Raw genomic sequence first — 72,089 nt, 5'->3', positions numbered from 1 at the left:
ACAACAAAAAAATATGTTGCAGATGAAGGAGCAAGATAAAAACCTACAAGACCAAATAAATGAAGATGAAATAGGCAGTCTACCTGAAAAAGAATTCAGAGTAATGATAGTAAAGATGATCAAAAATCTCGGAAACAGAATGGAGAAAATACAAGAAACATTTAACAAGGATCTAGAAGAACTAAAGAGCAAACAAACAATGATGAACAACACAATTACTGAAATTAAAAATACTCTAGAAGGACCAATAACAGAATAACTGAGGCAGAAGAATGGATAAGTGAGCTGGAAGATAAAATGGTGGAAAGAACTGCCAAGGAGCAGAATAAAGAAAAAAGAATGAAAAGAATTGAGGACAATCTCAGAGACCTCTGGGATAACATTAAACATTAAACAAACATTTGAATAATAGGGGCCCCAGAAGAAGAAGAGAAAAAGAAAGGGTCTCAGAAAATATTTGAAGAGATAAGAGTTGAAAACTTCCCTAACATGGGAAAGGAAATAATCAGTCAAGTCCAGGAAGCACAGAGAGTCCCATACAGGATAAACCTAAAGAGAAACACACCAAGACACATATTAATCAAACTATCAAAAATTAAATACAAAGAAAAAATATTAAAAGCAGCAAGGGAAAAGCAACAAATAATACACAGGGGAATCCCATAAGGTTAACAGCTGATTTTTCAACAGAAACTCTGCAAGCCAGAAAGGAGTGGCATACATATTGAAAGTGATGAAAGGAAAAAACCTACAGCCAAGATTACTCTACCCAACAAGGTTCTCATTCAGACTTGATGGGAAAATTAAAACCTTTACAGATAAGCAAAAGTTAAGAGAATTCGGCACCACCAAACCAGCTTTACAACAAATGCTAAAGGAACTTCTCTAGGCAGGAAACACAAGAGAAGGAAAAGACCTACAAAAACAAACCCAAAACAATGAAGAAAATGGTAATAGGAACATACATATCAATAATTACCTTAAATGTAAATGGATTAAATGTTCCAACCAAAAGACATAGACAGACAGTATGGATACAAAAGCAAGACCCATACAAATGCTGTCTACAAGAGATCCACTTCAGACCTAGGGACACATACAGACAGAAAGTGAGGGGATGGAAAAAGATATTCCATGCAAATGGAAATCAAAAGAAAGCTGTCTCATATCAGACAAAATAAACTTTAAAGTAAAGACTGTTATAAGAGACAAAGAAGGACACTACATAATGATCAACGGATCAATCCAAGGAGAAGATATAACAATTGTAAATATTTATGCACCCAACATAGGAGCACCTCAATACATAAGGCAAATGCTAACAGCCAAAAAAGGGGAAATTGATAGTAACACAGTAATAGTAGGGGACATTAACACCCCACTTTCACCAATGGACAGATCATCCAAAATGAAAGTAAATAAGGAAACACAAGCTTTAAATGACACATTAAACAAGATGGACTTAATTGATATCTATAGGACATTCCATCTAAAAACAACAGAATACACTTTCTTCTCAAGTGTTCATGGAACATTCTTCAGGACAGACCATATCTTGGGTCACAAATCAAGCCTTGGTAAATTTAAGAAAATTGAAATCATATCAAGTATCTTCTCTGACCACAATGCTATGAGACTAGATATCAATTACAGGAAAAAAAAAAACTGTAAAAAATACAAACACATGGAGGCTAAACAATACACTACTAAATAACCAAGAGATCACTGAAGAAATCAAAGAGGAAATCAAAAAATACAAAGAAAAAATGACAATGAAAACAAGACAACCCAAAACATATGGAATGCAGCACAAGCTGTTCTAAGCAGGAAGTTTATAGCAATACAATCTTACCCTAAGAAACAAGAAAAATCTCAGATAAACAACCTAACCTTACACCTAAAGCAATTAGAGAAAGAAGAACAAAAAATAAACCCCAAGGTTAGCAGAAGGAAAGAAATCATAAAGATCAGATCAGAAATAAAAGAAAAAGAAATAAAACAAACAATAGCAAAGATCAATAAAACTAAAAGCTGGTTCTTTGAGAAGATAAACAAAATTGATAAACCATTAGCCAGACTCATCAAGAAAAAAACAGAGAAGATTCAAATCAACAGAATTAGAACTGAAAAAGGAGAAGTAGCAACTGACACTGCAGAAATACAAAGGATCATGAGAGATTACTACAAGCAACTATATGCCAATATTATGGGCAACCTGGAAGAAATGGACAAATTCTTAGAAAAGCACAACCTTCTGAGACTGAACCAGAAGAAATAGAAAATATAAACAGGCCAATCATAAGCACTGAAATTGAAACTGTGATTAAAATCCTTCCAACAAACAAAAGCCCAGGACCAGATGGCTCCACAGGTGAATTCTATCAAACATTTAGAGAAGAGCTAACACCTATCCTTCTCAAACTCTTACAAAATATAGCAGAGGGAGGAACACTCCCAAACTCATTCTACGAGGCCACCATCACCCTGATATCAAAACCAAACAAGGATGTCACAAAGAAAGAAAACTATAGGCCAATATCTCTGATGAATATAGATGCAAAAATCCTCAACAAAATACTAGCAAACAGAATCCAAGAACACATTAAGAGGATCATACAGGGCTTACCTGGTGGCACAGCGGTTGAGAGTCTGCCTGCCGATGCAGGGGACATGGGTTAGTGCCCCGGTCCGGGAAGATCCCACATGCCGCGGAGCGGCTGGGCCCATGAACCTGCGCGTACAGAGCCTGTGCTCCGCAGCGGGAGAGGCCACAACAGTGAGAGACCCGCATACTGGAAAAAAAAAAAAAAAGGATCATACAACATGATCAAATGGGGTTTATCCCAGGAATGCAAGGATTCTTCAATATATGCAAATCAATCAATGCGATACACCATATTAACAAATTAAAGGATAAAAACCACATGAAAATCTCAATAGATGCAGAAAAAGCTTTTGACAAAATTCAACACCCATTTATGATAAAAACTCTCCAGAGAGTAGGCATAGAGGGAACCTACCTCAACATAATAAAGGCCGTATATGACAAACCTACAGCCAACATCGTCCTCAATGGTGAAAAACTGAAAATATTTCCAGTAAGATCAGGAACAAGACAAGGTTTCCCACTCTCACCACTCTTATTCAACATAGTTTTGGAAGTTTTAGCCACAGCAATCAGAGAAGAAAAAGAAATAAAAGGAATCCAAATCAGAAAAGAAGAAGTAAAACCGTCACTGTTTGCAGATGACATGATACTCTACATAGAGAATCCTAAAGATGCTACCAGAAAACTACTAGAGCTAATCAATGAATTTGGTAGAGTAGCAGGATACAAAATTAATGCACAGAAATCTCTTGCATCCTATACACTAATGATGAAAAATCTGAAGGAGAAATTAAGGAAACACTCCCATTTACCATTGCAACAAAAAGAGTAAAATATCTAGGAATAAACTACCTAAGGAGACAAAAGACCTGTATGCAGAAAGCTTAAGACACTGATGAAAGAAATTAAAGATGATACAAACAGATGGAGAGACATACCCTGTTCTTGGATTGGAAGAATCAACATTGTGAAAATGACTATACTACCCAAAGCAATCTACAGATTCAATGCAATCCTTATCAAACTACCAATGGCATTTTTCACAGAACTAGAACAAAAAAATTGCACAATTTGTATGGAAACACAAAAGACCCAGAATAGCCAAAGCAACCTTGAGAAAGAAAAACAGAACTGGAGGGATCAGGCTCCCAGGCTTCAGATTATACTACAAAGCTACAGTAATCAAGACAGTATGGTACTGGCACAAAAACAGAAATATAGATCAATGGAACAGGATAGAAAGCCCAGAGATAAACTCACGCACCTATGGTCACCTTATTTTTGATAAAGGAGGCAAGAATATACAATGGAGAAAAGACAGCATCTTCAATAAGTGGTGCTGGAAAAACTGGACAGCTACATGTAAAAGAATGATATTAGAACACTCGCTAACACCATACACAAAAATAAAGTCAAAATGGGGCTTCCCTGGTGGCACAGTGGTTGAGAATCTGCCTGCCAATGCAGGGGACACGGGTTCGAGCTCTGGTCTGGGAGGATCCCACATGCCGTGGAGCAACTAGGCCTGTGTGCCATGGCTGCTGAGCCTGCGTGTCTGGAGCCTGTGCTCTGCAGCAAGAGAAGTCTGCGGCAATGAGGGGCCCATGCACCATGATGAAAGGTGGCCCCCGCTCGCCGCAGCTAAAGACAGCCTTCACACAGAAATGAAGACCCAACACAGCCAAAAATAAATAAATAAATAAATAATTGCGAAATGGATTAAAGACCTCAATGTAAGGCCAGACACTATCAAACTCTTAGAGGAAAACATAGGCAGAACACTCTATGACATAAATCACAGCAAGATCCTTTTTGACCCACCTCCTAGAGAAATGGAAATAAAAACAAAAATAAACAAAGGGGACCTAATGAAACTTAAAAGCTTTTGCACAGCAAAAGAAACCATAAACAAGACGAAAAGACAACCCTCAGAATGGGAGAAAATATTTGCAAATGAAGCAACAGACAAAGGATTAATCTCCAAAATTGACAAGCATGCAGCTCAATATCAAAAAAACAAACAACCCAATCTACAAATGGGCAGAAGACTTAAATAGACATTTCTCCAAAGAAGATATACAGATTGCCAACAAACACATGAAAGAATGCTCAACATCACTAATCATTAGAGAAATGCAAGTCAAAACTACAATGAGATATCATCTCACACCAGTCAGAATGGCCATCATCAAAAAATCTACAATTAATGCTGGAGAGGGTGTGGAGAAAAGGGAACCCTCTTTCACTGTTGGTGGGAATGCAAATTGATACAGCCAGTATGGAGGTTCCTTAAAAATAGAACTACCATGCAACCCAGCAATCCCACTACTGGGCATATACCCTGAGAAAACCATAATTCAAAAAGAGTCATGACCACAATGTTCATTGGAGCACTATTTACAATAGCCAGGACATGGAAGCAACCTAAGTGTCCATCGACAGATGAATGGATGAAGGAGATGTGGCACATATATACAATGGAGTATTACTCAGCCATAAAAAGAAAGGAAATTGAGTTATTTGTAGTGAGGTGGATGGACCTAGAGTCTGTCATACAGAGTGAAGTAACTCAGAAAGAGAAAAACAAATACCGTATGCTAACACATATATATGGAACCAAAAAAAAAATGGTTATGATGAACCTAAAGGCAGGACAGGAATAAAGACACAGATGTAGAGAATGGACTTGAGGACACAGGGAGGGGGAAGGGTAAGCTGTGACAAAGTGAGAGAGTGGCATGGACACATATACACTACCAAATGTAAAATAGATAGCTAGTGGGAAGCAGCCGCATAGCACAGGGAGATAAGCTCGGTGCTCTGTGACCACCTAGCAGGGTGGAATAGGGAGGGTGGGAGGGAGACGCAGGAGGGAGGGGATATGGGGATATACGTATGCATATAGCTGATGTTATATAGCAGAAACTAACACAACACTGTAGAGAAATTATACTCCAATAAAGATGTTAAAAAAAAGTAGATTATATATATGTTTTTTAAAAACAAAGAAAAAAACAAAAGAAGAAGTGAACCCAATAGGTCTACTATTTCAACTCAATGCTGCGTTTTTCTTTTCTCCTTTTCCTTGGTAGGGAATTTCCTCTTTCAGTACCTGAAGCTTTGACTTCACCTTCTGTAACGGGTGTTGTTTGTCGTATGGAACGTTCCTAGTCTTTGTGAGACGAAGTCAGAATCCCTTGAAATGAAGAATTAGAATTCCACTGAATTGGTTCCAGATGATTTGGTGTCTTTTTTTCTGATCCTCCACTTACATGATATTCATTTGAAATTCAAGTCGCCTAATACTAGGGCTCAGGAAATAAAGGAATAGGAGCCTTTCTTCTGGAGTTCCCATAACAATACTTTTAACCAAGTTCCCTGGTCTTATGCTCCCTTGAGCTCACTCTTCTCTCTCTCTCTTTCATCTTCTCCAACTTTTTAATTCTCTTTATAGGTTTTTCTACAGTATTTTATCTTTACCTTTTTTTGAAGTATGTTTCATCACCTCCATTCTTCACTGTTAAATCTTTCTCAAAAGCATAAGTTCACACACACACACGCACACACACATACACACACATATGCACACGTGCACACACACACAAGTTCCCCACACCAGCTCTGTGTTTAGGTTCTGTTTTACCGGGCTGTCTCTGTGTTTGACTTAGGTTTTCATTATTCCACGGTATTACCACATGCCAGAAGAGACAACTATTTTCCTGTCCACTCCCCATTTTGATCCACTTCACACTAAAATGGAGCAAAAGAAAGGGTCGCCGGCAGACAATATGAGTACTTTAAGATGCTGGCCTTATAGAAATACATTTCATGTTTTCCAAAGACCAGGCCGGTGCATCCGAGCTACAACCAGTCATTTGGCGCCATCTGCTGGACACAACGAGTCACAGGCTGGGAATATCAGATCTGACTTAATTCAGTATCAGGTGCCCACCGCGCACCTGGAACTGTCCTGAGCAAATTATTTCCTGCTGGAACGAAGCTTTATATCCCTTTAGAACAAATCTCTCCAACTCCTAGTAAATATCTCAGAAGCTAAGGTGTCTTTCCTACTACTTCCTTCCCATTTCCTTTGCAGTTTCATAAAGTGCTTTTGTTTTATTTTGCTGTGTGTCATGAGAATTAAGGGGCTCATTGACAGCCAGCAACAAACAACTAGAGAGAAGAAACCACGTTTTGACGGTCGTTGCATCTCTAGCATCCAGCACAGAGACTAGGGCTCCGGAATTTGTTTTGATTTGGGGTTTGTAGCTTTTTTTTTTGGCGGGGGGGGGGGGGGCTGTTGTAGCTTTTTGAATGACATAATAAGCAATTAATATCTGAGGTGGGGGGATATGACACACAAATGTTTTTATTTTAAGGAGAGAGACTTTTCTAGACTTCCCAGCCTAGGTGAGTTATGATCTTAAAGCTCCTAACTAGGAACCCTCTCCCCTCCTTTGACGTATTGCCTCTGTTAAGAATAAGGGGGGAGACACTAAAAAGAAAAGCTAATGGAAATGGAGCAGGACCCTGTGAGGACCTCCCCATGTCCCTCTTGTTTGTAGAAGAGCTTTAGCCTCCTAGGCCTTCCCCAAGTTCCAAAGAGTAAACTTAATCAGAGAAGTGAGAAAATGCAGAAACAAAGGAAAACAGTCAAGCAAGACAAAATAATGAGAGTTTAGCCATAAAACAAAGTCAAGGACTTTTAGTTCCTCCTCAAGGGCTATAGATAATATCCTGAGCCACATCCTTGAGCTGGTTTGCAGATACTGAAACCCTCACCAGGTGGAGGAAGTTAACTGCATGCCGACCACAAGCCCATAGACCCCAGACCAGTTGTAGCCAGAAGGTTGATGATGTTGGCTCCCAAAACACCCACTGTTACCTCACCACCAACCAATCACACAAGCTGATCAGGTACCTTACATCCTCACCTCTAATGCTGCCTTTTAAAGCCCTTCCCTGAAAGCCATCGGAGAGTTTGGGTCTATTGAGCCTGAGCCGTCTGTTCTCCTTGCTTGGCCCCATGTTGGGCACCTTGGAATAAACACCACACTTTTCTTCACCACAACCTGCTGTCAGTAGATGGGCTTTGCTGCCTATTGGGCAAGTGGACCCAAGTTTGGTATGGTAACAAAATCAATACAAATTCCTGCAGGGGGCAGGAAGGAATATATAGGTTGCCTTATAGGGTCTTCATAAAACCTAGCCTAGAATTGGAGAAATATTAGACTATTTCAATATTCTTCTTAAAATTGATAATTAAAATATCTGCCCAGTGTGATGGTTAATTTATGTGTCAACTTGGCTAGATTATGATCCCAGCTGTTTGGTCAAACACCAGTTTAGATGTTTCCGTGAAGGTATATTTTAGATGTGATTAATATTTAAATCAGTAACTGTGAATAAAGCTGATTACCCTCCATAACATCGACGGGCCTCATCCAATCAGTTGAAGGCCTTAAGAGCAAAGACTGAGGTCCCCCAAATGGAAGGAATTCTTTTCAAGATGGAAGCATAGAAACCCTACCTGAGTTTCCAGACTATTGTCCTGTGGAATTCAGACTCAAGACTGCAACATCAACTTTTCCCTGAATTTCCAGGCTATGGGCCCATCCTGCAGATTTCAGTACTCTCAGATAGGTAGATAGATAGATAGAGAGGTAGATAGATAGATAGATAGATAGATAGATGATAGATAGATAGGTAGATAGATAGATAGGTAGATAGATAGATGATAGATAGGTAGATAGATAGATAGGTAGATAGATAGATAGATAGATAGATGATAGATAGATAGCTAGATAGATAATCTCTTATTGTTTTTATTTCCCCTAGGGAGAACCCTGACTAATACAGAACTGCACTTTAATGTATGTATGTTCTACACAACAGGATCTCAAACTTGATATGCACCAGGATACACACCATTAGAATCATTGTCTCTGGGAGGTGCCAGCCAGGGCATCTATATATATAATAAGTTGTACAGTTGGTACATTAGGACAGTTTAGAACTAGATTTGATAAAGAGCCATGATGCACATTAAGACTTACTACGTATAGCTCAGAAAGGGAAAAGGGAACCCATATTTATTAACCACCTGCTATGTGCCAGGTACCGGGCTAGGCTCTTCCAAGTATATTATCTCATATCTCACCCAATCCTCTCAGTGCTGGTCACCTCAGCAAGGTTAGTAACCTCCTCAGGACCTACCCATTCATTTGTTCATCAGATGTTTGCTGAGCAGCTCCAGTGGGTCAGGCACTTTGCATGGCCCTGGGGATACAAAGGTGAATGAGAGACATGGTCCCCTCACTGGGAGAAAATTCTAGGAAGAAAAACCAATAATAGTCAAGTGAACTAGAAATGAATAATTTTGCAAGGCATGTGAAAAGTGCCTTGAAGGAAGTGGGTAGGATGGAGTGACAGAGAATAGCTATGGAATGGACCCACTGTCAGTTAAGTTAGACAGTGAAGGTGAAATGAAGAAAGCCAATGAAAAACAAGGATGTGTGATGGGGGTGGGGGAAGGAATCTCAGGCATCACTGGACGGGGACACATCAGGACTGCTTTGTGCACTTCCATTGAAGCTGCCTGTACAGCATCCTGGAGAAGACATCCCAAGGAGGTAGATGGAAATACCAGTATGAAACTCAAAGAAAGTGTCTGACGTGGAGACATAAAGTTGGGAGTCATTAGTGGGTAGGGGGGATTTATAGATGGGATAGATGGGAATGAGATGTACGGTGTGGGGAATGTAGTCAATAATTATGTAATATCTTTTTACGGTGGCAGATCGTAACTAGACTTAGCATGCTGACCATTTTCAGGTGTATAGGAAGATCCAATCACTATGTTGTATGACCGGAACTAAAAACCAAACAACAACAAAAACTACCAATACAATTTCTACTAGCACCTGGAGCAGATGCTGTGCAGGTTTCCATAGAAGTAGCCCCTAGGAAACAATTTTGTTTCTCGAGACCAAAAATGTCTTATTACTCAGAGAGCTAGGTCTTTCTTTTGACTTTACTTTTTTTTAGTTCTGTTTTGAACGTATGTACGTGTGCATGAGACAGAGAGGTGAATGGATGGATGATGGATGGATGGATGGATGGATGGATATAAAGTGTATATATGGATGGATTTTGCCCTTATGTGATCATTACAATGAAAGTAACTGAGGGCTTCCCCGGTGGTGCAGTGGTTGAGGATCTGCCTGCCAGTGAAGGCGACACGGGTTCGGGCCCTGGTCTGGGAAGATCCCACTTGCCGCGGAGCAACTAGGCCCGTGAGCCACAACCACTGAGCCTGCGCGTGTGGAGCCTGTGTCCCGCAACAAGAGAGGCCGCCATAGAGAGAGGCCCGCGCACCAAAATGAAGAGTGGCCCCTGCTCGCCGCAACTGGAGAAAGCCCTCACACAGCAACGAAGACCCAACACAGCAAAAATAAATTAATTAATTTAAAAAAAACGAAAGTAACTGAGCAGATTTTATCAGAAGAATAAAATGAGCTCCTAGAAAAAAATAAATAAAGACATGGGAGTGACGGAATCACCTCGAGAGACTCGTAGACAGAAGGTAGAGCCCGGGACCAAGAGGTAAGGACTCCAGCCATTGGAGGCCAACAGGGGGCGCACCTGCAAGGGAAGGTGAGTGGGTGGGTGACGGGAGGGGCTGGTGGAGGGGCAGGAGCCCAGCCAGCACGTGGGGGGGCTAGAGTTCAAATCTGCTGTCTGCATCCGTCGCCCTTGCTCTGCTCACTGCGTTCGCCTGGTGCATTTGGAGAGCTAACAGCCTCACGCTGGATTCGTATCACACTCTAGCAATCCCGTTGGAATGTATTAGCTCACCGATCCTTATGGTTGTAGAAAGAGAACAAGGCAGGTGCTACCTGTCTGGCAGATGACGATGCTGACGCTCAGAGAAGTGGAGAAACTGTTGGATGGTGGATCACGAGTCCAGGCTGCTGCCTGGGTATCTTTCCTGCTTAGTCCTAACCCTCAAAGCTGCCTAACCCTTAAAGACCATTTTTATGGCTTCTTTATCATCATCAAATCTTGTCTTTAGTAAAAAGCACCTGTTGCATGGGATAGTGTGCAAAAAGAATGATTCAATTGGTGCAAATTCCTGATGAAGAGCTTCGGTGACAAATGGAGGGAGAGGCAGAGTACGGGTGTCAGAGATCTGGTCTGAGAGGAACTGGGAAAGAAATTAGTTACAGGTTTTTCCCCAAACAAACTCATGCTTTAAAAATTTTTTTTTTTGACCTAAAATCTGCCAGTCAGAGCTCCCTAAACTTTTTCTCAATCTTGGCTTCCAATGCACCATTCTAGCGACTTTAGAGGACGAAGGGGGCAGCTGCCGAAAAACCTGTGGAAGAGTTTTCAGCCTCAGGAATGGAGGAAAACCAACGGCAGGGACCAAACTGAAACTTAGTCAAAAGGACACTGCAAGCAAAACCATCTTGTAGTTTTAGAGGGCTGTACCCTCCAAAAACAAGGATAGATGACAGTCATGGTGGGGAATGGGTGGGAGGGGGCGGACAAAGTCTATTTTTTAAATTTTATTGAAGTATAATTGATTTACAATGTTGTGTTAATTTCTGCTGTATAGCAAAGTGACTCAGTTATACATATATATATATTCTTTTTCATATTCTTTTCCATTATGGTTTAGCACAGGATACTGACTATAGTTCTCTGTGCTATACAGTAGGGCCTTGTTGTTTATCCATTCTCTATGTAATAGTTTGCATCTGCTAATCCCAAGCTCCCAATCCATCCTTCCACCACACCCCCTCCCCCTTGGCAACCACAAGTCTGTTCTCTATGCCTGTGAGTCTGTTTCTGTTTCGTAGGTAAGTTCATTTGTGTCATATTTTAGATTCCACATATAAGTCATATCATATGGTATTTGTTGGAGAAAGTCTACTTTAGACTGTATGGAAGATGCTACCCCGAGGCAGCTATGTGTGGGAGACAGAGAGAGGGAGAGACTCCCAAGGCACCCCAGCTGTTTGAGTCTTCCCAGACCTGGGGGTGCAGAAGTCTTTGAGAGGAACCCAGCTTCAGTTACCATCTGACCACACCTGCCGAAAACTCAGGCAAGAACTGACTAGCAGAGCCCAAATAAACCTAGATTCGTGAGCAGATATGAATTGTTATTGTTTTAAGCCACAACTGGGGACGGGGGCTGCTACACAGCAATAAATAAATAGACAGCTGTTAAACCACCACCCTGTCCCCAACACACACACACTCACAACTCTGGTAATCACACTTTGGTAACTGAGAAGCATTTGTTGATTAATTTCAATGACACAAACCACTGTTCCAGGTTCTGCAGATATAAAGCTGGGGACAAAAACAAAAACATGCTTTTTCCCTCAAGAAGCTTGCAGACTCGTAAGAAAAGAAAAAGATCAAAAACAAGCAAACAAAGCAAAAACCCATAAATACTAGATTATAAGTGCAGTGATAAAAGCCCACTGAGGTTATTAGTATAGACACACAGAGATGGGGCAGCTAACTCAATCTAAAGAATGGTTGGAGGCGATAAGAAGAAAAGGATGGGCGCCAGGAGAAGAGGCAGAGGCACAGAGATGGGCAGACAGCATGAGAAAGGCACTGAGGGACGACGCGCACACGGTGGGGACAGAGACAACCCCGTAGGATGGCTGGAAATGACACTGGAGAGGTGGACAGGGTTGTGTCACCAAGAGCTTAGTAAGCTGCTAAGAGGCGTGGACTGGATCACCCAGGAAGCCATCGATGTCATCTGGGCAGAGAAGTGACGTGATCGGACCTGAGTTTGGAACAGACCTCTTTATTTTTATTTTTTTTAACTTTATTGAAGTATAGGGGGTTTTTTTACAATGTTGTGTCAATTTCTGCTGTACAGCAAAGCGATTCAGTTACACGTATATATATTCTTCTTCATATTCTTTTCCGTGATGGTTTAGCACAGGATACTGACTATAGTTCCCTGTGCCGTACAGCAGGACCTTGTTGTTTAGCCATCCCATATATACTAGTTTGCATCTGCTCATTCCAAACTCCACCTCCTTCCCTCCCCCACCCGCCTCCCCCTTGGCAACCACAAGTTAGAACAGACCTCTTTAGTGGCTGGCTACAGAATGGCTTAAGGGAAGGGAAGGTGGAGCGAGAGGGATGGGCTGAGAAAGCATCTGTGAGGCGGGACCAGTGTGTGCCGGAGCTGCCTGGTACCATCTTGTAAAAGCCAATTACGTTTTTAGGAATTGGGGCGAGACCGTTAAACCTTTAATAGCCTGAAATCAACCATGGTAGGAGAATTTACGCCACCGAAGTCAACAAGTGCTGCAAATCAAGGCTTTCCAGCCAGGGCCAGTTGTTAACCGCTTACCAGCACACCACTGATGGAAGCAGAGATGCTGGAAGCAGGAAAGTTTAAGTAGAAGAGGCAGGTCTCGATGATTACCTCGATATGGAGGGAAGAGTCAGAGTGCCTCCAAACATCTAACATTTGCAACTGGGTGAATGTGGATGATATGAGTTGACATGCAGGACAAAGAGGAAAAATCCGCTTGTCCAAGACAGTGAATTCAGGGGTTATAACGTGGTGATTTTGAGATGCTTTAAAGGACTGCCAGCGAGCAGCTGATGACGCAGGCCTGAAGCTTGGGAAGGGTGTGAGCAGGACGCTGAGAGCAAGTAAGATGGTCCAGGGTCAGGAAGGAGAGCATGAGAGCGTGCTGAGGAGAAATGTCGGGAACACAAAGATTTCAGCTGAGACGGAGGCCAGAAGGAGCGCTCAGAGCAGCCCGAAAAGCACATAAAGCCAAGCGCGTGATCACAGGTGTCAGACACAGCCGAGGGGGTCCATACAATAACTCCAAGTATTTATAAGTGATATACCCCACTCCACCGTCTTGGGGTACAAAAATGGCATTTCTTTAGTGTTCAAACCACAGTGACAGTGAGTACCCAGCTCTCTAATTGCTGGCAGCCTATCCTAACGTGCTTAGGGCTCCTGTGTCATGTGAGTCTGAGGGCCCCAGTGTGAATACACTGTGCAGATGTCTGTCCCAGGAAATGTCATTCTACAGAGAAGGGGCAGGAAGGTGGTGAGTCCTCCATGTGTATCCGCTAAAAGCCCCCAGTTCTGTGCCGGGAGACACTCGAAAGCAAGCATTGCTGAGGCTGCAGCCCCACCATATGGGATGCGGGAGGCAAGGATGCCTGTGTCCTTGGTGATTCCATAAGCCATGATGCTACACGCCAAAGCAGGCCATAGCTCCAAGGTACCACTCTGCACCCGCACACACACACACACAGACATGCACACAGGCACAGACAAAAAGACACACACAGACACACACACACAGACAGGCACACACACACAGACACACACAGACGTGAACACAGGCACAGACACACAGACACACACAGACGTGCACACAGGCACAGACACACACAGACATGCACAGACACACACACAGACAGACACACACAGACATGCACACACACAAACACACACAGATATGCATACACACAGACACACAGGCACTCACAAATATATACAGACACACACAGAGACATGCACACACATATAGACACATACATACACACACAGACATATACATACAGATACACACAAACACACATACAGACACACAGACATGCACACAGGCAGACACACACACACAAAACACACACACACACACACACACACACACACACGGCCCATTCCTCAAGGACCCCCACAGTGCTGAGTCGTCTGGAACGGGAGTAGTCACAGCATCAGTTACCTGCTCTGCGTGGAAAGCTCTCCTGCCCGGGGATCCCCTGGATCCCTTCCCAGCAGCTGACCTTGGTCCAGGTCTACCTGCTTCATTAGTGGCGCTAATACATTGCAAGGGGACTCATCTTCCCCTTTATGGGTGTTTCCTCCAGGGAGGGGAGGCAGGGGCTCACTGGGGCTACCCTCCTACCTCTCTCTGCCCCTTCACTTACATTTGGGGGGACTTATGTGACTGGTACATTTGGGAAGGATCAACTGGGCACATGTATTCCCCCCTCACTTTCCTATTGGGAGTCACCTGTCCCAAAGAGCATGAGGCCCTCTTGGCCGGGGCCCTGCCTGGGTGGATAGTCGGTAAAATACTGGAGCTGGACTTTAGCTCCCCAGTGGGTAAGCCACGCCCTCCAGGCAAGCCTTCATCAATCTTAAAGGAAAATGGTCATCTTCCATCTGCCTTTCTCTTTTGTCTTCTTTTCTCAATTTGTTCAGAAGCCATGCAGAAAAGGAAGAGGGCTATTTTCTGAGCCCCCTCTAAGACCCTGACAGAACGACAAAGAGAAAGTTTGAAGTGTCAGTTTCCTCCACCGCCACAGAGCTCTCTGACCGCCAGGCAAAGTGCCATGACCATGTCACAACCGTAAGACATGGATCAAAGCAGAGGCCTGCCTCGAGCCAGCGTCCCAGCCCTCGCCAAGGAAAAACCCATGAAGGTGTGCTTGTGCGCACCCACCCCAAAAACACTACAGTGAGGGGCCCCGAAGTGGCTCTTCCCAGAACAAAGAAGGTCTGCTCCAAGATGACTTGGGGCCCCCATGCTGCAAAAAGAAATGGCTAGCAACTTTGACTTGTCAGCATCTTGTGCTAAAAACAATTCTACACCATGTGACACATCCACTGAATCTAGCAACGGGAGGTCTTTAGTGATCTTGGACAGAGCAAAGCGTTCTCAGCCAAAAGCATTCAGGAAGCGCCGAACGTGTGAATCACGCAGATTCTAAAGGCCTCAGAAAGCAGAGATTCTCCTAAATTTTGCTGCATGGAGACGTTTTGACCCACAACCCCCATTTTCAGTCTAAAAATCTATGGAGAGCCCATAAAATATTGGAAATTCAAGGAGTCAAATATCACCTAAGACATTTGGGGGCAAAGGAAATGAACTAGAACAGATGATTGTAAAGAGAAAAGAAGAACCAAGAAAAGGTTTATGTATCTAGTGATGGAGTTATTTTTAGAATGGTAGGGACTTCCTTATGTTTCTAGGTCAAAGGAAGGTGGCCCAAGAAAGGGAAAGTGACCAACAGGAGAAGCAGAGAGTAATTTTTGGAGCAAATCCCTCAAGGAGTTTATAATCAAGTAGCTTTTACTTGGTAAATACATCCTATATCAATGATAAATGAAAGAAAGTGAAACCCAAAACTTGTAAGGTTTTTTTTTCTTTTTCTTTTTTGTTTTGAAGTATAGTTGAGGTACATTATATGTTCTAGGTATACAACAGTGATTCACAGTTTTTAAAGGTTACACTCCATTTATAGTTATTATAAATGTTGGCCATACTCCCCGTGTTGTACAATATATACTTGTAGTTTATTTATTTTATACATAGTAGTTTGTACCACTTAATCCCCACCCCTATCTTGCCCCTCCCCCATTTCCCTCTCCCACTAGTAACCACTAGTTCGTTCTCTATGTCTGTGAATCTGTTTCTTTTTTGTTATATTCACTAGTCTGTTGTATTTTTTAGATTCCACATATAAGTGATATCATACACTATCTATCTTTCTCTGTCTGACTTTAAGCAAAACTTGTAAGTTTTAAATACAGCATAGATGGGTAATCATGCTTTTAAGATATTGCCAAAGAAGTTGGCATAACAATTCCAAGTCACCCTTATTGTCAATATTAAAACTTACAAAAAAAGAGGTTAGGACTCCGCGCTTCCACAGCAGGTGGCCTGGGTTTGATCCTTGGTTGGAGAACTAAGACTCTACAAGCCGCACAGCACGGCCCCAAAAAAACCCCAAAACAAAAGCAAACAAACAAAACTTACAGCATTTGTTCTTAATATTGGGGGAATTACGGATAAAACTCTGACTCTCTACAAAAGGCTCTACAACGAGCACATGGAGGTTCACCACTAGCTCTCAGGTTTCTCTCTAGAGCTGTGGTCCAAGATACCAGAAGCTGCAGCTTCCACCCAGAGGTCAGTAAAATGCAGAAAACCACTGCCGATGGTCACAGATGCCCACAGTCCTGGGCTGAGAATGGTCCAAGGAACGCGAGAGGGGCTGCAAATCCATCTGCTGAAGCCCTTGCTGCAGCCATGGCACAGATGCCCCTTCTCAGCCCTGTCCTGGAGCCTCAGAAATCTAGTCCCCAGGCTGCTTGCCTCTGTGACATCAGGGAGTAGGGGCTGTGCTGACAGTCTCTGGCACTGCCTCTTTGGTCCTCTGCCTTCTCCATGCCCACCCCTGCTCCTCTATCCATCAGGAATCAACAACAGGGCACCCAGTAACAGAAGACCAGATGGAAAGCCTGAGAACCAGCACAAGACGAGTCAAGACCCTGGAAGTGGGGTGGGTGAGAGAAAGGCACAGAAGGGTTATGTGCAGTGGGAGGGGAAAACAGGAGGTCCAAAGGGGAGAACCTTTCCTCCTTCTTATAAGATAGTGGCCATGTTGGAGACAGAAGTATGGTTTGGTGCCAGTGGAGAATCTGGAGAGGGGAACTAGTCCTGTAGAGCAGAGGATCTGTGGCTGCAAGTCCCTTATGAATGAACTCTGTAATGGGCTGGGATGTCCAGCTGGGACCTGAAGATAAGACTTATATGTTCTTCCAGACTTTCTAGGTGTGCTCACATTAAGACCATTTGGGCAAGGTCTGTACTGCTCCCTCCCTTTCGTGATAGCATTGTAGGCTGAGGAGCTGTGTAAAATGATAAGATTCAGGACTCTGCTGTTCGATAAAGGGCCTTTGTGTGAACTAGAATAAGGAGTTGTGTCCCTGGAAAGATCCAGCCCCACACCAAAGCACGTGGCTTAATGAGTGTACTGCCAGCTGCACTTCAGCCCGTATTCATCCCCATTGTGCAGTGAGTAGCCTGCACAACCGTACATAGCAGCCTCTATCAAATCCTGGCAAGATGAAACCATAGTAAATTCGTGTTAGCAAATATATATACAGGAAGTCTGGGCAGTCTTATTCACCATTTAGTCATCTTAATTGGCTTTTCTTATTGGTTCTTAGTTATCATAAAAAGACTCAACGGTTTAGAAATAGTGCTGCGGAGAATAGAAAGGATTTACATGCATCTCCAAAGACAGAAAGATTCCAATTCCATAGGAGAGAGACAAATCTCAGAATAAATGGAGGAGAGATATGAATTGACTAAACCAGTGTTTACAAACAAGAAAGAGACAACATAAGATGACATCCCCTAAAAGCCAGCAATGTCCGTATCAACTATAATTAGCACAAGCCTCCAGGTAGAATGGATAACATTGAGAAATAGATTGTTGATCTTGAAAGATCTCAAAAAGGAATCAGGGATGAAAACTAAGCTGCAGCTCTCCCAGAGATGACATATTACCAATAATCGGGGACTTCTCCGGTGGTCCAGTGGGTAAGACTCTGCACTCCCAATGCAGGGGTCCGGGTTCGATCCCTGGTCAGGGAACTAGATCCCACGTGCATGCCGCAACTAAGAGTCCGCATGCTGCAACTAAAGATCCCGCATGCCGCAACAAAGATCCCGTGTGCTGCAACTAAGACCCGGCACAGCCAAAATAAATAAATAAATAAATATTTTTTAAAATAATAATGATAATAATCGAAGCCACCGAGTGAATATAATGATTCAGACAGGCTGCCTCTCACCTGCTTGCCCTCATCTCCAAAAAATTAGGCAAAAGAAGGAAATGAGGCATTAAACAGCATCAGGGAGACAAGATGGGAAGGAGGGAAGAAATGTTTTAGCAACTGTAAAAATTGTAGAATTAGGTTTAGAACAAATTTGCCCCTCAAATTCTCCAGGGTCTGGTTCAGGTCCAAGAAATACATAGCTGACCATATAAAACTCTGTCTTGCAGCTTACATACAATGGCCAACTCTTTGGAAAGTCATTTTTCACATAATAAGTATATTATTTAACACTTGGTTATGGACATATTTAGTCACATAAAGAACACAAGTAAACAACTTTGTGTTATTGTTTTGTTCTTTTGAAGCCGATGGGAACTGATTGACTGAAGTCTTCAAATGTCAAATCTACTTTTCTGCTCCTGCCTTTATGATGGCTCTGTGGCCTTTGAAAATTTCAATGGCTCCTTCTTCTCTACACTTTTCCTCCCCCGACTTCTGGGACATGGCACAGTTTCCCTTTTTCCCCTCTGTCCGCTCCCTTTGCCCTCCTCTTCAACTTTCTATTTCCTTGGAGCACCTCTTAAATGGAGGAACTTTCTAGAATTCAACCTTTGCAGATGAGATCTGAGGATGACTCCTAAGGCCATATTTCCAAGCCTAATCTCTCTCCTGAGGTTCAGACCCATTTTCCCAAATGGGTCTGAACACACCTATCCCACATGTACTTCATTCAGCTGTCCAACAGGTACTTCAAATTCCTCAGACAGGACGAATGATCTTCCCACCAGCGCCGCTGCCCATCCTGTGTCTCTCATCTCAGCTAATGGTCCTACCATCTGTCCAGTCACCCAGGCAGAAATTCTTAATACTCTTCAATAACTTCTTTTTCTCACCTGTCATATCTAGTCATCCTGAAATTCTGTCCACTCCACCTGTATAAAAGCTCCCAAATGTATCTCCTTTTTTTCTGACAGAGTCCAATATATGGCTTCTTTTGAAGCTGAGATGGAGGTTCCCTATATGTCTGATTTCAAGATTACTGGGAAGGGCCCAACCCTAAAAAAAAATTCCTCCCTGAAATGGTGGATCCTTGAAATTCCTCTAACAGACAAGGTTTTTATTACAGAATTAGAAATCATCTTAAATGCAAAAGGCTCTGGAAAGGTGACATCGTATATAGAAAACACACGAAAGTGTCACTGCTGTATCATATAGCCTTCCAGTGGAAAAGTTGATGGACTAGCCTTCCGAGGGATAAGAGCAGGGAAGAAAATGTGCAGGGGGCAGAGAGTAGTCACTGGGGTGACATTTCATGAACATACAGACAAAGAAACTGTGCTTGAGCCAACCAAGCCAGAATCAACTAAAATATCCTTTTGCACTGAAAGGTAAATTTTAAAACTCACAAGCATGGGAGCCAAGGTAGATAGGAAATTGTTTTATCAAAAGATTCACAGACACTCTTCTCCTGTTTCTACAATAAACAGAATGGGGCAGTTTCCCATTATTGGGTCTTGTTACAATAAGACCCAATGAATGTGAAAGTTCTAAATTTATGTGAGATCTCTGAAATTACTGCAGTGGGAAATACTGCAGAAGCACTTCTAAGTTCACAAATAGATCTTCCTCTTGGAGTTTTCACAGCCAGCTCTTCGAAACTTGGCCACCTTTGCCATAATATTCCATGAATATCCAGTCGTCAAGAAATGTATTTTGGCTGCGACTTTTTCCAGCTCCCTGGGGTCGGATCAAATTAATTTAGGTGAGAATTTCTTTATGTGAATTCCACACTGGAATAATTCCTATATATTCCATTCATAACTCATTTTCCTTCCTTAGTTCCCAGTGGAACCAGAAAGAGAAATTAATGAGGTCAGGAATAACAATGGGGTAACAGGCTGTAAATTGTTTTTTCTAGGTTTCTTTTTCATTTTTTTTCTTTAAACAATTGCCAAGACTGGAATCAAAGATAAATAGAAGGCACAACAGTTTTGCTCTGGTTTTGTGTCATTCAGATTAAAAAATTTTTTTTTCTTTTTTACAAATACAAATTAAACTTGAACAAACTCTACTTCAAAAAGAATCTAACAGGGCTTCCCTGGTGGCGCAGTGGTTGAGAGTCTGCCTGCTGATGCAGGGGATACGGGTTCGTGCCCCAGTCCAGGAGGATCCCACATGCCACGGAGCGGCTGGGCCCGTGAGCCGTGGCCGCTGAGCCTGCGCGTCCGGAGCCTGTGCTCCGCAACGGGAGAGGCCACGGCAGTGAGAGGCCTGCGTACCGCAAAAAAAAAAAAAAAAAGAATCTAACAGTTCAAGAAAAGCTTATCAGTTGCATTCTAGACATTTAAAACCTATCTCACAATTTAAATTTCAGTGGTAAGAACAGTAGGTTTTGGAACTGTTTTGTGATCACGTACCCAAAGAAAAGCTCTGCTAACACCCCTTTTATTCAGTTTTTAAACATACCATAGAGAATCTAAACTGTCAATTTTTCCAACAGCAAATTTTCCACACCAGAAGGTAGTCATGACTCTCAAAAGAGACAATTTGGGTTTTTCCTGCCTTCAAAATATTTATCAAATCCTGTTAATTCTCACAGGCTTTTGAAACATGTAGAAAATAAGTAAGAAATATTCCGGGCTTCCCTGGTGGCACAGCGGTTAAGAATCCACCTGCCAATGCAGGGGACACGGTTTTGAGCCCTGGTCCGGGAAGATCCCACATGCTGCAGAGCAGCTAGGCCTGGGGGCTACAACTACTGAGCCTGTGCTCTAGGGCCCGCAAGCCACAGCTACTGAGCCCATGCACCACAACTAGTGAAGCCTGCACGCCTAGAGCCCATGCTCCACAACAAGAGAATCCACCACAATGAGAAGCCCGTCAACACAACTAGAGAAAGCCCACACGCAGCAATGAAGACCCAACACAGCCAAATTAAAATTAAAAAAAAAAAAAATTCCAATGAATGAAACATACCAAATGTCAGTAATAAGCAAGACACAGTCCTTTGGGGAAACTGTTAAAAAAAAAAAAAAAATCCAGTCTGTATATGCAAATAAAGCAAGGAAATGCAGTCTTTTTTTTTTCCCTTCTTCTTTAAAAATCCATTTTTCCTAAAATATCATTCCACAAAATTGGAAGTGAAGGACTAAAATGGGGGGGAGGAAGGAGCACACACCACTAACACAAAAAGTAAAATTGTACAAACTTAAGCAGTTTATGATAGACTAGGATCAGATTCCAAGATACCAAAAGTTGGCTGAAGAAATTCACCATTCTGTGGGAGCTAGGGTTTGTACTGCTGCCTGAAGATTGGTGTAGAGCAATTCACTGCCTCGGAGCACTGCCCCTTCCCACTCCAAATCCTGGTTTTTGCACCATGCCTCCGCGGGCGGGCGCCTCTCATCCCACCACCCAACCCGCCTTGAGGGCCTCCAGGTCCCTGCAGGTGGTTATCTCGGGGGTCCCCTTCCCGGGCGGCTCGAGTCTTCTTTTCTTCCACATTCAGGCAGACCTCACCTCTGAACATGATGGGCCTGTTGCGAAGCACCTTCTGAACAGGCTCAGAATCATCAAACACAGCGAACCCAAAATTGGGTAATTTCCCACCACTGTTAATATGCAGCTCCACCACATTCCCATAATTTTGAAAAAAATCTTTAAGCTCTACTCCACCTCATGAGGCAGGTCGCCAGTAAAGAGCTGGTGGCCATCAGGGTGTCTCACGATTCTTCGGGGTTCAACATCACCTGCTCACCAGCCTCACGGACTGCTCTAGGTTCCCTCTGGGGAGGAACATTTATTCGCTGTTCTCGCACCCTTTGATCCCTCTGAGGCCTCTGCAGTGGCATCTGAGATTCAGGCTTAGACTCTGGACGAGACTGTGAAGCTGGTAGTTTAACAACATGAGGTGGTATCCCAGTAACTGGAACAGCTCCACTGGGAGGAAGGTTCTTGCTGGTCACAGATGCCCAAGAAAAGGTTCTCAAGTCCTCCTGCACTGTCTGGGCTATGTCTGCAGGCGCTGGAGAACTCTTCTGAGCATCCTTAGGAGTAGTTTCTTCCAATACACTCAGACATTTCCTCTTGGACCACAGACGCAGGTTCTTGCTCCGGTTCTGGTTCAGGATCAGGCTCTGGTTCAGCAACAGGCTCTTCTAAATGGCCTTCTAAGTCATTGCTGACAGTGTGATCATAGAAAGTTCCAGAATCATCAGGTACCACCTCAGGGGTCCTCTGTCTTTCTTCAGGTTCCTCTGCTTCTTCTTCAGATTCTTCCTGAGGCTCAGTGACTAAGCCACCAAAGACCTCATCTTGGTATCTGAAGATATCATTGTGAACATAAAACTTTTTTGCAGCAGAGCCCTCAGGAGCAAGGACAAAGGTCTCATGAATGTCCTCAAAGCCTGGTTGTTATTAGAGAGCAAGCCCATCACCTGGACCACCACATCGTCATTCAGAGTGGCATGAGTGTTGACATGATGGATCTTAGTGCGGCAATTTGTGAAGTTTTGTGACATCAATTTCCTATGGATTTCTTTCTGTCCATAGACCGCATCTGCTGGCTTTCCATTTGAATCCAATCCCCCATGGACATAAGAAGAGTTCTTTCCGTAAAATTTGTGTAGCATGTCTGCGGCCTGGTTCATCAGTGTGTAATACTGTCTCACAAATTCCCACCTGACCAGCAGGGGACTAGGCTTCTCCATAACCATAGCTTTGGTCAATTCAACCTGCATGGCTGAGCGGGAGAGGAACGAGCTCTGCTCCACACACGGCAAAAAGCAAAAAACCCCTCACTCAACTGCATCAGCACCAGTTGCAAAATTTAAAGCTATATCAGCTGGAGAATTGAACCATGGACCTTAGAAAAGAAAGAGGTATGCTCCTGGCATCCAGTTGTGAAGATCGGAGGGGACCAGCCCCAGAGAAACCTGTATTACTGCTCACCAGGGCATTATGCCTATAAATCTAATAACTGTCTATTGGTCTGTGACAAGGGAAATGGGAACTCTGTCCACAAAATCAGAAAAGGGGTAACGTAGTCTGGTGAGGGGAACACTGAGGTTTTGTGGGACAAAAGGTCATGGGCAATCCAGCTAAGGTTTTGTATCCAGGTTTATAGTAGTCTATTTGAAAGCCATATATGAATACATTTCCTCATGAAAACAGGGGACTTGTAACTTTTCAAATTGCAAAATCACTTCTGATAATTTAACTAGCCACGCCTTAAGTCAGGGTCTATAGAAGTACAATGGTTAATTTTATGTGTCAACTTGAATGGGCCATGGGGGACCCAGACATTTGGAAAAACATTATTCTGGGTATTTCCATAAAGGAGTTTTTGGATCAGTTTAAAATTTAATTTGATAAGGTTGAATAAAGCAGATTGTTCTCCGTAATGTGGGTGGGCCTCATCCAATCAGTTGAAGGCCTGAATAGAACTGGAGGCTGACTCTCCCCCAAATAAGAGGAAATTCTTCCTGTTTGGCTGCCTTGAGCTGGGACATCAGATTTTTCCTGCCTTCAGGTTCAAACTGAAACATTGACTTCATGGGTCTCAAGCCTGCCAGCTTTTGGCCTGGGACCACAGCTTTAGCTCTCCATCACACCCGATCCTGCCTCTCAAGCTGGCCAATGGCAGCCTCCATGATCATATGAGCCAATTTTTCATAATAAATCAATCTTTCTCTCTCTTCCTCTCTCTCTCTCTCGATATATATATATGTATTTCAAACTGTAAAATCAAAATAAAATTATATATAATACATAATTATATCATATAAATATAATCTATAATATAAATATATTATATAATATAATTATATATTAATATAGCATAATATATAATATCGATATATAAAGCATATAACGTATAATATAATTATATAATATAAATATAATATGATATATAACATATATAATAATATACAAAAATATATAAGATATATAGTCTGACACCCAGGCCTGTGCCCCCCCATTCCCCCATGCACTTCTGAGAAGTGAGACATCTCATTTTGGAAGAATAAGGGAGATGAGAAAAGGAGAAATCATGTCCTTCAACACTGACAGATGAATTATTTAATCAGAAGCAAGAAACTGTGCAGAAAGTGAGACACGGAGGCAATTTCTCACTCCTCAGGCACACAAAGAAGAGGATGGCAATGCTTTTCAGACCATGACGAAGAATTGTGGTGTCTCATTGTGATTATTTTCCCAAATCAATGGGCGCTGGCTAATTAATACTTCAACAGAAAATTTTGCTCCAGGAACTGTTAACACTTTTAAAGTAAAACAAAGAAACAAGAATTTTTTTAACATCTTTATTGGAGTATAATTGCTTTACAATGGTGTGTTAGTTTTTGCTGTATAACAAAGTGAATCAGCTATACATATACATATATCCCCATATCACCTCCCTCTTGTGTCTCCCTCCCACCCTCCCTATCCCACCCCTCTAGGTGGTCACAGAGCACCGAGCTGATCTCCCTGTGCTATGTGGCTGCTTGCCACTAGCTATCTACTTTACATTTGCTAGTATATATAAGTCCATGCCACTCTCTCACTTCGTCCCAGCTCACCTTTCCCCGTCCCCGTGTCCTCAAGTCCATTCTCTATGTCTGTGTCTTTATTCCTGTCCTGCCCCTAGGTTCTTCAAAAGCATTTTTTTTTTTAGATTCCATATATATGTGTTAGCATATATTTGTTTTTCTCTTTCTGACTTGCTTCACTCTGTATGACAGAGTCTAGGTCCATCCACCTCACTACAAATAACTCAATTTCGTTTCTTTTTATGGCTGAGTAATAGTCCATTGTATATATGTGCCACAACAAGAAACAAGAATTCAGTGTTCCTCCATGCTCTACTTTGACTTGATGGAAAAGGTGGCAGGGAGTATGACAGCGTCAGTGTTTACACAATGGGAAGAAGCAGGAAGTAGCAGTATTATTGTGGTCTTCTTATTCAATGTTCACAGAGGACTGAAGATCACCTAAAAGATAAACACCCAGCTTCTCCCCAATGAGTTTACTGTTTCAAGGTCTAGAACTGGGGGGCAAAGGAGAGGAAGGAAGTAGAGACCACATACACACGCACACACGAACACACACACACTTGCTCCGGCTTTTCTCAAAGCGGAGGCATTGTTCCTGGGACTCCAGATACTTGTCTGAGGCTGCTGCTAAATGGGCAACAGATTAACCCCTAATCCCAGAGCCTGGCTCTGACGGAAGCCTCACTCCTCATCCAGGGAGTTGCTGCAACGCCAGGTATCAGTAAGAGGGAAGCGACCTATTAGAGGCATTTACACGCACTCGCCTGAGTCCCTGTTTCCAGTTCTTTGGGGTGTATACCTAGGAGTAGAATTGCTGGGTTATATGGTAATTCTGTTGAACTTTTTCTGAGGAAGCCATCCTCAGAATATTTGGAGCCAATTGTGAACTGAACCTAACTAAAACTCAAACGAAGCCCAGACCCAGCTCAGTTACAGAGTAGATGACTGACACAGCCACTTCACCGCTGGCCCAACAGAAGAAGGGGCATACGCTTTACCGGATAGCCTGATGATTTACTTCTGGTATTATTTTTGGTGGTTTTTTGTGTTGTTGTTGTTGTTATTTTGGTTTTTTGGGGGGGTGGGTGGGCCACGCCACGCAGCCTGTGGGATCTTAGTTCCCTGACCAGGGATCGAACCCATGCCCTCAGCAGTGAAAGCGTGGATTCCTAACCACTGGACCGCCAGGGAATTCCCTCGGTGTTGTTTTTGCAGCTGTACTGAGATACGATTTACATACCTTAAAATTCACCCATTGTAAGTGTACAATTCAATAATCTTTATGCTGATAGAGTTGTGCGATCCTCATTACAAACCAGTTTTAGAATATTTTCCTCAATCCCCCAAAATTCCCGCGAGCTCGTTTGCAGTCCAAGCCACTCCCAGCCCCAGGCAACCACAAGTCTGCTTTCCGTCTATGCTTTCCTTTTCTAGGCATTTCATATATATGGAGTCATAGTATAGGTAGATCATAGTTTAGGTAGTCTTTGGATCTGGTGTCCCAAGTGTGTATATTTTTCTACCAGTAGCTCAGATATGCATAAATATGTTACATATCTTTACTTTCTGTGCACGCAGCCCTTGCCCTGTAGGAGTGTAGGGAAATCCATGAGCATCACTGAGGCCTTGAGTGGAGGCTCTCCTTCCCTGGGGTCATGGAAAAATCCAGGAGGGCTTTTGGCATCCACTGGAGTTAGGGCCACTTATTCCTCAGCCCGTTAAGTTGATTCCATTGATGCTGGTATCCTCACCATCTACCATAAAGCTTCTTCTAAGGAGAGGGCAGGTTGCTCTGTTATTTCCAGTGACAAGCCAGCCTTCCAGAATCTGCAGAAGCTGTGAGAACAAGTCCCCAAGGTCCAATAGACGTCTCATATAGCTGTGTCACTCCAAGAGCTGGCCATGTATCCTGGTGCTGCAGGGGCTGAGGCTTGAGTCCTTGATGCTCAGGAGACCACCAACCTCCACCCCTTTCCCACTGCCCCAAATGCTGTGAAAGCCCCCCACCCCACCTGGGTTCTCAGCTCTCTCTCTCCAGGACACCTGGGGTAGATGATGATTGGGCTTTCCCAAGAGATAAGAAGAAAGGTTGGTCTTCCAAGAATTTTGCAAATACCCTTGTGATAGGAAACATAAAGGGATTAGCTGTATTCTCCAAACAAAGCGGGTGGGTAGGGAGGGGCACAGAATGCATGACACAAATGAGTATCTCACTAAATAGCCTACCACACTGCTTTGCATTAACCTACCGCAAAACCACATCAGTGAACAGTGGAAAGCATGTCATAATTTCAGTTTCCTTAGCTGCACTTAGATTCGATCTACTCATGGAAGTGTGAGAGAGGAAGGAGGCACCCCGCTGGACTATTTAGGCTAAGAAACAGAGTTGGCTCTTTTTATTATTATTATTATTTTATTTATTTTGGGCTGCGTTGGGTCTTCGTTGCGGTACGCAGGCTTCTCCCCGTGGTGGCTTCTCTTGTTGCGGAGCACAGGCTGGCCTGTGGGCTTCAGTAGTTGTGGCTCGCGGGCTCTAGAGCACTGGCTTGTGGGATCTTCCTGGACCAGGGCTTGAACCTGTGTCCCCTGCATTGGCAGGAGGACTCTTAACCACTGTGCCACCAGGGAAGTCCCCAGAGCTGGTTCTAACACTAGCAGTAAGAAGAGCAACTTACCATTGTGCATCAGGCATTGTTCTGAGTGTTTTACATGTATTATCCCTTCATCATCACAGTGACCTTAGGCAGTAAGCTCTGCATTTCCAAATCCTTTATTTAAAGCCTTTGGCGTGAACTCTATTTCAGAACTCAGAATTTTCTGGATTTCAGGAAGGTAATAAGGTGCATGTAATTTACATAATATAACTCCCCAAGAGGGTCTGAAACAGATCTCATACAATCTAATGAAGGTGGCTTCAGTGAAATAATCATATTAAGTGATGTAAATAAAGAATGTAAATAACTTTGCATCAGTCTGGGTCTGGTTCTGCCACCAAAATGAACTGAGAAAGGCTTTGGATTCTCAGACCTTTGGAATTTTGGACCTGTATTAGAGGCCCCATTTTACAGATAAAGAGAGTGAGGCACATCAAGATTAGGTAACTTGTCCAAGGTCACACAGCTAAGAAGTGGTGGGAGTGCTCAACGTTTCAGGAGCAAGTGGGTCTGGAGAAAACGACCCTGACCACTTTCTCTACCAGAAGCTCACCCATCCTCAACCTTCTCACTCCACAGCTGGTGGCAGCCTTGTGTATGACGCCTCCCCCCACCCCTAACTATCCCACCCCATCCCATCCCATCCCTGCTCCGAGCTTCTCTAATACTCATTTAAGCTCTCCTTTAACATGGTTTAAAATACCGGAAGTGAGCCCGTAGAGTTGACTCGCCCCAGGCACCCCTAACAAGCCCAGGAGGGACCCTCCAGAATTGGGTCTGGGGCAGGTACTGAGTTGCTAGCCCTCTTTGCCTTGAGCAGGGGGTTAGTCTCTGGGTGGTGTTAAGAGTCGGGCAGGAAGAGCTGGCCTGGAGCAGGCGGTCTAAATAGAGGAGTTGAATCCTTCAGGATACCAGGAGAGGGCGCGTCCCCGCTTTCCTATTTCGATTAGGGTTTTTTTTTTTTTTCGTTTCCGTCTAACCAGCAAGCAGTTTGGGTGAGCTACAACGTGCTTGGTATCCCGCTGATTTGAGCAGCGTCAGCCTCTTCATTCGTAAATCAAGTTTCTTCCCACGTGCGACGCGTCCTTCTTAGTCTTCAGCACAAACCTGCTCCCAGGCTCTCTCCCTCACCTCCTGGAACGCCGCCCAAATTTGTTTTATCTCACACGAGTGGCCTGTTACCCGGAGAACTGGCCGCACCGGCTTCGCCGAGACCTGGACCTCGCGATCAGACGCCTTGTGTGTCCTGTGTCTGCGTCCTTGCTTATCCCTCTTCGCGGTGCTTAGGATGCAAACTAGGGCGGCTCTCCCTCCTTCCTCGTCTTGTTTCCTCACTTTTCACGCTGTCTAGTCTGGAGGAAACCACCCTTCTCCGGTCCAGTAGATCAATACTTCTGTCTTCCAGGTACAGTCCAGGTCGATCTAGTAATCCCACTTGCCTGGAGCACCTGAAACCTCCGAGTGTCAACGGCTGGCCTGTTCCCCGGGAGCAAGAGCCCCAGAAGCATCCGGCAGGCTTTGTGTTTTTAATTAAAGGTCTATTTCAAGGGCAAAATCGGGTGGAAAGCCGTGAGTGCTCAATTAACTCTATCTAAATGTAAGGCCTTTAACAGAGGTTGAGGTCTCGTCCCAAGGATGCCTGGGACCGTCGCCCTCTTTCGGTGGGGCGCAGCGGCCCCCGTGGCTCTGGACTTCTACAGGCACCCCCTGCGGCGAAGACCGACACCTCACACTCCATTTAATTAACAGTGTTTTCTAACGCCGTCCGTCAGGGCAGTCACACTGGCTTAATGCGCAACCCGCATTAACCCGCGTCCGGGCCTGGACCCTAGGAGAACTGCGGGGCTAGCAGGGAGGCTGTGGGCTGGCCCACGAGACAGGCAGGGCGGAGAGTTGGGGCGGGGCCTGCGGGGGGAGCGGCCTGCCGAGGGGCGGGCGTTGGGCTGGGGACTGCGGCGGGCGGGGCCCGGGAAATTCCCGGGCGGAGGTGAGGAGGCTGGCGCGACTGTCAGCTGAGCAGCGCTGGGTGGGGTCGCGAGGCCGAGCGTCCGCCAGAGGCTCCCCAGCCCCCGCCGGCGCCGCCGCCCCCGGCCGGTCCCCTGGTCGGCGTCTGCATCCGGGTCCAGAGCCCTCTCCCAGCGGTAACGATGCCGAGGAGGCAGTGACCCCGAGGGAGGCCAGAACCCGGGCGGCGGGTGAGCCGGGGCAGGGGGCGGGCAGGGGCTCCCTCTCTGCCCTGGAAGCGGTTCCCGTAGCCGCCTTCCCTGCGACCCGGAGCCAGTAGGGACGTGGGTGGAGAGGGTGGGGCGTCCCCTCGGGTGGGACGGCTGAGCTCGCTGGGAGGGTTTCCGGGCCCTGGCGATCCTGACCTGGTGCGGAAGGGCAGCGGGGGCGTCCAGCCCAAAGCGCCCCTTCCCCCTTTTTTACCCTCCAGGCTGGCCGCAGGTGCCTTCCCCTGTAGGTCATGAAGGTGGTCTGAGGCTGACATCCTTCCGCAGGTTGGGAATGATTGTACAGCCAGTTCCTCATTATAAGGGAAGGGGTTAAGGACACACCTTTGGAAGACGTGCAAACTACTCTAGCTTTACGAGATGGCCCAGGACACTGAAGAACCGGTGACCGCTCTCTAAGGTGGCGGTATTACTGAACAGCTGAAAAGAATCTTCATAAACCGTTGTGTCTAGGAGGGCATGTATGTATGTATGTGTTTGTGTGTGTTTATAGATACATAGAGAATATGAATATGTGATGAGGCCGAGAACCCCAAAGGGATTGTTTCTATCGTGTAAGCTGCAAGCAGTGAGCATCGCTAAGAGAAAATGTAACCCAGGTTCCGTCTAGCCTCCTTCCTCCACCAGGAAGACTGCTGTATGGAAATTATATGCCACAGCACTGCTTAAGGATGAAACGGAAAACCGAAACTTAAAACATCAAAAGCCTGGGATCTGGTTAAGCAAACGCACTGTTAACAGAAGAACCCCTCACCCTTGCTCTTTGCCGGAAGGAGAGAAGAGCTAGGGGGACCTGGCCACCCCGCCCAGGATATGCCCAGTTTGGAGTGGGCTGGGGAGGTTCAGTAGCAGAGGCCAGTCCAGGGACTGCCCCGTAATGCCCTGGGCAAGACTAGTCGAAATGTAGCCTGTAGAGAGGACAGTAATTAGTCTTCCGGGTGATTGGCCAGTTCTTCTACTGGGCCAATTTTAGTTTTTCTTTTCTCTGAATTTTATAAAGACTTGGACTGTGTGATATGTTCTTTGGAATCTATGGAATAGTAAATCCAAAGGAAAAGGAAAAAATTAAACTCTGTGTTTTGAAAATAAAATCTGTTTCACTGAGAAAGAAAAAAATTATACTGAAAGTTCTTGTTTTCACTTTGACCTATTATGTGGGTTGAGTAATAGAATATGTGTTATGAAATGACATTCAGATACCTTTGTAGTGATATTTTAAAAGTGGTACTAATTTTCAAAATAAGTTGAGTTCAAGAATCTGGAAATGAGTGCCACTGAACTGTAGAAAAACTCATAATACTAGTATGTCAGGTTTGTGTTTTACAAGTGTATGACTTTACCTCTTACACTATAGCTTCATTTCATTTCAGCAGACATTTCCTGAGAGCCTGCTCTCAGTGTGCCAGTCTGCAGAAAGAATAAAATAGAGACCTTGACTTAGGTTTGATGGGAACATTGACTGGCATGGTGTGATCACAGTACTTTACATAAAAGGACCAAGGGGGTGGAACACACAAAGCACTGTTGGGTGCTCAGAGGAAAGAACAGGTCATTTTACACAGGACATCTGTTCGAGCTGGCATTGAACTGTCCAGTGGGAGTTTGCCAGGGTAAAAGCAGATCCGGGCATCTCGGGGAAGGGTAGAAAAGCAAAAGGTGGCCAAGAACTGTGAGCTCTTTAATGTACCTCCGGCATGAGTGGCATTGGTGACAGGAGATGATACTGCTGGGTAAGTGGGGGCCGGTCCCTGAAAGGCCATGTTTGTCTTGCTCGGGAGCTGGAGCTCTGTCTGTGTGGGAGGGGTTTAAGCAGGGGGATGCCCTAGTATTAGGAAAGAAACCATGGAGGTAGTGGGGCTGCAATGGAAGGAGATGAGTCTAGCCATGGAGGAAGCTATGCAAATTCATTCAGCAAGTATTTGTTGAACCCCCATATATGTCGGGTAATGTTCTAGGTGCTAGGGACACGGCAGTGGACAAAACAGACAAAAGTCTCATACTCTGTGGGCCAGACAAGACAAGAAGAGCCTGACCTAAGCTGATGGGGATTGAGAGGAGGTGGGAGTGACAGGACTCGGTGACCCATTAGACTTGGGGGAAGAGCAAATAGGAAGAATCAAGCATAACTCTCAGGTTCCTGCCTTGGGTGATGAGGCTGTCTATTTCCATTTTCTGTATGTTTGCACTTACGAAAGTCAGAGTACCACTTCTGGCATAAAAGTCTTCTTTTACCCCCTTAATAGGATACGTACTTTGAGTTCTTTTTCCAGGATGGTGATGAGTTTAGTTGATGCAATCTTGGAATGTTACTCAATCCCCTTGAAAACCCAAACCAGGATTTGCCAATAGCCAGCAATTGTCTCTGATCAGGAAATAGGTTTTCACTGTTTAAAACTAATTTATCCATGTGGAGATTGAACCTGTGAATACTTAATCCGCAGGTTCAGAGAATCAGCCACACCAGAGTAAGGACCTGGGTTTATTCTGTATTATTCTTGATGGTCCAACGACCAATGGAGAGAAGTCAGTATAAGGCAGATTTCTGTTGGATACAAAACAGCTTTCTGGCAGTCAGAGCCATCCTGGAATAGAATGGGCAGTTGCCTGCTAAGGTCATGTGCTCATTTTTTCTGTCATTGAAGTCATTCGAGCCTGGTCTATATGACCATCTGCCATGGAAACCGGACAGGACATTCCTGCATTGAATAAGTTCGGCTGGGTCATTTTTAAGGCCAACTCAGAAACAAGATTTAAGCTCCTGCCTACAAAGTCAAGTCACTGCTGTAATTACTTGACCTCTGGAATTAAGAACAATAATTATAATCAGGAATTTGAATAGCAGATCCAGGAATAAAATCTAGGAGATTTTGCTTTTGATCTTCCACCTTCCAGGTGATTCCTATTTTTCCTCATTGGTGAAATCTTGACAAATCCTGTGCTAAATTAATTCACCCTTCTGTAGTTAAAAATAAAACACCTTTGTTTGGAAATGATGCATTTCTGATCATTGGTTGGATTTTTATGAGAAATTCTGTTATTAGACAGAATCTTGGAGTAAATGGCTTAGTTCCTTAGTTCATAACCTTTGAGGATGTGTGCAAGGATTTATAATACATCTCTGCATTTTCTCAATTGAAAATATTTCAAGGTGATGCTAAACATTTAGAGAATTCAGCTTTCTCTAACTGGCATTCTACCAGTAGACATCTCATATACACACTGTACTGTGATAGGTTGTAAGGACGCCCCCCAAATATTCTAAAATCATAAAGTGCATTTTGAGTCACCAAAAATAAATTGCTTTTAGTAAAATTTTGTTTATAAGTATTTATGTGCTTATGTTTGGCATTTATGTTAACTTCTTACATACTATGACATTTGAATTACCAAATAGTTTTCCTAACAATGCTGCGTAGCAAAGAGCTCACTATAATCAGGACGGGCGTATGTATGAGTGACAGAGGGCAGCATGGCCGTGAGGGTGCTGGGGTGTACGTGCTGGACAGTGCGGGTTGGACTGGGATCTTGCTAGAAGCTTAATACTTTTCATAGGGCTTTTGAGCTGAAAGCAGCTATAGTGATCATCATTTGCTAGGCAAGTCAGTAAATCATCACAGAGGTCAGATGAGTTCTCAAGGTCACGTGTCTGGTTAGTGGCACCCGGTTTATTTTTCTAGTGTCTCCCTCAGCATAACCCGGTTTTTTTTTTTCTCTCATGTCCTTATAAAATCTGGGCAACCAGAAAAAGTTGATAAGGAGAATCGGTTTTAACGGTTACAGTTGTGCCTCAAGTCTTGGTGGAGATATAACGGAAAGTCAAGGAGGAAAAATATCAGAAGGAACAGTCTCTTTTCTCCCCTCCCCCTTCCCTTCTATCCCCTCCCCCTTCCCTTCTCTCCCCTCCCCCTTCCCCTACTCTTCCCTCCCTCTGCTTTAGATACTTTAAAAACAAATCTGTTAAATGTCTCCAAAGTATAGTCTAATCCTTGAATACCTGAGGAAATTTAATATTGACAAGTGAATGACACACGTTACAAGGATTTTATCTTTGTCAGTTACTTAGAATTTTAGTATTCTTTGCAAAATAGATAGGAGCACTGTTATTTAGTAAAAACCCAGTTTTATGAAATTTTAGTGCCAACATAGTACTATGCAAAAATGAGTTTTATGGAAAGTCAGAAACTGGCTTTATCCAAATTATTTTATGCAAAATAATCCAAATTATTTTATTGGGGAAAACAAAAGCAGTCTATTCTGGTCACCTAATGCTAAGAGATAGCACACTTTAGCAGTGTACCTCTTTCTAAATGAATCAGGATAGGTAAAACACAGATGCTTTCAAAAGGCTCAAAATGCTTTATCCGTGTTTTTCACTTCATAGAATTGCCATCCTCATTAAAGAATTCCATGAGGATGCCTTTCCTGTGCCAGCTGCTCTAGAGGAATCACACAGGCCACAGTGCTGGGGGCCGGCTGTCCCCTCAGTAGCAGCACTGTCTCTGATTTCCTACAGGCCCTTTATTTTATTTATTTTTTTAACATCTTTATTGGAGTATAATTGCTTTACAGTGGTGTGTTAGTTTCTGCTGTATAACAAAGTGAATCAGCTATACATATACATATATCCCCATATCTGCTCCCTCTTGTGTCTCCCTCCCACCCTCCCTATCCCACCCCTCTGGGTGGTCACAAAGCACCGAGCTGATCTCCCTGTGCTATGCGGCTGCTTCCCACTAGCTATTTTACATTTGCTAGTATTTGTAAGTCCATGCCGCTCTCTCACTTCGTCCCAGCTCACCTTACAGGTCCTTTAGACCAAAAGCAGGTCACCAGGCTCTCAGTTCCAGGAGACCTCCAGAGAGCCAAGGATTGCCTCCTGCCAGAGTGGGAAAGAAGCACCGCTCTGCACCCCAAGGGTTTGGTGCATTAATATACGGGCATTAATACATGGTGGTTTGCCCAGCTTCTGCCCTAACATGCACAGGGACTTAGCAACAAAAACCATAACTGAAGCTTCCCTTGCAGCCTCTTAGAGAGATAGTCATTTGTACTCTGCCCTCCTTTCGGCAGTGGCAGGTTCTGTCGGCACACGTGGGAACTTCTTACAGGGACGAGGTTCTTTGGACGCAGTGAAAATTTGTTAGTAACTTGTTTGTAAGCAATTCATTGACTGTTATTGCTAAGAAGTAAGAAGAAAAAATCCTTCCGGCAGCCTTGGTTATTTCTTTAAGATTTCTGGCAGTGTGCAATGGATGGGTGAAGTGGAATCTGAACTCTGGGCGAGGTGAATGGGCCCGCCTTCCACGTTTATCTATAGAGCACACCCAGAGGTTATACAGCAATAGATCAGAGAGCACTTCTCTCTCCTCAGCTTCCAGTGACTGATGCCGTAACTCTGCAATTCCTCGTGAAAAGGTATATCATCATCTTTGTGAAACGTGTAAAGGAAAATGTTTGCCCACAGCATTTGATTTCTGTGTTTGCCCAGGTGGTAGGCCATACAGAAGCACAGTTGGGATACACCCGTCTATCTTATTTATGGCTACACTGACCCCTCGACAAATACAGTGGTATGCTTAAAATATTCTCAGAATACGCAACAACTAAGCAAGATTTTCGTAGTCTTTTAGAACGCTTTGCAAAAGTATCGACTATGGAAGCCTAAGTATTCAGTGCTGCCTTCACCGTATGACAGGGCTGGGCTTTGGAATCATCCTTAATGCTCGGTTGTGCCCTTCATTGAGTGACCTTGGATGAGCTATAAAACCTCTGTGAACTCAGCTCTGTCACCAGGAAAATAGCCGTCTAGTTGAGTTTTAGTGAGGATTAGAAACTGACAGTCTGGTGCGGTGATCAAGAGCATAGTAAGCATTGGAAATATGTTAGTTCTCCCTTTCCTCTCAGCCAAATATACAAGAAATAAAATATGGAGATTTTGTAACAATTAATTATTGAGATATAATTCACATACCATACAATTTCACCCAAAATAGGAAGATTTGAGCTTAAAGATTTTTCTGGGGAAAAATCCATTTAATAATACTTTGCCAACATCTACAAATGTATATATGGAAAGCCTCTTGAACTCGCCACGGTACGATTCTGATCATCATGATATCATGTCCATCTCTCCCTCCTCTAGCCCGCGTCTCCTCGCTGTACCCCTTTATACACCCTTATACACAGACATACAAACTGAAGCTAGGATGTACCTTTTTTGTTTAAAAAGGAAGAATCAGGATTGTTCAAAATATAATGGGAGAGGGCTTCCCTGGTGGCGCAGCGGTTGAGAGTCCACCTGCTGATGCAGGGGACGTGGGTTCGTGCCCCGGTCCGGGAAGATCCCACGTGCCGCGGAGCGGCTGGGCCCGTGAGCCATGGCCGCTGAGCCTGCGCGTCTGGAGCCTGTGCTCCGCAACGGGAGAGGCCACGACAGTGAGAGGCCCGCGTACCGCAAAAGAAAAAAAAAATATATATATATATAAATATAATGGGAGAGAAAGCACCTTGTAGAATACTTATTAGCACTTGCACATGGGCTTGTGGGACTCGTGAGGACGCCACGCAGAGGGGAACAGTTATAGTTTTGGTTTGTGACTTTTCCATAGGAACTGCTGCCATGTCCCACCAACCAGTTAGCTGCCTGACTGAAAAGGGGGACAGCCCCAACGAAACCACAGGAAATGGACCCCCCGGTCTGGCTCACCCGAACCTGGACACGTTCACCCCGCATGAGCTGCTGCAGCAGATGAGAGAGCTTCTAACCGAGAACCATCAGCTGAAAGGTGAGCAGCACCGGCCCCGTGTTTCCTCATTCCCGCTGGGCCTTCGGGAATGCCATCCTTTGGTAATAGCTTGTACGTGAATCCCTTTCCCTGTGCCTGGTTCCCTGGGGGAAGAAAGAGCACAGAATTAGCTTTGAGTAAGGCTAAAGCTGCTTCCATTGTTTACTTTTGGATACAGGTAAAAATAAAAAGTATGCCTCTCTGGGAAATGGCATAATGACATTTAGCCCATTTAAAAGGAAAAAGAAAACAAGGCTGCTATTATTACAGAGTTAGTCCTAAATATTACCTTAAAAGAAAGCATTCTAATATCTCCAGCCATGGTTTTTGGGAGAACCAGTGTTCGAATCCAGGAGTGATGGACCTCAGTCTATGTAGTTATTAATAGACATTTTGTTATAATGTCAATAAAATCAATTTTATTTTCTTGAGACTCTTCAGGACTAGAGATGACATTAGACTCTGCTAGTCCTGTCTGAAAGCAGAAACCACTCACTCATCTTGCTTTGCAGTCTTTCCGGCTGACCCTGGGGCCCAGGCAGGTTCCATTCATGACCCCAAGTCCAGTCCCCTGGTGTGACACTCTCCCTCTGCACCCCATGCAGAAGCCATGAAGCTGAACAATCAAGCTATGAAAGGGCGATTTGAGGAGCTTTCAGCCTGGACAGAAAAGCAGAGGGAAGAACGCCTTTTTTTTGAGACCCAGAGCAAAGAAGCCAAAGAGCGCCTAACGGCACTGAGTCTTGAAAATGAAAAACTGAAGCAGGACCTCGGAAAACTAAAAGGGAAAACTGAAAGGTCATTCGAGGTGAGCAGACTGACCACTTGTGATTTTATTCTGTTCATATTTGTAGTGCAGTCTTACTTGACCAGACTTCTAGATCAGAACCTTTCACGGTGCAGGCTAGATGGGTGCTTTGCATTATCTTGAAAGAAGCGTGCTTGATGAGAAGATTGGTTACAATTTTAAGGGTCATGTATAATCTCTGGTGAAGGAAAGAAATGGGTAAAGCTTTGACCATATTGATTATAGTCAAAAGAGTGTTACGGTTATAAGTCAGTATTTTGTATTCATTATAGATGGTACAGAAGGACCTCTGCCTAGAACCATCCAAGTGTTAGTCATTAGTTTATGTCTTTGATGTAGAATTACACTTTAAAAATCTATCACTCAGAATTTTTACTCATTGACCTTGTCCTTTCTCTCCGTCTAAAATAGATTCCTCGCTTTATGTTTTACATTTACTTCTGAAAACTGGTTTGACAAATGTCATGTGATATGAGGGTTGCCACATTTCCACTGACCCAAAGAACCCAAGAGGTGTGCTCACACCTGAGAACGAGTATCAAAGATGTGAGTGAAAAAGAAAATCAGAGCACATTTGAAGCCTCTGCCCATATTCTAAGGCTCACTGGGTATTATTTGTTTAGATGGACATCTGCAGTTCATTTTCTTCCAAACCTAGAGCTTATCAGCTTTAGGGAGGATGGAACACTAGGTTAATTCTTGGATATCAGTGATTTTCTTTCCTTTTTTTTTTTTCAGTTCATTTACAATATTGTGTTAGTTCAGGTATGCAGCAAAGTGATTCAGTTATATAAATTTTTTTCAGTTTATTTTCCATTATAGGTTATTACGAGATACATAGTATAGTTCCATGTGCTAAACAGTAAATCCTTGTTGCTTATCTATTTTATGTACAGTAGTTTGTATCTGTTCCCTTATTTTTTTCTTTTCCATCATGGTTTATTACAGGAAGTAGTTTGTATCTTTCAATTCCATACTCCTCATTTATCCCTCCCTTCATCAGTGATTTTTCTTGAGACTTTACCTTGAACTTTGTTGATGTCTAATTTCTTAAATAGGTAAAGAATACGAACAAAGAAATAAAATAAGGAAAAGAGAAATATGGAATAATCTAAAGAATGAAAAGTTGTTTAGAAAAATATCATAGTTTATATCAATGACCTTACTTATCAACTCCTGCTCATGGGACAATGAAAACATTCAGCTTTAATAAATTTGTATTTGCATTGCGAATGTTTCATTGTTGATAAGATTTATCATGTCTGATGCTTCAGTTTGTCTTACAGTTCAAAGGGCATTAAGTCACTTCTTTGGGCGAAACCTCTCATTGTCTAAATATTTTTGAGGTAGAATACTCTGAAGAAATGATCACTGGGATATATGGGTAATTTTCTACTTGCTGGAAGAAAATATCTCACTTTGTTTTCCTCCCTTGGCTTTTGGGATGTGGGCTGACAGTTGGCTTCAGCCTGCGGGGGCCCAGCACTTTGAAGCCAAAAAGGAAGCTTCCAGAAGCAGTTTGTCTGCCTGAGATAGTCTGCCTGTAGGTTTTCCAAAAAGGTCCCAGTATTGGAAGAAGTTGAGATCAGAAGCTGGAGCTCTGGACAGCTTCTTTCAATGCAGACGATCAGCTGAAGCAAACTACAAGCAGGACTCAGAAATGAGTCCTTGGGACAAAGGGACGTTTAGGACTCTTAAAAACCCTTGGTCATCAGCTGTATCCCCCCAAACTGTACCTCCCAGGCCCACCCCTTGCCCCCCCTGCCTCTTCTGTAATGTTTGTCTCCTGGACCACTTGTGTTGTTGTTGTTTTTTGGTTTAAAAAAAAATTTTTTTTTAATTTATTTATTTATTTTTGGCTGCACTGGGTCTTCGTTGCTACGTGCGGGCTTTCTCTAATTGCGGTGAGCGGGGGCAGTGCAATGGGCTTCTCATTGCAGTGGCTTCTCTTGTTGCAGAGCACGGGCTCTAGGCACGCGGGCTCAGTAGTTGTGGCTCATGGGCTCTGGAGCGCAGGCTCAGTAGTTGTGGCTCGCAGGCTCTAGAGCACAGGCTCAGTAGTTGTGGCACATGGGCTCAGCAGTTGTGACGCATGGGCTTAGTTGCTCCGCGGCATGTGGGATATTCCCAGACTGGGGCTCAAACTCATGTCCCCTGCATTGGCAGGCGGATCCTTAACCACTGCACCACCAGGGAAGCCCAGTTGTTTTTAATTTAGGCCCTCATCTTCCTGATTTACTAAAGCTCTCAAGGCCTCAGATTTTCCTCACTCATGCTGGTCCATCTTTGCTGCTGCTTCTGCAGGATGCGCCCCTCCTCCCCACTCACCCACCCCCACAAGCCATCAGGGCCTCTCCTGTGGTCTGTGTCACACAAGGGAAGGGAGCAGGGAATTTCCTTTGGAAATGTGCCTCTGATCTTTAGGGTGAGTCCGAGGCATTACTGGTTCTATCCAGTTTCACTGAATTATACATCATAATGATCTCTAAAGAGTACTTTTTAACTTTTAACTACAGATGGCCAGGCAAAGGTCATTAGATAGACTCTTGTTTTTGGATTATAAAATGGCATATCATCCTGGGCACATTTCCAGGACAATACAGGCACAGAAAACGACAGAGAAATTGTTGTGTCACAAAAGCTAATCAGTGCTAAGTGCTCAAAACTGATGAAAGACATAATAAATAATGGAGCTGGGCTTGAGATCCAGAGAATAAGCCCTGGAAGTTTAGTCCGGGAAGACGATGGACAGAGCCTTAACAAGTGAAATGAAGAGAAATTTAAAGTGTCACCTCACAAGGTGCTTTATAGCCAAATAAGCGGATCCATAATTTCCCCAGCATAGTTAAGAGATCCGCACAGTTGCAAAGAAGAAAATTAACCTGACATCTGAGATTCTAGAGTCATGGCCTTATATCCCTGGTCCTCAGACCCTTGTTTAAAACTCTTATTTCCTTCCTTAATAGTCCATTCTTCACAGTGTACTCAGGGAGGGCAAGAGGGTGGATGTGAAAATCCCTCACAGGGCATAGTCTTGCCCTTGCCCGCCTGCTTCCTAGTACCAGGCTAGGCGGTACATTTTCTTTTATGTTTTCATGCCTTTAAATATACATTTCTTTGCTCTGAGTCATTACCAGGAGAGACTGCACAGGCTTCGAACCTGTCCTTACAGACCTAACCCTTCGGTTTTACAATGTGTTGCTTTTTGTAACGCCTGTGGGAGTTTCCTAGCAAGAGAATGGTCCAAATGAAGGCAGAGCATGGTTCCACTGGTGTGAGGGGCACTTCCATGCTGCCAATCACTACCAAGCCCTCTCTTCTTAACACTTCATGGACTAGCTGGTTTATGGTCCGTGCACAAGCCTTTCTGATAATTTTTTGGTTTTACTATAAGCCTTTGGGCCTGTTTACCATTCCTTAGGAGATCTGTCATAGGGGGTGTGTGTGTGTGTGTGTGTGTGTGTGTGTGTGTGTGTGTATGAATTTTCTGTGTGTTGCAATCCTCTGGTAATCTCAAGTGTATGTGTTTCTGGTGGCACCATGTCCATAAGAGCAGTGAGGGAAGAAATCAGAGAGGCTAAGAAGGTCACGACTGGAAGAGGCCACAGAGACCACGTGGTACCACGTCTTTCTTTCTGAGCTGAGAAAACTGAAGCCAAGACATTGAGTGAATCTGCTCAAGGTGACACATGCTCTGATTAGCAGAGTGTGGACTAGAATCTGCTCTCCCTTCTCCCAAGTAAAAACACCACATGTCAACAGGCTCTTTCTCTTATGACTTTGTCATATGTAGTAACTGCAACAGGATGAACACAGCAGGTACTCAGGGAAATATTAATGTTTACTATTAATGTTTATAGAGGCAGACCCTTGGTACCAGCCTGTGAATTTTCAGTTTTCTTATTTCTCACCAGACTTATTTTTAGCAACCTTAAAACATGAGCATAGAGTACTGTAGCAACCAGACTGCATACCTGGGAGGATTGTGGACCTTTCGTTGTGTTTTGTCATTACTATAACATTATGCCCTTGGTGCTTTGGCTTCTGAGTAGACATGACAAGAATGGGGAGAGTGGGGGTGGGTATGCATCTGTAGGGGGGAAAAAAAAGGCAATAGGTTGAGTTGTGGCAGTTCTTTGTGGAATTTTGGACTAGAAGTTACAAGTCTGCCATCGCCAAAGTCTGGCTGGTTATTTTCATGGCATCAGATTATTTCAGCATGCTGAGGAAGCCTTTCTTGTCATGAGGTTATTTTAACTTCCAATTATTTGCAGGTGATAAAATAATGTAAGCTTTTCCATTTTAATTGGCATGTCAAAATAAATTGCTACGGATAAGCTAGAATATCCTACTGTAAAGCATAGCTGTCTTGCCAGTGGGTATGGAGACACTCGAGTTTGATGGCCAAGTCCCTAGCGTGATTCATTAATTCACTTTGCTCCTCGTCCCCAAGGTCCCCAAGGCAGAAGCAGAACCGGAAGTGGAACAGCTGAAGACCCAGGTGGCACGCCTTCAAGCTGAAAAGGTCGATCTGCTGGGAATCGTGTCTGAATTACAACTCAAGCTGAACTCAGGTGGCCCCTCCGAAGACTCCTTTGTTGAAATCAGGATGGCTGTAAGTGTGTTGGTTTGGGTTTTGTTTTTAAGCAAGTTACAAAAACCTCACCTGGACAGCTGCTACAAATACCACCATTTCCTTTCAACATGAGGTAGCCAGATAGTGGGGAAACTTCAGCGTAGTCAATGTAAATGTATAACATAATGCTTGTGGCTATCATAGCTGAAATGGAAAATACTGATTACCTTTTATGACCAAAGAGATAGTCCTTTTTCTTCCAGTATGTCCTGACAAGAGATAGTCCTTTTTCTTCCAGTGTGTCCTGACAAATTTATGTGACTGACCTAAAAAGAAAAAAAAGGCATAAACTTTTTCAGCCCAGGCCTCAAAGCTGTGTTCAGCATTTCACTTAGGTAAGCGGAGTTGTGATCAGATGTGGTAAAATCAAAAGGCTTTAAAACACTTACTAATAACAGAGCCCTCTTTTCAAGCAAAGTCTTACGAGGAACGTTGATACAGTAAAACTAAGAAGTGGAGAAAAGAAAGAGCAGAGCGGCTCTGGTTGTACCCTCAGGGAATACCCTGGCTTGTCCCTCCGCTCTAACGGCAGCTGCTAGGGAACCCCCGAGAACAGGGTTTGAAGGCAGGGTGGTCTAACTGGCATTTATGTGCAACCCCAAATGATGCGAGCTGGGCGAGGCAGCACGTGCCAGCCCATCCCTGGTGGGAAGCACGTGTCAGGGTAGCTGGCGTGCAGGCAGTCCTGCTAAAGAGTACAGAAGGTAAGTGAAGCCCAGAGGGACCTCTCCTCTGCTACTAGAAAAAAACTGCATACAGGGTGAGGGAGACAAGCACAGGAGGAGAAAATCCTCCCTCACACGCACAGTCACTCCGGCGTTGTCGGAGTACACGTCTGATACAGGCAGAGAGGTTACCTGTGTCTCTGAAAAAGAAAACTCGACTTTGTAGGTAAGTGGGAGTGGGGCGGGGTGAGGGGCACCTTACGAAAGCTTAATAACTAATGGATGTGTCTGAAATGGTCGAGTGCGACTTTACCTTCTCATTTATTTGCCGTGCACAAGGTGAACAGAGTTGCAAAATGGCTCTTACTAGCCCTACCACCCACGCCCCTCATAAATTTTCGATGAATAGGGGCTGAAGTCAAGCGAAGTAAAATACTAATCAGGAAGTACACTAAAGTCAGAGGACTCTTTCTGCAAGTGAGCAAAGATTATGAAGACACAGCGTTGATCAAAGAGCGTTAACCTTCTGCAGATAGCTGATAAAATTCAGGAAGCCCAAGGAGCGTATCAGAAGTTTCCAAATGAGGCTTCTTTCTTTGGGATGAATGGTTAGCATAATATTCTCCCTCACTGATGAGTGACAGTTATTTCTAGTGTCAACATGTTTTTCTTGCCTTGCTTCTGTGAACAGAAAAACACTGCCCAAGATTTAGGAACGGTGTGCACACACAGAATTGTCTAGAACCATCTCTGTATTTTTGGAAGATCTTTCTGCTAGCTCACTGGAATAGAAATGTCTTTCAAGGGACTTCCCTGGTGGTCCAGTGGTTAAGAATCTGCCTTCCAATGCCGGGGATGCCGGTTTGTTTCCTGGTCAGGGACCTAAGATCCCACATGCTGCAGGGCAATGAAGCCCACGTGCCACAACTAGAGAGAAGCCCGTACGCTGCAACGAAAGATCCCGCATGCCTCAACTAAGACCCGACGCAGCCAAATAAATAAATAAATATTTAAAAAAAGAAAAAGAAAAAGAAACGTCTTTCAAATCATTTAAGTGTCTTAGTCTTCCTGTTCCCTAAGTGGCCCGACATGCATACAGATTTCTAATAGGAGCTAACCTATGCTTGTGAGCCTTGCCCACAGAAAACAGCCTTCTCTTCAACGTGGCTTCAGCAAGTCCTAACATTTTGCATGTTAAAGGACTGTGTGGGAAAGGTATGTGGAACTGTCACTAGCTCTGTGTGACCTTAATCTGGTCGGGGAGAAGGGAACTGCCAAGGAGAAAGAGAAGATAAGCTTTCCTGTGCTGGCGGTCAGGTTGACTGCTGAATGAGAGGAGCCCGACCTTCTTGACCTTCTCGTCTTCGCCTGGATGTTTATAGTCCTGATGGGGAGTGCAGGTTGAGGGAAGGGTAAATTTCCATTACATTTGAGTGACCGAATTTAAACATCTCACATTTCCACGTTTGATAGGTTCCTTGGGTTGTATGTCATCCAGATTCCTGCTCTTTTGCCTTTTTCTCTTTTGATAAGGAATTTGTCTTGCAGACATACTATGTTAAATCCCTTTCATTTCTGCTTTTACAGGAGGGAGAAGCAGATGTGGCAACGAAAGAAATCAAGCCAAGTCCTGGGCCCACAAGAACTGATTCCATTGACACGTATGTGAAGACAGACTAGGGCTTTCAGACAGACACGCTGGGCAGTCTTGTCACTTTCAGCTCTCCCCTGGGAGGCCAAACATGGTGGGCTGAAAAAGCCACTTATTAATTTATACCGGGACCTTTCAAGAATGTTCCATTTGAATTGCTATTTAATGTTGCAGCCCAAACTGGTGGAGAAGAAAAACTATGTTTGGTGCCTTTGTCGGTGAACTGACCCCTCACCACTCTGTGTAGAGGTGTTTCATCTCCATCAGATGGGCAGTGAAAACAAGCTTCTTCTCAGTTAAGAGACCCATGTTTCCTGATTTGTTTACCAGTGCAGTCTGATCCGGACCAGGCTGCCCAGCTGATAAGGGGGAAGTTTCCATTTTGTCTTCCCTGTTCATTCCCGAGTACAAGCCAAGGTGACTAGTTCAGGATAATCTTCCATAGCAATGACTGTTGTTGCTCTGAGCGACGGTGGCTGTTTTTTGAAAGTGCCCAGATATCTTACCTGGGGAATTGCAAGTAGACTTGTGACAAGTAGATATTAGGAAGCCGACATCTTAAGAGGTGGGGGGACCTTGAGGAGGAGACGGCAGGGGAACTGGGCACCTGAGTCTCTTGCAAGCAGCTCTGACCCAGAATGCGCTGTCAGCTCATCCTCTGTAAGCAGGTTCCTACTGCATGACTCTGCTTAAGAAGAGTTATCTGAAAATTTCCCTAAGGATCTCTTCCCTCATAGGCTTTTAGTATCTTTTTTCTATAACTTGATGAATGTACTTATAAAACATAAAAGTGGGTTATTTTTTTTTCAGTTATGCTCCCAAGCATAAGGGAGAAAATCAGGATTAGATAATATTTTTTCATCAAACAGCGCAGTTGGCAGAAATGAAAGTTACTCCCTTTTTTAGTTAGAAATTCCTCAGCTTCCCCCTTTCCCCTATTGCTTTTTTTTAAAAAAATTATTTATTTATATTTATTTATCTTTGTCTGCACTGGGTCTTTGTTGCTGCGCGCAGGCTTTCTCTAGTTGCAGCGAGCGGGGGCTACTCTTTGTTGCGGTGCGTGGGCTTCTCTCTAGTTGTGGCGTGTGGGTTTTCTCTTCTCTAGTTGTGGCGCGCAGGCTCTAGGGCGTGTGAGCTCTGTAGTTGTGGCGCAGGTCCAGAGCACTTGGGCTCTGTAGTTTGCGGCAGGCGGGCTCTGGTTGAGGCGCGCCAGCTCAGCAGTTGTGGTGCACAGGCTTAGTTGCCCCATGCCATGTGGGATCTTAGTTCCCCGACCAGGGATCGAACCCGCATCCCCTGCATTGTAAGGCTGATTCTTTACCACTGGACCACCAGGGAAGTCCCCACACAGCTATTTTTTAATAACAGCTTCCTTACCCTGTTTGAAAGTATTTTAAGGAGTCAGAGATGGATTTCTAGGTTCAGAGTTTGAGCTTTGGCAACAGGAACTGGGATTGAATCCTAGCTTTTTGTTAGATGTGTGACCTTGAGTAGGTTAGTGAAAGAGCAGCTGCCGTTGGCTTCAGCATAGTTGTCCAGAATGTTTAGTTGCTGCAGTGCTCGTTGTGGTTTTCTTCATCATTGAACTGCCTCTTGATTTAATCTGAGTTGGAAATCAAGAAAAATATTTGACGTGCCAACAGTGCCTACATTTCTCTGCTCTAACTGTTTGAAACCAGAAACAAAAATGATTTTCTTCTCTTGACTAGAGAACGTGGTGGTTTCGGTCGAGTTGGAGAAATGCCGGTGGTCTGCGTGTCACCATGGGCAGCACACATGCTTGTGCCCTTTGTATGACTGTGGTCTTCCTGGAGGTTAGTCCTCTAGGAAAGCCGGACACCAAAAACCAGGGCTACCTCTGCCCCACTGTTTCGGTGGGTCCTGTGGTCTGGTGCCGTGGACGTGGTGACCATTTGGAGGAAGTGAGCACGTGCAGTGGAAATCGAGCCTACCCATCAGTCCCCACTCCTTCCCTGGAAAGCATGGAGGAGTGAGGCACTGGTGGTCACCGGGCCAGCTGTGCTTGATCTGTAAATGAGAATTAACTAGAGAATATTCTGGAAAGCAGTTCCTTTAAACTGGTTCCAGTAATATTCGTAGACTCTGACATTTTTGTTTTCTCATGAAAACCTTTTAACCTTTATGCTGTCCTGATATAGGAGCAAATCTGCAGAAGGTGCCAGGAATTATTTGGAATTTGAGGAATTAACTGTGAGCCAGCTCCTGCTTTGTCTAAGGGAAGGAAACCAGAAGGTGGAGAGACTTGAACTTGCCCTCAAGGAAGCCAAAGAAAGGTATGAAATAGGCAACGCGAAATATGCATACATTGCTTTTTTTTTTTTTTAAGAAGATATTGGGGGTAGGAGTTTATTAATTAATTAATTTATTTTTGCCGTGTTGTGTCTTCGTTTCTGTGCGAGGGCTTTCTCTAGTTGTGGCAAGCAGGGGCCACTCTTCATCGCGGTGCTCAGGCCTCTCACTATCGTGGCCTCTCTTGTTGCGGAGCACAGGCTCCAGACACGCAGCCTCAGTAGTTGTGGCTCACGGGCCTAGTTGCTCCGTGGCATGTGGGATCATCCCAAACCAGGGCTCAAACCCGTGTCCCCTGCATTAGCAGGCAGATTCTCAACCACTGCGCCACTAGGGAAGCTTTTTTAACAGTTTTATTGAGATATAATTAAGATACCATACAATTCATCCATTTGAAGTGTACGTTTCAATTTTTTTTTTTAGAATATTCACAGAGTTATGTAGCCTTTACCACATTATAATTTTAGAACATTTTTCCTTCCAAATAAGCAACCCAATACCTTTTAGCACTCACTCCCCATTCCTCCTAGTAATTCTAGTTTCTGTCTCCATAGACTTACCTTTTCTGGACACTTCATACAAATGGAATCATATAACATGTAGTCTTTTGTGATTGGCTTATTTTATTTAGCATAATGTTTTCAAAGTTTGTCCATGATGTAGCATGTGTCAGTTCTTTTCTCGTTGCCAAATAATATTCCGTGATGTAACTAGACAACGTTTTGTTTATCTCGTCATCATTTGATGAACATTGGGGTTGTTCCCACTTTTTTCCCATTATGAATAATATTTGCTCTCAACATTCATGCACAATATTTTGTGTGGACATATCTTTTTAATTCTCTGGGTATATACCTAGGAGTTGAATTGCTGGGTCACATGGTTGCTGTTGAATATTTTGAGGAACTACCAAACTGTTTTCCACAGTGGCTGCACCATTTTACATTCTCACCAGCAATGTATGAGGGTTCCACTTACTCCACATCCACATGAACACCACTGTTGTGTATCTTTTTGATTATGACCATCCTCGTGGATATGAAGTGGTATCTCATTGTGATTTTGATTCTGTTTCCCCAGTGGCCAATAATGTTGGGCATCTTTTCATGTTGGCCATTTGTATATCTTCTTCTTTGCCCATTTAAAAAAATTGGATTGTCTTTTAATTATTGAATGGTAAGAGTTCATTAATATTCTGGATACAAGTCCTTTATGAGGTATATGGTTTGCAAATATTTTCTCCCAGTCTGTGACTTATCTTTTCACTTCCTTGATGCCATCATTTGCCAAAAAAATAAAAATTTTAAATTTTGATCTAGTCCTGTTCATCTGTTTGGTTTTTTGTCCCTTCTGCTTTTGGTGTTGTATCTAAGAAACCATTGCCTAACCCAAGGTTACAAAGATTCACCCCCTGTGTTTTTTCCTAAGAGTTTTATACTTTTAGCTCTTACATTTAAGTCTGTGATCCATATTGAGTACATTTTTGTGCATGGTGTGAGGTAAGGGTCCAACTACATTCTTGCATATGTAGATATATTGCTGTCCCACACCATTTGTTGAAAAGATAATTCTTTTCCTCACTGAATTGTCTTGACACCCCTGGTGTAGATCAGTTGACCATAAATGTAAAGATTAATTCCTAAAGACTCAATTTTATTCAGTTGATCTATATGTCTATCCTTATGTCAGTACTACACAGTCTTGATTACTTTAGTTCTGTAGTAAATTTTGAAATTGGGAAATGCAAGTCCTCCAATTTTGTTCTTCTTTTAAAAGACTGTTTTGACTATTCTGGGTCCCTTGTTTTTTTTTTTTTATGTAATCCTTAAGATAAGTTTGTTAATTTGGGGGGAAAAGCCAGCTGGGATTTTGTTAGGGATTGCATTGAATCTGGAGATCGATTTGGGAAGCATTGCCATCTTAACAATATTAAGTCTTCTGATCCATAAACATGGGTGTCTTTCCATTTACTTAGGTCATCCTTAATTTCTTTCAATGATGTGTTGTAGTTTTCAGCATACAGGTCTTGCACTTCTTTTTCAAAATTTATTCCTTTGTATTCTAGTCTTTTTGGTGCTATTATACATGAAATTGTTTTCTTAATTTCATTTTTGGTTTATTCATTGCTAGTGTAGAGAAATACAACTGATTTTTTTTTTTTTTTTTTTTTGCGGTACGCGGGCCTCTCACTGTTGTGGCCTCTCCCATTGCGGAGCACAGGCTCCAGACGCGCAGGCTTAGCGGCCAATGGCTCACGGGCCTAGCCGCTCTGCAGCATATGGGATCTTCCCGGACCGGGGCACGAACCCGTGTCCCCTGCATCGGCAGGCGGACTCTCAACCACTGCACCACCAGGGAAGCCCCTACAACTGATTTTTGTATATTGATCTTGTAGCCTGCAACCTTGCTGAATTCATTTATTAGTGCTAATCATTTTTTTAGTGGATTCCTTAGGATTTTCTGTAAACAAGATCATGTCATTTGCAAAGAAATAGTGTTACTTCTTCCTTACCAACTAAGATTCCTTTTATTTCTTTTTTTTGCATAATTGCCCTGGCTAGACTTCCCATACAGTGTTAAATAAAAGAGCAGAAAGTAGACATCCTTGTCTTGTTCCTGATCTTAGGAGAGAACGCTTTCAGTCTTTCACCATTAGGCTGCTATTACCTTTGTTTTTCATAGATGCTTTTATCAAGTTGAGAAGCTCCCTTCTATTTCTAGTTGCAATTTTTATCATGAAAGGGTTTTGGATTTTGTTAAATGCTTTTTCTGAGTCTATGAAGATGATTGTATGGGTTTTTTTTTTTTTAATATTTACCTTTATTTTTTTGGCTGTGCCAGGTCTTCACTACAGCATGGGGGATCTTTTTAGTTGTGGCATGCAGACTCTTAGCTGTGGCATGCATATGGGCTCTAGTTCCCTGACCATGGATCGAACCCGAGCCCCCTGCATTGGATCACAGAGTCTTAACCACTGGCCCACCAGGGAAGTCCCTGTATGGGTTTTTTTAACCTCTATTAATATAATGTATTACATCGATTGATTTTCCAATGTCAAACTAACTTTTCACCCTTGGATAAATCCCACTTGGTCATGACGTATGATCTTTTTTATATGTTGCTGGTTTGGATTGCTAGTCTATTGCTAAGGATCTTTGCATCTGTATACCTAAGGGGTACTGGTCTGTAGTTTTCTTTTCTTATGTTGTCTTTGTCTGGCTTTGGTATAAGGGAAATACTGGCCTCATAGAATGTGGTATACACACGCACTTTAGGATAAAATTTATTTACCTCATAGAGTTGTGAAGTCAATGAATTTCTATGTATGAATGAACTTTTTATGAAGGCAAAGTGCAAAATCACATAAGACGGGGGAGATAATGCAACAGTTTTAGGGTTCCACTGATTGCAACATTTATAATAAATATACTATAAATAGGATATATTATAATATACATAAATATATTATGTCTGAGACATAATTAATTCTCTCAGACATTATAAATGGCTCATTAATCTTAAAATTATAGCACTATAAGAAGCACTTTCTAACTGAAGCAGTTGAAATTTTTAACTATAAGATCTGTTTTTAAAATATGAAGCGTAAGTTATTTATTCAGAATGAGGGTAACCTAGAATATTCAGTGTTTGTCCAATGACTTATTTGATCGTCAGCTCTTCTCAGAGGTGAAAAAGGTATGATAGCTATGAATCGTAGGTTTTTACCCCATATCCTTACTGCTGTCCCTTAGAAAAGTTCAGAGGTTAACTTCCAGGAAACTAGTACCATGTATTCTAATGGAGTAAAATATTCATCCTGCCTTTTTGACAAGTCCCAAAATCTAGTAATAATGCACAGAAAAATAATTAAGTAAAAGCATTCTTTTTACACCTTAATAATTCCAGCCAATTTTTAAAGGGAAGATGTTTTACTTTGAAAAAGACCCTTAATAGTCATAAGTAATCAGTGTGTTTCTGTTTCATTGGCATGTTTACCCTCCTGAGTTCTGCACACCATTCTAAGAAGTCAAGTTTAGCCAGTAATTCATCCTTCCTCAGATAACATGATTAGCTTTAATAATAAAAGTGTAAACTTAGGAATTTTCTGATTATACATCCGGATCTTTCATATAATCTAGTATATATTGCCTACTTTCAAAATAATGATAGCTCTGTCTGGAGGTATAGCTTTTCAGATTGCAGCTAGGAAGTCAGGCCTGACTTTGAGATGGGTGTTTCCCTCTCTCACCCTGAGCTCCCTGTAAAGGACCCCTTTCTCAATAGCATTAAATTTCCATTTTGTGAGTCAGCCTTCTCACAGTATTTAACACCTGGCAAGTCAGTGATTGGTTGCCGAGAGTAATGTTCCCCATGTGGGTATTAGGATGACCTCCTGGCTAAGGTCGGACTGAAACCAAGAAATAAAATCACTGATTCCTGGACAACCTGGCTTGATTTACTATGTGGGATATGATGGAAAAACGTTCCAAGACCTAACATGTCTTCTTCTCAAATACATAAGTCAGTCTTCAACCATTTTCATGAGAAATAAGGGTAACAGTTTAAAATTTACTCTGAAAAGTTTTAGGGATTTGTGGGGACAGCGGACAACAGACTTGCCTTTCTTCCATTGTTTGCCAGGATTCATATTTCGTGCGATTTGTGTCTTCTGAACAAACTTAAACTGATAGCCAGGAAGGAGAGAGAAAGTATACATGAAGTGTGACCCGGGATAATCAAGAGGTAGTAGGGAAAAGTCAGCCGAGATGAAAATTTGCCCTACAAAATTAAGTTGAAATTCAAATGTAGGTCAGAAGCCTGCGTCATATGTGAGTGGTGTGATAACGGCCCATCCTTCAACCTTGCACCAACCAGCTCTTGGCCCATTGATTTGCTTAGCTAGAAGCAGTGCCTGTGCACCAGTTAGGTTGGGCAGTTTGCAACAGATACTAATGCTGTTTGTTTATTTGTTATTATCACTAAGTTTTTAATTCTTTTTAAAATTTTTTTTTTTCGGTATGCGGGCCTCTCACTGTTGTGGCCTCTCCTGCTGCGGAGCACAGGCTCCGGATGCGCAGGCTCAGTGGCCATGGCTCACGGGCCCAGCCGTTCCACGGCATGTGGGATCCTCCCAGACCGGGGCACGAACCCGTGTCCCCTGCATCGGCAGGCGGACTCTCAACCACTGCACCACCAGGGAAGCCCCTATCACTAAGTTTTTTAAAAATCAGGTTTGAATTCACATAGTTTAAAGAATTGGTTCCACAAGCTTTTTATGGAAAAACAGTAATTCTTTGACCAACCCCCCTCCACCCCCCACCTCCTTTTCCTGCTTCTCAGACAACCACTTGCAACATATTTAGCTGGTTCTTTTGATACATACTCCCATATATCAAGATTAAATTGCTACTTAAATTTTGTTTCCTATTTTAGACATAATCTATTGACCTCCCGCTATGAAGGATGAGGATTTAACTGCCTTTCACCCTCACCATTGTCACTCCACACACTTCCGGGCCCTTCTTCCCACCCCACTCCAAAACTGATTATATTGACATTCAGTTAGGTCACTACTCAGTGTTTATTATTATTATGTGTACATACCCACGCACACATACAGTTCTCTGTTGAGCTGTGCTCTATGCTTTGACCACTTTTCCTTTTTTATACTTAAAAAAAAAATCTCTATGCAGAATTCCCTTTATAAAAATTTGCTTAGTTTCACCATACTCTTCTCCAGTGAGGAAATCTCAATTACATTCAAACGTGTTAGTAGTCTAATAGTTTTCTCTTGAAGACTTTTCTCCTGGAGTCAGCCTGGCTGTTATCTAGGTCCTGCTGTATTGCAGTCATCTTGGAATCTCCCTTTGTCATTGTCCTGTGGAATTCCTTCATCTCTACTGTGTTGGATCACCTGTTTCCTGAATCCAATGCCTTTCTCATTCCCTAAATATCTTTAAATATCTCCACTAACTTACTAAGAAAGAATATATGGGAAGGATATTTTCTGAGAACTGCATATCTGAAAATGTCTGTTTCTACCTTTTTATACTTAATGGATAATTTGGCTAGATATAGGAATCTGTATTGGATATAACTTTCCCTCCAAATTTTGAAAGCATTACTTCATCATATTCTAGCTTTTGGTGTTAATGTTGAAAAACTCATTGCCATTCTGATTCTTAATCTTTTGGTTTAAAACTTCTTTTGTTTTTCCTCTCCCCCAAAGGTTCTTTGCTCTGTCCCAAGTTTTCTGACATTTCACATGTGCTTTGGTGTGACCTTGTTTTCATCCATTTGTTCTGGACATTCTTGGCCTCTTTCATTCTGCAAACTCATGTCTTTCAGTTCTCGAAAAATGATCTTGAAATAATTCAGGGATAATCTCTTATCCTCAGTTTTCTCTGTTCTCTCATTCTAGCACTACTGTTATTTTTAATTGGACCTCCTGGACCAGTCCTCTGACTTTCTCAACTGGGTGTTCCTCTTCCATTTTTCTCTCTCTCCTTATCTCTTTCTCTCCATCCCCCCTTCACTCTTGCTCTTTCTCTTCTTTCTGTTACATTTGATCAACTTTCATCTTCTTTGTGGGGCGGGGGACAGTTCCTTTGAATGTTCCTCTTCCATTTTATTATGGTGGTAATATGTTTCCTTCTGTCCCTAAGGATATTAATGATAGGTTTTTTTTTTTTGAAGTTTTTTTCCCCTTGGCATATTCTAATTTCAGTAAGTTGTTTTATTTTCTGGTTTACTTTGTCTGTTTCATTTTAAGGTTTTCCTGAAATGTCTGGTAATCTTTACTGTTTGATCAGATTTAAGACTGGGGGGTTAGATGCTGATCAAAGTGCTGTGTGGGGCTTCCCTGGTGGTGCAGTGGTTGAGAATCCGCCTGCCAATGCAGGGGACACGGGTTCGAGCCCTGGTCCAGGAAGATCCCACATGCCGCGGAGCAACTAAGCGCATGCGCCACAACTACTGAGTCTGCGCTGTAGAGCCTGTGAGCCACGACTGCTGAAGCCCGCACACCTAGAGCCCATGCTCTGCAACAAGAGAAGCCACTGCCATGAGAAGCCCACACACCGCAACAAAGAGTAGCCCCCGCTTGCCGCAACTAGAGAAAAGCCCGCACGCAGCAACGAAGACCCAACACAGCCTAAAATAAATAAATTTATTTAAAAAAAAACAAAGTGCTGTGTGCATGTGTAGGGAGATCTGGCCGGGAGGTTTCCTTGGGGAAGTCTTACGTCAGAAACTTTAAATCTTTTCCTTATCCTGATCAAATTCTCCAGAGGAGACTTTTCCAGTCTCCTGTCTGAAGGGTACTTTTCTAGATGCCAGCATTCTGGAGATGAGTAGGAACAGAAGGCTGAGGGTCTTAGTATTCTGTAAGTTCCCCTCTTTTCAGTAGGGAACCCAAACCCTCAACTCTGATTAATGACTCTGAGTCAAGAGACCCTTTATTTTATGACCTTCTAGTCATTCTTAAACAAGTCCCAACTTTATCCCCATGTCCAGAGGTACCTGGTGTCACTGATTCCTGAGCCTTTGGGGTCCCACAGTATGAAGTGGGTTCCATCTTGGCTCTCCCTACTGTTGGCTCAGATCCAGTCCTCTTGGGCTATCTAGTCAGTTCCCACTCATACCTAATGCTTCCCAAATCTTCTTGCTATTATTTCCTCTCCCTTTCTCTTTGTTCTTGTAGGTGTGTGGCTTTTAAAAGTCATTTTAGTGGCATTCAAGGTGGGAGAAAAATTACATGCGTATATTTAAATCTACCGTCTTTAACCACAAGTCTCTTTATTTCATTTGTATCGGGATGGCTTTCATATGATTATGATTCAGTGTAAGAATGTTGCTATATTTGTTTGTTTTCAGGACCTCATAAACTTATATGGGTCCCAAAAAACAAGTCTTTCCCTCTCTGCCGAATCCTTATAAAGGGACACCCACTCTCATGTAGCACATATGCATGCACATGTGTACAAACATAAAAACACAAATTTAAAAAATATTTCTGTGCATGACAATGACGTGAAAAGAGGCAGTATTTTTCAGTGTTCAAGATAAATTATACATATCTTATACCTCCATGTGCATTCATCCCTTAAATCAATTCTAGCCAATATCAGGTTGAAAGCAAAACCAGAGCTGATATAGAGAATGTGAAGAGATTTTGAAAACATTGATCTTTTATCCAGATTTTGAACATTGTTCTTTTCAGTGCTTCCACAATTGTTTTTCCTCTGGAAGCCAAAGAGAAAGTAACTTTTCTATATTTAATTTTTCAGAATTTCTGATTTTGAAAAGAAAGCGAAGGATCATTGTGAGATTGAGACCCAGACAGAGGGGCGCACAGAACAAGAGAAAGAAGAGGAGAAAGGCACAGAAACTGTGGGTACTAAGTGTCTAAGACTGTTACTACACCCCCGATGGACAAAGAGTAGTGCAGGCGCTGGAGCCGCGTCTTGTGATGTGTTACTGGCTTTAGCAATAGAGAAATAATTTCCATGTTGAATATTTTCTATTTCTCTCATATTTCCTTGTCCTGATCTGAATTTCATTCATTGTAAATTGTACTGAGATGTATTCCTGTCCTAGTGATTCTAAGAAATCACGTCTCTCTCTCTCCTTGGCTGATTTTCTCTCCAGAATTCCTAAGTGGACAGGCCCACTAATTGAGAAAGGAATTTTGTCCAACTTATAATAAGATCATTTGAGGATGTGACCCAGAAACGTAAGGTAGCATTGAAAGACCTTGGTTCTATCCCACTACTTGTTTGAACAAAATACTATGAACAAAAAAGGCTCATTTTTATATACATGCTCATATACATTTCTGTTCTGTGGCAACTCAGAGACGTGCCTTGTAGCCTGCAAACAGTCCGAAGCTTGGGGAAAGGTGATGAAGGCAGGAAGTTGTAAGACCCACAGTAGCCCGTGAGAAGGCATTTACATAAAATACTTTAGCTAATTTATTTATTCAGCAAATATATATCAAATGCCTACTGTATGCCATGCTCTGGGCTGCGTCTCCTACTTTCAAGAGAATGGAGAATATTTTAAAAACTGAGATGAAGAGAACACCTGTGAGTCGTAGTACCCTGTTGACTAAAACTAATCGATAACTAATAATAGAGAAGTACTGAGACTTCCATGGCACCATAAAACTCACTGACAAAAATTCTAGAGCTGCCAGGGAAAAGGCAGTACAGTGAAAATAGTTGAGTAAACTAGAAAAATAAATCAGCCAGGGAATATGGGCATGAGTTGCTAGCTGGATAAATTAGATTGTGCTTTGACATCATTGTGACCTATAGTCCCTTGAACTATGATCAGGATTCTTTTTTTTTTTTTAATTTATTTATTTTTGGCTGCTTTGGGTCTTTGTTACTGCGTGCGGGCTTTCTCCAGTTGCGTCGAGCAGGGGCTGCTCTTCATTGCAGTGCACGGGCTTCTCATTGTGGTGGCTTCTCTTTGTTGTGGAACATGGGTTCTAGGCATGTTGGGCTTCAGTAGTTGTGGCTCACGGCTCTAGAACACAGGCTCAGTAGTTGTGGTGCACGGGCTTAGTTGCTCCATGGCATGTGGGATCTTCCTGGACCAGGGCTCTAACCTGTGTCCCCTGCGTTGGCAGGCAGATTCTTAACCACTGCACCACCAGGGAAGTCCAGGATTCATTTTAATCAAGATAAAGACATTATCACAAGTGCATCCAAACTGATCAGTTAATGATCTATAATGAAGCAGAGTTGTACCCAAATCTTTTTTTTTTCCATACAAGATATTTGGGGCGTTAATTGCCAAAAGTTTAATCAGTTCAACAGTCTTATTTAGACACCAGTGGTTCACACTGTTTTCTCACAAAGAGGTTCATTTAGCCTCTGATAAATGCGTGTTTGTGATTGCCTGGATGACAGGTTGGAAGTGAAGTGGAAACGTTGAACCTTCAGGTGACAACCCTGTTTAAGGAGCTGCAGGAGGCTCACACAAAGCTCAGTGAGGCTGACCTAATGAAGAAGAGACTTCAGGAAAAGTAAGAGTGAGATGAATTTTATCCTCCTTCGAAAAGTGTACAGTTTTACAAAATACGTTAATATACAAAAATATAGTTTTATTACTGTTTTACTGAGTAAAAGAAAAAGAGACCTAATTAAAATATGAATTCAGAAAACACTAATGTTCAGGTTAATATAGAAACATATTAGGAAGTCCTTGTAGTAATATGGGGGAATGGGCCCAAGGGACTCTGATTCTGCTGTTTGGGGACATTTGTTAAGCGTATATGAAGACCTGGAAAAAGCAGTGAGCCAGACTTCCTGTGACTTACGTGAGCTGACAACATTGATGTGAACCAACATAAAAGCTACAAAGGGCAAGAAGAACTTGAGTGAGATTTACTTAGGAAAAAAAAATTGATTTTCAGTCAGTTATGAAGTCTAATTTATAAATTGGGAGAATTTTGCATTTGCTTGTTTCTCTTGATGTAAGAAGTTATCCCAAATTTAGGAAAGGTAAGTTGATGTTGTTCTTTTGGATTAGTTAGCAAACATATTTCCAGCCCAATATACAAGTGTATGTTTCCATGGAGTTACACTGACCAAGGTTGTACAGTATTAATGGTTATCTAGTACATCATAGCAGCTGATGCTAAGGACTTTGGATAAACAGACCTAAGGTTGAAATATGGATCTACCCCTTATTTGTGGTATTACCCTGGACAAGTTATTTATTTAACCTCTCTGAGTCTCCGTTTTATCATTTGTAAACTGTGTGTCATAATTCTGACTTTGTATTAAGTAAGCTAATGTTTAACATGCTTTGCGTTAATGCCTTGCACATAGCTATCAATGGTTTGTATTTGCTGTTATATTGAAAATTTCTCTCTGATCTTTAAGAGCACTGAAAGCATTTCCTTCTCCCCTATTGAATCTTTGTCAGAAGTCATATTTTTTATGCTTAACAGAGCCCATAGTTTTAAAAATACTAAAGATATCCATGGATCACTATATGAGAAGCACCTCTAGCCAATTACTAGTTTGGTCTGTATCTAAACCACAGAAATATATTTGCATGACTAGTTGAAACAATTACTCCAGGTAGACAGTAGCTTGTGTGATATTAGATCTGTACTTGTTTATGCTAGGCATAAGGGTTCAGAAATATTACTTACTTCTAGTAAAGAAGCAGGGAGGATAAAATATTTAATTTTGTACTGTTAAATTTTTGAAAAATGTAATCCTAAAATTCTTTGCATTTTGCTACATAATCTGGGGATTCGTTTAAAAGCCACTGAGAAATGAAGTATTGTTTTGTCCTCATGAAATTTTGCTCTTTCTTAGATGTCAGGCCCTTGAAAGGAAAAATTCTCCAACCCCATCAGAGCTGAATGAAAAGCAAGAGCTTGTTTATAATAACAGAAAGTTAGAGCTCCAAGTAGAAAGCATGCGATCAGAAATCAAAATGGAGCAAGCAAAAACAGAAGATGAAAAGTGAGTATGCTGTGACTGAATGGCTACTTGCTAAAAGAAGATAGAATAGCTCTTTTATGCAGATTGGAATCAGGATTTAAGAATAAATTAAAATTTTTTTCTCTTTTATTTATTTGAAGGCATACTAGTAGACTTTTCTGAGGAGATAAATGTTAAGTTTTATAATAACAATTATGAAAATTATTTGTAATCTATCTTGATTGGGGAGGGGGGAATTGTTTTCTTTGCAAGTAAGCACATGCTAGTAGGTGGTGGGATGATAAGGGTGGGAGGGAAGATTTTGTCACCTGAGTGTTCAGAAGAGGGTTGGGAGGTAAGACTAAGCTTCTACGATATTTTTCCCAAGATTCCATTTTAAAATTTCTTTCTAAATAGGTCCAAATTAGCCACTCTACAGTTGACACACAACAGGCTTCTTCAAGAATACAATAATGCACTGAAAACAACCGAGGAACTAAAAAGAAGAGAGGTACTCATAGAAAAAAAATTACTTTCATAGCCATTTAACATTTTATGTAAATATCTAAAGTAGTTGTGCTAATCCTTAACTAGGTCTGGTTTCAAGGGTTGTTTTTCCATTTATAATTGATTTCTTGTGTCTAAGTGTTTATAACATTTTATAACTCCTGATATTCCACACATGTATAATGTGCCTTGTGTACAGAGGTGATGTGCATGTCCTACGGTCGGAGTACAGTTTTAGCATTTTTATAAATAAATTTATTTACTTATTTATTATTTATTTTTGGCTGCATTGGGTCTTTGTTGCTGTGCGCGGGCTTTCTCTAGTTGCAGTGAGTGGGGGCTACTCTTCATTGCTGTGCATTAGCTTCTCATTGCGGTGGCTTCTCTTGTTGCAGAGCGCGGGCTCTAAGCACGCAAGCTTCAGTAATTGTGGCACACAGGCTCAGTAGTTGTGGCTCGCGGGCTCTAGAGCACGAGCTCTAGAGTACGGGCTCAGTAGTTGTGGCGCATGGGCTTACTTGCTCCGTGGCTAAGCTTTTAGCATTTCTAACAGTGGATGGGTTTGTAGGAGAGCTGAGCCTGGGCTCCTACATGAGTAATGACTATATAGTGAGACTGCTGCCTGGAGCTATCACAGGGCTAGCTTGCCTGCTGTCAGTGAACTTGAGGCCCTGGACTTATCCGGCTGCATCTTAAATTATTGTAATAGTAATAATGCCCCCAGAATGGTGTGATAATTTAAACACCATGGATAGAGATGTCAGGTGATAGATGTATTAATTAACCCGATGGTGGGAATCCTTTCACGATGTATATGTATATCAAATCATCACGTTGTACACTTTAAATATTTTACAATTTTATTTGGCAGTTTTACCTCAATAAAGCTGGAATAAATAAAGACCATGGGAGCTTTGAATTAGAAGGGGTCTTTGAGTTTATATTCTTAGAAATATATTTTCTGTTTTTCATTTACTTTTCCTAGAATATTGTTCCTCTCTAGGACCTAGTAAATTTTTAATTCAAACATTCCACTGACTTCATAAAGTTAAGAGTAATGTGAGTGAAAGAATAGGAGTATCAGCAACTTACACCCGCCCTGAGATAGGGTTTGCTATTATCTCCCTTATTTTAGTGTTTTCTTTTTATAAATCACTATTTTAAATTAGGAAATTATTACCTTCAAGCTGTAAATTAAGTGCATGAAAGTTGTTGAATAAGTTATCACCGCTGATTACCAGAATAGTTTAGAGCCAGTCATTTTTTAAAAAATAAACCTTCATCTAATATTTTACTAAAATAGGTTGAATTATTCCAAAACCATGTCTAGAATAAGTTTGTCTTTTTCAGTCGGAAAAAGTGGATAAGGTGGTGCTGCAGGAACTGAGTGGAAAGCTGGAACTGGCAGAGAAAGCCCTGGCTTCCAAGCAGCTCCAAATGGATGAGATGAAGCAGACCATCGCCAAGCAGGAGAAGGACCTGGAAACCATGGCTGTTCTCAGGGCTCAGGTAGGCTTCGTTCCCAAATGTGAGCCGAGGCAGGCCAACCCCGATTATATTCTCTAACAGGAAGGTGATAGTGCTTAAAATATCTTTTGATTGTATACTATTTCCACCAGTATATTTTAAAAAACCGTTTTACCGAAGTATATCACAGGTGGAAAGTGCACCACACTTTTAAGTGTATTACTCACTGAATTTATCCATTCTACAGTTTATAGACAGCTGGATTATTTCCAGCTTGGGGCTCTGTGTTTAATGTTGCTCTGTCATTCTTACGCGTGTCTCTTTGTTCACCTGTGCATTCATTTCTGTTGGGTACACACCTAGGAGTGGAATTGCTTGTTCATAGCGTATGCATGTTACCCACCTTTAATAGATAATGCCAAAGAGGTTTCCAAAGTGGACCAGTTTTCACTCCCACCAACAGAGAGTTCCTATTGCTCTATATCCTTACCCATACTTGTATTGTCAGAATTTTTAACCATTCTAGTGGGTTTATGATGGTGTCTCATTAAATCTGCATTCCCCTGATGGTATGAGAGTGAGTACTTTTTCAGATGTTTACGGCCTTCTAAGCATCCCCTTTTGTGAAGAGCCTGATCAGGTCTTTGCCCAGTTTTCTTCTGGTTTTCTGGCTTTTTCTTCAATTTATAGGAGTTCTTTATATATTCCACATACAAGCCCTTGCCAGTTATACTTTTTGCAGATTTCTTCACTCTATGATTTGCCTTTCCACTCTCATGAAGGTGTCTGTTGAATGAAAATTCTTAATTTTAATGCAATCCAGTTTATGAGTCTTTTTATTTATGATTATAGTACTTTTTGTGTCCTGTTTTAAAAACTTTCACTATCTCAGGGCCATGAACATATTCTCCTATGTTGTCTTCTAAAAGTTTTATGGTTTTGCCTTTTACATTAAGATCTAAAAACCATCTGGAATTAGCTTTTCTATATGGAGTGAGGTAAGGGTAAAGATTCATATTTCTTCTGCATGAATATCCTGTTCATTTGGCACCATTTATTTAAAAGGTCATCTTAAGGACTCTGCTGCCCTCTTTGTCACATATTGTGTCCAGGTACCCACGGGTCTATTTCTGGATTCTGTACTGTTCCATTGGGCTATTTGTACATCCTTGCTCTGGTACCATACTTTCTTATTATAAAGAATCAAATGCTTTGATATCTGGTAGAAAGTCTTCCTACCTCATTGAGATTCTTCAAGAGGACCTTAGGTTTTCCTTTTCTTATAAATTTCAGAATTGGCTTGATATTTTCTACACAGAAAAAAAACCCTGGGATTTTGATTAGAATTTTATTAAATATATAAAAATCAATTTGGAGATGATTGGCAACTTTACATCATTGACTCTTCCAGTCCACAAACATGACATATCTTCTTTAATTATTTTCAGTCATATTTTTAATCTTCTTAGTAAAGATTTTGCTCATCTTTTATTAGATTATTCCTAGATATTTTCTATTTTTTGATATTTTCTATTTTTAATGATAGTTTTATAAATAGCATTTTTTAAAACTTCATTTTCTAACGGTTGCTGCTATATAGAAATACAATTGATTCCTAATATTGACTTTCCATGCAGTAAACTTACTCAACTCACATTTTAATTCTAATAATACTTCTAAATATTCCTTTGGACTTGGTACACTAAGATCAGTTAAATAATGACAGTTTTTTTTTTTTTTCCTTTCCAGTTCATTATATTTTTTTTCTTTCTTTTTCTTGCCTTATTGCACTGGCTGGGACCCCAGTGCAATGCCGTGTAACAGTGGAGAGAGCAGGCAGCCTTGCCTTGCTCTTAGTCTCAGTGGCAGTGTTTCCAACATTTCACTGTTGAATGTGTGGTGTTTGGTATAGGCTTTTCATGGGTATCACTTACTAGATTAAGAAAATTCCCTTCTCTTCCTTGTTTGCCAAAAATGTTTATTTTGAGTGGATGCTGAATTTTATTTAGGAAATGTTTTTCTTCGTATAATGATATAATTAGATAATTATATGCCTTTTTCCTTCAATTTGTTAATGTGGTAAATCACACTGATTTTTAAAATATTAAACTTTGCCTTTCTTGAATTATCCTCTGTATATATTGTTGGATTTGGTTTGCTTATATTTGCTTAGATTTTTTGTTTCTATATTCTTGAGTAAGATTGGCCCTAGAATTTTCTTTCTGCTCATGTCCTTGTTGGGTTGGATTTCAGGGTTTTACTGGCCTCATAAAAACAAGTTGGGGCACATTTCTTCTTTCACTGTTCTCTGTAAGAATTTGTGTACATTGGCTGGTTGTGACTGTTTTGGCCCACTTTTCATACTGGTGGGTGGAGTCCTTAGAGAAGAGTTTTATTAGTGAACATACATCCTGCCTGAGATGTAAAATCACCAAAAAAGCTGGGGGGAAACCTTTTTTTGTTTGTTTCTATTTTGTTTGCTTAATTAAAAGTGGGATCATGCCATACATTTTACACTACTTTTCATTCATGATATATCTTGGATATCTCTCCATGTTATTACTCACAGCCATATGTAGTTTTTTTAACAGTTGTATGGTGTCCAAAGTGTACATTGCCATGACAGGTTTAACCAGTCCTCTATTAATGGACCTGTAGGTTGTACCAATATTTTTGCTATTATCAACAATGCTGACTGAACATTCTTGTATCTGTGTCTTTGTGCACTTGTGGAATCTCTAGAAAGATACAGAAATGGAATGGTTGGGTCATTGGATATGCCTGTTTTTAGTTAAATAAGTATTACCAAGTTATCTTCCAAAATGCATAATGAAAATTATTCTCTTACCAGAAGTAGATGAGAGCTCCTATCTCCCCACATCCTTGCATCACTCTTTTAAATGTTTGCCAATCTGAAGAAGATAAACAAATTATTTGTAGTGTAACAATGCCAGAAGTTTATTATTCCCTATATACATACTCAGTACCAGCTGCCCAGACGTGGCTGGCCCAGTGAAATATGGAAGTGGTTGACTGAACTTATGGTTTTTAGTTTTATTTCGACAGGAATAGAATTTCACCTGAAGCTCTTTAAGGCATTTCCTTTGTTTGTGCATGATACTGTCGTCAGGTACTTTTGCCATGTTCTGTACAGAGACATTTGTTTTTGATGGATACTCTTGTTCATTCATTCAACAACTCTTTTTTGAGCACTTATGTCAGACACTGTTCTCACTGCCGGGATATAGGAATGGACAAAACAAAGGCCCAGTTCTTACTGGCTCAAAGCTCATAACTGATGGAGGTGAGACTCTAACTCAGATTTAGGTCTGACTCAAAAAAGCCCATAATCTATCAATGATAACCATAAATGTTGGAATTACTCACAAATGGGCAGAAGTCCCTTAAAATGATCTATTTCATAACTTTTTGGTAACTACAGTGTGATTAGAATATTTAAATTTTTATTAATTTTACTTTTTAAAGTAATGGATAAAATTTGTATCCAAGAAAATAATAAATAAATAAATTTGTATCCGAGAACCACTAAATTTGAAATGAAAAACCCAATTTTAAATATAGGAAGTTAAAAAACTGGTATTGAAAATAATGCTCAATTCACTATTAGGCATTCATTTTCACTTTATAATTTTTGTAACAGTGAAGAAATTACATATATGAGCATATTTACTTTTTTATAGGTAACAAAATTATTCTCCAAACGTAGCAGCTAAAACAACAAGCATTTTGTTATCTCACACAGTTGCTATGGATCAGGAATCCAAGAGCAGCTTAGCAGGGTGATTCTGACTCAGGGTCTCTCATGAGGCCTGCACTCAGGATGGACTGAAAGATCTATTTCCAAGATGGCTCATTTCTCATGGCTATGGGCGGGAGACCTCAGTTCCTGACCGTGTGTGCCTCTCCATAGGGCTGCTTGAATACCCTCATGACATGGGCAACTAGCTTCCCCCAGAGCAAGTGATCCATGAGAGAACAAGGCAGAAGCCATGGTGTCCTTTATGACCTAGTTTCAGAAGCCACACACCATTACTTCTGTAATATTCCTAGTGGTTACACAGGTTGGCCCATTCATTGTGGGAGGGGAACCACATGAGGGGTATGATTACCAAGAGGTAAGGATCACTGGTGCCATCTTGGAGGCTGGCTACCACTGTGGAAAGCAGTATGGTAAATGGAAGCGTCCATGGTACACGGGCTTCAATCTGCGTTCAAATGCTGGTTTGAGCACTTAACTAATTTCCCCAAGATTAAGAGCCTATTAAATTTATACAATGTAAGATGAGCATAGCAATTCTGCCTTCCCAGGATTTGGATAAGGAGGAAATAAAATGGTCAATAAGGGCACCAAACATAGGACCCTGCAGATGTTTGGAAGTCAATAAATAGCATCTATTTATTGTTGTTATTTTAAACTTAGCTTAAGGCCAGCCTTCATAAATATACCTGACAGGGTAAATAAACCATTTACCATATTAAGCTAGTGCTGAATATTATTTTTAAAAAAGAGACCAGAGAATTTTACTGAGCTAATGGTACACACAGTATTTAAACTACCTATATCTATGTAATTGCTGGGCTCTGATAGTTTAAAGCACACACACACACACACACACACACACACACACACACACACAACTTGTGTCTTCTATTTGAAGGTAGTTGGAAAGTCATGGTGATTACACTGGTTTCTAGCAGGGACAAGTACCTGTTATTTGCAAGGTACAAATATGTCACAGGATGCAGCACTACCTCTTCACCTTATCAGCAGGTGAGCTGTAGAGAATCCACATTTGTCTAGGTGGTAACTTCTGTCTCTTTTTTTCCTCTAACAGATGGAGGTTTATTGTTCTGACTTTCATGCAGAAAGAGCAGCAAGAGAGAAGATTCATGAAGAAAAGGAGCAAATGGCATTGCAGCTGGCAATTCTGCTGAAAGAGAATAATGCTTTTGAAGATGAAGGCAGGTGAATGAGGGGAAGACTTAGAGCACATATCACCCCGTCTGTGGGAGAGGTGACCCACAGTGTTTCCTAATTTGAGCTATAAGAATCGCTCTGGGGCTTCCCTGGTGGCGCAGTGGTTGAGAGTCCACCTGCCGATGCAGGGGACACGCGTTCGTGTCCCGGTCCAGGAAGATCCCACATGCCGCGGAGCGGCTGGCCCTGTGAGCCATGGCCGCGGAGCGGCTGGGCCTGTGCGTCAGGAGCCTGTGCTCCACAATGGGAGATGCCACAACAGTGAGAGGCCCGCGTACCGCAAAAAAAAAAAAAAAAAAAAAGAATCGCTCTGAGCACACTTTGCCTGACGGTGTCCCTAACACTTAGTTTGCCCTGCAAGGCCTGCAGCACCTTGTGGGAACCTGATCGAGTTCTTTTAGATAAATTGTAAAAACGTGACATTATATGTTCCGAAGTCATATCCTGCCATTGTCATGGATGAAATATTCCTAACACTTTAAATAATTCTGTAATGTTTTCAAAGAAAATACTGCTAAAATTACTTCTATCTTTAAAATTCTCATTTTGATAAAAAACTGAAATATTAAGGAATAGAAAATAGAAAACTACAGAGAATAAAATAATACACACCAATATGTATCCATCCAGAATCGACAGTTACTAATATTTTCTTCAAGTATATATATATATATTTTTTTTTTTTTTTTTCTTTCCCTTTGCCGTACGCGGGCCTCTCACTGCCGTGGCCTCTCCTGTTGCGGAGCACAGGCTCCGGACACACAGGCTCAGTGGCCATGGCTCACGGGCCCAGCCGCTCCGCGGCATGTGGGATCTTCCTGGACCGGGGCACGAACCCGCGTCCCCTGCATCGGCAGGCGGACTCTCAACCACTGTGCCACCAGGGAAGCCCCAAGTATATTTTTTATTAAAAGAAAAAGGAGTTGTAGATGAAGTTGCAGTCTTCTCCCCACACCCCCTGCCATTATAGTCCTCTCTCCCTTCCCCACACTGCCCCGCAACAGCATCCCCAGCTGTTTTGTACTTTTGCATATATACACATCTATATAATATCTTAAAACAAGGGTAATATTAATTTCTTAAAACAAGGTGCCTAGGTTATAAAACGGTCACTATAGGTATTATTCTGCAACGTGCTTTACATAACTAATTTTGAACTCTGTGTGTGTATATATATATGTAGATTTACTTCACTCTGTTTAATTGCTCTGTTGTGTCTTGTTTTAGAAATATGCCACTTTTTTCTAATCTTTTCCCCGGTCAATTGACATTTTGTTTGTTTCCTGATTTTTAAAAATCTTATTTACTTTTACTACATTGTGTCCTAGTGCCAGTAATATTTAAAGCTCAAATTACTCTTAAGTTCTGGTTTCTATGAACCTTGGCTTTGTAGTTTAGGTCTTTCTTTCTCGTACTTCTGTTGAATGCCTGCTCAACGTTGTCGTATTTCAGGGTTTCACATATAGTGCTGCTTTTCATCCCAGCAGGCAGTCCCTGATGGAAATGCAGAGCCGTCATGGGCGAGAGCAAGTGACGCTGACCAGCAGGCCTTATCTCGTTCAAAGAGGTGAGTCACGTGTGATTCTAGGTTGTCAGGGCTCCTGGGGTTAGCTATCCTATGAAGAAGATGCTTGAAGAAAAATTCCACTATACATCTATACAATGGATTCCAATCAAGCTACCAAAATATAGCACCTATCAGTCTTATTTCCACTACCTCAAACTCCACCTACTCTCTACTGAATCCAGACCAGACTCTTCACACTAGGCAGTTAGGCCTGGCATAGCCAAACTTTTGAGCCTTCTCTCACTCTGTTCCCCTATAGATATTAGCCAGTGGAATCACTTCCTGTTCCTTGAAACTTATCCTAAGCTTATATAGCTACATATACTTGCTTATGCGGTATCCTTCACGTAGATGCCCTTCCCTCATTCATATCTCTCTTCCTACAGTCTCTTTCCAGTGAACTCTTAACCCCATTATTTATGTTTTCTAATATGCATTTAAAGTACTGTAATAAATAATCTCCCTTGGAGCTTATATGCTCACCTGCTTCCTGTTTTGCACATAGTAATGTTACCATTTATTGAGAGTTTACTATGCATGGATGCTGTGCTGATCCCTTCATACATATTATTTCATGTGATCCTCAAAAATTCCACGAGGTATATAGTATCACCATCTTCCAGAAGACAAGGTTAAATAACCCAGGATCACGAGGATTTTTAGGGACAGAACTGGACATGGGACCCAAGGTTATCTGACTGTTCACCACTACATGGTACTGCATGTAATAGACTGGCACTAATTATGTACTACATCCAGATTTTAATTCCCTGAGTGAAATTGATCCTGACACTTATTCAAAGTATGGTGCTTTGTTTATTACGTGGTTTAATACTCTAGTAATAATGTTTCCGTCATTTACAGTAAATTACATCACTGAAAGGGAAGTATTTTCCTTGAGTCTAGATATGAAAAAACATAAAATTCACAGGAACAAAGACTGACATAGCTAGATGAAAAGTTAATAGCCATGCCAAGTAAGAAGAATCAGGGTGTTAGATGTTATCCAAAAAAAAAGAGAGCGAGAGAGAGATGTTATCCACATTTCACATAACCTGGTTCTCTAACTTTTTTTAAATGCTGGCTGAGTCTAAGTCCCTTCCACATACCAACAGACTATTGATATGGAACTATCACAGTGTTATCAACAGCAAGGAAAGCAATATTAGTATGTATAGTTAACTATTAAATCCTAGGGAAATTTCTGAGTATCTCTTTTACGTCCTAACTCCACCGATGCCCCTGCCAGAGTTCTTTTACAGGAAAAATTAGGTTAAAGTAAATATTTAGAGGTAGTAATTCAGGTTAAAAATACACATAGAAAAAAAATTCCAAAAAAAATAATACACATGGTATTCATGGGGCATATGCAGAAGCAGCACAGGGACTGACATAAATGTTAGCCTCAGGCATTTTGTAGCATCAGCAGGTAAAGCTGTGTTCTCTGAAGGCTGCATCTACCCACGTGAGCACCACCAGGCCTTTTCTCTAACGTGAATTTAAATATCCTAGCAACATCCATATACCCCATACCTAGAAGTGCCTCCAAGATTGTTTTGGTTCAAAAAAAGGACAATCTCTTGCACCTGGATTTCTTAGGGGAAGATTTTCCTTCCTCATAGCTATATAAGGCAAATATCTATTTACACTTAAAAAAAAAAAAAAAAACTGGTCAAACACTCTTTGACCTAAAATCTAAAAATTGCCACAGAGGGGCTTGCCTGGTGGCGCAGTGGTTGAGAGTCCGCCTGCCGATGCAGGGGACACAGGTTCGTGCCCCAGTCCAGGAAGAAACCACGTGCCGCGGAGTGGCTAGGCCCGTGAGCCATGGCTGCTGAGCCTGCGCGTCCGGAGCCTGTGCTCCGCAACGGGAGAGGCCACAACAGTGAGAGGCCCGCGTACCACAAAAAAAAAAAAAAAAAAAATTGCCACAGAGTGCAAATGTATTCATAATTATCCTAATAAGCTTTTTTGTCTTATAAAAAACAATATTCCAAACAGATTGTCTTAAGATTTTTTGTTTGTTTCCTAACAAAGCTGCCTTAAACAATAGCTCCCCTCAGTATATTTCATCATGGTTGTCCTCTGCTGTCTGCAGCCGTCTAAGTGTCTACTCTGGTCTGGGCGCTTGACTGAACACGAGGGAACAAACGGGCATAAGGCATGGTCAGATCCGTGAAGGCCTATGGTTTAGTTGGAGAGACAGGATGTGCACATAAAAAGATGAATTCATAATACAAGATAACAAGTAAGGAATAGAAATAACAGTGCTGGAGATAAGAGGAAAGGATAACCCCTAAGGGCCAGGGGGGTTGAGAAAGGCCTTGGAAAGATGTGACTTTAAGCTTGACCTGGAAGCCAGGATTTAGATACCTTCTGTATGAGAATAAAAGGGCAAAGGCAGAAATGAGTGTGATGTGTTAATAATGAAAACTGACTAAGCTTATTTTATAGTGAGGAGCCAGGAGGCAGAGGGAACCCATTAGTTGACTGATAAAACAGCCCCAGTCTGCATCTTGAAACCTAGACCAGGACAAAAATAAAGGCACAGACAGATGCAGTAAAGTTTAAAGGGACGAATTAACAGTCCCTGATAAGTGGCAGATTGTCATCTAGAGCAGGGGTTGGTAAACGGCAGTCCACAGGCCGAATCTGGCCTGCCACGTATTTGCATGTCAAGTTTTATTACAGCATAGTCATGCCCGCTTATTGACATACTGTCTGGCTACTTTCATGCTACAGTGGCAGACTTGAGTAGTTATGACCGAAACTTATGACCTGTAAAGCCTAAAATATTTACTGTCTGGCCCTTTACAGAAAGTTACTGACCCCTGATCTAAAACAATGAGACTGTTAGAAAGCTCCCTGCTTCAGAAATCCTGCTTTGTGATCAGTATTTCTATTCAAGGGTGCTTCTAAAGTTTGCTTAACACAAACTGTCCGTAACAGTCTCCCATGTTAGTGAATTCAAATAATATGCTCAGAAGCAAATAACCATATTAAAAGTTACCTCGGGCTTCCCTGGTGGCGCAGTGGTTAAGAATCCGCCTGCCAATGCAGGGGACATGGGTTCAAGCCCTGGTCCGGGAAGATCCCACATGCCGCGGAGCAACTAAGCCCGTGCGCCACAACTACTGAGCCTGCACTCTAGGGCCCGTGAGTCACAACTCTTGAGCCCACGTGCCACAACTACTGAAGCCCGCGCGCCTAGAGCTCGTGCTCCGCAACAAGAGAAGCCACCGCAATGAGAAGCCCGCGCACCGCAACGAGGAGCAGCCCCCGCTCACCGCAACTAGAGAAAGCCCACGCGCAGCTACGAAGACCCAACATAGCCCAAAATAAATTAATCAAAAAAAGAAAAGTTACCTCCACTATCATCTGCAAAAACAAACACTTTGGGGGCTGAATAAGAATCTAGAGACCTGGGTGGAGACACTGAAAAACTAAAATGCTTTGCATCGGTGCAGAAAGATCAGATCAATGAGGTGCTCTGGGAACTAGAAACCATTTCCTGTACTGAGCACGGTCTGCACACAGGGGACCTGCTGAGAGCCATGACTTCTTCAGAGCATTCTTAGATTTAAGACTTGAACCTCAGTCCAACTCCAGGATTGGGGGAAACAATAGGACTGATTCTTCAATTCCTTCTCCTCACTTCCTTTATCTGGATAACTCTTGTTCATTCTTAAGACTCCTCTCAAGTGGAGCTGGTCTCATCGGGGGGCCTGTCTGCACCAAGCAGTCTGAGCCAGACGCCCTTCTCTGCCCTCCCCAACAAAACCACCTTGTGTCTGACACAGCCTCAGTGCTTCCCTCACGTCGTGCCACTGTCTCTTTTTCTTGCCTGATGTCCCCGCCATGTCTGTATCCCTCTCTCCCATCTCCCAAGTGCTCAGAAGCATCTACTGAATGGCCGTAATTGTTGTCTCTGCTTCTGAGAAGGTCCCTGCTGTTCCAGGGTCCCTCTCCATGCTCTGCGCACTGTCCAAATTCTCTCCTTTTCCTTAGCTTACATCCTCATCTATCCTTTTCTTCTCTCAAATATTCTAGTTTTTACTACAACATGTATCATCCTGTACCTAAAACCAAAACCACATATTTTCACATACCTAGAACCTAGAACAGAGCCTAAATCCTAACATGATAGGGAAGCAGGTATTACTTTTGGAGATTTTTTTCTATGTGTGTCGATTACTTCAGTTAAAGACCAAAATAAAACCTGTATTCATTTCCCACGAGGTATTGATTACCAAGTTTAACTGATGTTAAAATTAAAATTTACCATCTGTTTTTAAAAACTGCTTGCAACATGGAAGGAATGGATTAACATTTCATTTAATGCTTATTCCCAGGAGCTGAGGATAGAAACTGGATGCAGCAGGAACAACAGAATATTCCAATTCATTCTTGCCCCAAATGTGGAGAAGTTCTGCCCGACATAGATACACTACTGATTCATGTTACAGACTGCATCATTTAAGTGTTGACCTTTCACCTCCCCCAAACTGTTGGTAAATGTCAGATTTTTTCCTCCAAGAGTTGTACTTTTGTGTCATTTGTTTCACTCAAATATTTTGGCTCATTATTTTAGGAGAAAGAAAACCATTATGTTCTAAAAAGGACATTTTTTGGTGCATTCCCACAAACTCGCAAAATAGAATCCTTAACGTACCACTCTTCTGATAAGAGGTTTTTTTTTTTTTTTTTAATATTCAGTTGATGTGAGCACTGAACTGTCCATGCGGGTTATGAGTGTGTGACATCGTGGATAGAGTAAATGTGGTAATAAGATGGAAGAAGCCTCACTGATTAAGAACTTTCTAAGGAGGCAGGAAAAATGAAGTGGTCACAGATTTAATCAAGAAAAGTGTCTTGAAGTATTTTTAATAAATTACATTGTTATTTTTCTTTATTCATTTAAGATAGATCTATCTGGGCTTGTGTATGTGTTTATCTTAACAGTTTTATTTCAGCCACAGCACCAAAATTATGATGTGGCACTTTTCAGATGAGCCCTGTGACCTTTTACTTGATCCTCAGGACAAGTGAAAAAATACTGACCTACGTGAAGCGGATATATTAGGTTCACTGAATGTCACGTAATCATCCACAGTGTAAAGTTTTCTTTTTCTTTTGTTGTGCTGCAGGTATATGTTTATCAACTATACAGTAAATAGTGTATTAATTTCAAAAAAGAATAGCTATCTATTAATTTTCTTCCTGGATCAGGCTCTATATTCATAATCACAAAAATAGTTATTGCAAAAAAAATAGTTATTGCAAAATAAAATTTTGCTTATGAATCTTTCACATTGTTCATATATGACTAGCTAATTTCATAGGATGTGTTTTCTGTATTCAGCTTCATATAAGCTTAATACTTATTCAGAACCATTTTGTTAATTCCGTGAATATGAGCAAATCCCTTTACTAGATACCAGTAAGTGGTGTTTGAATTAGAAACTGTTCTTTCTAAGGAGGTGAAAAGATAGGGATTTGCCATATTTTGTAAACCTACAGTTTACCAGCCATAAAAGTTAGCAATGTCCTTATG

General features: G+C 42.2%; 1 protein-coding gene and 1 pseudogene across 8 annotated transcripts; one reads left to right on the top strand and one right to left on the bottom strand.

The window, feature by feature from the left end:
* Positions 1 to 21,581: 21,581 nt before the first annotated feature.
* Positions 21,582 to 22,969, bottom strand: LOC116749465 (annotated as a pseudogene).
* A 6,425-nt stretch (positions 22,970 to 29,394) lies between these two features.
* On the top strand, positions 29,395 to 71,845 carry OPTN (optineurin). 8 transcript variants are annotated; one of them, XM_032622567.1, is made up of 15 exons: positions 29,443 to 29,657; positions 35,065 to 35,108; positions 36,302 to 36,478; positions 37,084 to 37,286; positions 41,740 to 41,901; positions 44,175 to 44,248; positions 46,398 to 46,532; positions 54,837 to 54,939; positions 56,466 to 56,581; positions 57,888 to 58,037; positions 58,413 to 58,506; positions 59,853 to 60,011; positions 64,826 to 64,956; positions 66,456 to 66,535; positions 70,888 to 71,845. In XM_032622567.1, the coding sequence occupies exons 3-15, from the start codon at positions 36,313 to 36,315 to the stop codon at positions 71,013 to 71,015; spliced, it is 1,701 nt and encodes a 566-aa protein (XP_032478458.1). In that variant the 5' UTR covers positions 29,443 to 29,657; positions 35,065 to 35,108; positions 36,302 to 36,312; the 3' UTR covers positions 71,016 to 71,845. The 8 variants fall into 8 exon arrangements, with proteins under 8 accessions (XP_032478457.1, XP_032478453.1, XP_032478456.1 ...); XM_032622566.1 differs by lacking the exon at positions 35,065 to 35,108 and having other exon boundaries at positions 29,395 to 29,657; XM_032622562.1 differs by lacking the exon at positions 35,065 to 35,108 and having other exon boundaries at positions 29,395 to 29,657; positions 66,453 to 66,535.
* Positions 71,846 to 72,089: the final 244 nt, after the last annotated feature.

The sequence above is a fragment of the Phocoena sinus genome, chromosome 2, assembly GCF_008692025.1.
Source record: "Phocoena sinus isolate mPhoSin1 chromosome 2, mPhoSin1.pri, whole genome shotgun sequence".
Lineage (NCBI taxonomy): Eukaryota > Metazoa > Chordata > Mammalia > Artiodactyla > Phocoenidae > Phocoena > Phocoena sinus.
The sequence above is the reverse complement of the archived record's forward strand: the minus strand, read 5'-3'. Positions and strand labels throughout refer to the sequence as shown.

What these genes read in the sequence shown, in the direction of transcription:
- OPTN (XM_032622562.1), top strand. Translation starts at nt 36,313, where the DNA reads ATGTCCCACCAACCAGTTAGCTGCCTGACTGAAAAGGGGGACAGCCCC. An exon ending in TTGTTGAAATCAGGATGGCT is followed by an intron (nt 41,902 to 44,174) that starts GTAAGTGTGTTG and finishes CTGCTTTTACAG; the next exon opens with GAGGGAGAAGCAGATGTGGC. An exon ending in GCTTTTGAAGATGAAGGCAG is followed by an intron (nt 64,957 to 66,452) that starts GTGAATGAGGGG and finishes TTTTCATCCCAG; the next exon opens with CAGGCAGTCCCTGATGGAAA.